This window comes from Staurois parvus, unplaced genomic scaffold (genome assembly GCF_062004578.1).
Source record: "Staurois parvus isolate SC_StPar_1 unplaced genomic scaffold, SC_StPar_1.0 ptg000783l, whole genome shotgun sequence".
Taxonomy (NCBI): domain Eukaryota; kingdom Metazoa; phylum Chordata; class Amphibia; order Anura; family Ranidae; genus Staurois; species Staurois parvus.
This window is the reverse complement of record NW_028318579.1, coordinates 581,869-653,957: the sequence shown is the minus strand read 5'-3', so window position 1 is coordinate 653,957 and position 72,089 is coordinate 581,869. Positions and strand designations below refer to the sequence as shown.

General features: G+C 42.1%; 1 protein-coding gene across 1 annotated transcript; it reads left to right on the top strand.

The window, feature by feature from the left end:
• Nucleotides 1-17,229: 17,229 nt before the first annotated feature.
• Nucleotides 17,230-61,671, top strand: AGO2 (argonaute RISC catalytic component 2). Its single transcript, XM_089654624.1, has 19 exons — nt 17,230-17,239; nt 17,365-17,545; nt 23,419-23,539; nt 26,724-26,908; nt 27,032-27,168; nt 31,682-31,816; nt 34,297-34,435; nt 35,462-35,609; nt 38,716-38,835; nt 44,273-44,395; nt 47,726-47,859; nt 48,768-48,952; nt 51,203-51,362; nt 51,500-51,590; nt 52,817-53,011; nt 53,107-53,241; nt 53,352-53,453; nt 55,837-56,036; nt 59,355-61,671. The coding sequence occupies exons 1-19, from the start codon at nt 17,230-17,232 to the stop codon at nt 59,461-59,463; spliced, it is 2,610 nt and encodes an 869-aa protein (XP_089510750.1). The 3' UTR covers nt 59,464-61,671.
• Nucleotides 61,672-72,089: the final 10,418 nt, after the last annotated feature.

The following is a 72,089-nucleotide window of genomic DNA, read 5'->3' as shown; positions in this document are numbered from 1 at the left end:
TGTGCGCGCGCGCGCGTGCGCCTGGTCATGACCATTTTTTTTTTGTTTTTTTTTGTTTTATGTTTTGTGTTTTTTTTTTTTTTTTCCCAAAGTATATACTTTTATTTTTTTCAAACTTTTTTCCCTCTTCCGTCAACATGCTTTATGCTTGTGTTAATGGCATCGGATGACATTAGTTTGAGACTGTTCTGAGTTCATTCAGAATTTATTAACCTCTTGCTGCCCGGCCAATGGCCGTTTGGCGGCCAGCAAAATCCCTCAGCGTTCCGGGTGGACGCCATATGGCGTCTCACGGGCATGCGCAGTTTGTGTGCCTGCAGAGCCGTGCAGCGGCACGATCTGTCACCGGCCATGTACCTCGGACAGATCTGAGTACTGGCCCCTTTTGCTGATACCATGTGACCTACTGTGACCAATCACAGGTCACATGACCGTTGTATACAATGGATGCCTTCATTCATGCAATCCATTGTACACTAGTGTCTAGGTGTGAATGGTCACAGCGATCGCATGCACAAGCTGGGCTAATCACAGCCCAGCTTGTGCATGTGATTTAGCCGTGGCCAAATCACAGCTAAGCACAAAAGAAAAAAACCCTGAATGAATCGATGTCATTCAGGTAAATGCTTGCTTATAGCAAAGTAATTCTTTGCTATAAGCAAATTGTGTATAAAAAAAAAAAAAAATACTGATCACTTCCCCAAAGTAGTACTATGGTAACATTGTACTACTTTGGTCATAGTGAACTATGAAAAAAAATCTTTAAAAAAAAAAGAGAATGTAATACATTTTAAAATAATAAAAAAATATATATATAATTTCTTTTATTTTTTTTTTCATACTGTCACCAGTCAATGTCCCTGATCACCGCCATGCCAGTTATATGATGGCGCTGTTGCACTGGTGATAGTATATGAAAAAATTAGAAAAATTATTTTCACTTTTTTTTTATTTTCCGAAAAATTATGACAAAAATTCAACTTTAAAAAACTCGCCATGCCTCTTATGAAGTACGTCGGACTGTCATTTGGGGGATATCTGTACTGTTCTGACATTCTTGGACCTCAAGAAATTTAGATTGGCCGTCAGTACTTTGACCAATATTCAGATATGTCCCATAGTTTGTGGACTCATTTATTAAAAAATACCAAAACTTAAAAGTGAGCAGCTACTAATAGTCTAGTTGCTCACTTTTCATTAACCACTTGCCCTTCTGAGGATTTACCCCTCTCTCTCTCCCCCCCTTCCCGAAGACCTGAAGACCATTTTTTGCATTCTGTCACTGTGTTATTTAATGGACAATTGCATGCAACACTGCAACCAAATGAAATTTGGAGGGGGGTTCCCCACAAATAGAGCTTTTTTTTCGGTGGTATTTTATCGCCTGTGCGTTTTTGTTTTTTTTTTTCCTTTTTTTTGCGCTATAAAAATGACAAATTTGCATAATTTTTTTTGACTTTTCGCTATTAAAAAAAAAAAGTCATACATTTAGGCCAAAATGTGTTGTGCTACGTCTTTGCTAAAAAAAAAAAAAAAAAAATCCCAGTACATGTAAATTATGGCATGCGCCGGTAGGGCGCTCAATCAGGTGATTAACTACATCTGATTAAGTTTACAAGTCATTTTTAGGAGGGGGGTGATCCTTTTTCCAACTTATTCTGTTTTTTGATTTTTAAATATTTTTTTTTCTGACATGTAGGAGATGCATCTTTCACTTGGATGTTCGAAGTTGTACTAAGTATATACAGCTGGATGAAAAAAGACTGTCTTCATTTCAGGCTTCAAAGCAACTAAATTTAATTACTTTAAAGGGGGGGGGGGTGATAAAAATATATTTAAATTTGTAAATTTTCTTCTCCTTTTTTCTGTTTTTCCTACTACAAAATAAAGCATCTGGCTGTGTATTTTCTAAACTAGATCTACTTATAGCTATTTATACCTGAGAAAATATAACTTTAGGCTAGGTTCATGCCTATGCTGCCTTTGAGCCGTTTCTGCATTGCGTTTTGCTTCTGTGTTTTTGATGCATTTTGTGTGTGTATGTATATATGTGTGTGTATGTATGTATGTATGTGTGTGTGTGTGTGTGTGTATATATATATATATATATATATATATATATATATATATATATATATATATATATATATATATATATATATATATATATATATATATATATATATATATATGTGTGTATATATATATTCTATTCCTGTATAATAAATACTGTGTAATGTGTGCGTGTATATATATTACAGTATATAGCGCCAAAAGGTTTGCTCAGTGCTGCACATTATAGTGGGTGACAGTACAAGAGACAGTAGAGTAACAAAACACGAGTGGTTAGAGGGCCCTGCTCTTTCGCACTTACAATCTAATAAATATACATATACATTTTTAATTTTTTTTTTTACATTTTTCTTTTTGCAAGCCATATTTAAAATTCAGAATTTCCATTGAAGTCTATAGAACCAAAAAAAGCAACTTTTTGCCTTAAAAAAAAGTCCCTGACCCTTTCCAGAAAACGCGTAAATGTGAACCTGTCCCATAGGACATCATGTTAAATGGACTGTACTGCGTTTCTACAAAAAAACGCTTTGGTGTGAACCTGGGGTTGCTGTAACCCTTGATCTTGGGTGCCTAGTCCCTCATTATTGGAACTAGTGAGGCCACCAGTACCCAACGATAGACCAATAGTGAGGTATATGAGGTAGAAGGGGTGGTTTCAAGCTCCTCAAAAACTGATAGTCATCTGCTCGTTTGATCCTTTTTATTTATTTTTGTGGCTAGTGCCATATTTTCCTTTTTTTTTTTTTTTTTTGACCAATATGACTCAGAAAAAAGATTGCCTCCATGAGAGGCTTAGCATGTACTCTTATGTTCCCTTAAAACGGGCCTGAAAACTAACTTTCATTTCTGTCATATTTGTTTTATTGACTTTAGTAGATGCTACATAAATATCTTTTTGTTTCATAAATTTATTTATTTTTTTTACACTCATGTTAATTCACTGTAATGTTGGGAGTATTTAATTTGTCTGGCGGTAGACACAGGCTGTTTGCATTTGCAAGTTTGGACTACAGCTGATGTCTAGTAGCAGGTGCAGTCTTATAGAGGTTATCTGACCCGTTCAGATCCTGCAGTGAAGATCAGAGGACTGAGTGTAGCCAAGACTCGCAGACTATTTTGTTTCCTTATCTGTCTTTGTAACAAGCTGCCTTATGAGGTGCTCAGGGGTTAAAAGCATACCTAATGCAAAAATGCATGTTTGATAGAGAAGGGAATGAGTGACATTTCTCTCAGGGTTTGGCTTTGTGTATTCATTTTTTGTTTTGGTTTTTTTTTTGGGGGGGGTTTTTGTTTGTTTTTCTTCCTTGAGGGCACTAAGGCCTCTTGCACATGGGAGTAAAAATTGCTGCATATTAACACAGGCACATTATTTTCTTTGGAACAATGCACACAGCTGCGTAATGATCGGTAATACATTGATGAATATAGAGCCGTAAAAAAACGCATATATTGCAATACTGGCAACTAGAAGAGGATGCAGAATTTTACGCATGTATATGAATGCTCCACATTTACGTGTGTTTACGCACGGTCTTGATGGAGCATTTTCCTCAGGATCTTTCAGTTAACATCCTGAGTTTACACATCCTTAAACCTGTTTTAAGAGAACAGAAAAATGAGAAATTCTCTCTAAAGTGAGAGCTTCTATTAGGCTGCATCCACATGGGCAGAAAATTGTTACAGATCTTATTATGCACTGATTTTTTTTTTTGGTCTCCAAAGTACAAAATGACATTTTTCTTTCTAGTTCCTGCATTTGCACCAGTAAACCTTTTTGTGTAAGATACCAGCATCTGCCATAAGTGAATACATTTGTCCTTGCAAATGTTTGGATTTTGTGTTACGGATCTGAATGCATTGATTGTTTATGCACCTATGTGAATGTCTCCATTGAAACCAAAGCCGATGTGTTCCGATCCGTAAATTAAAAAAAAAAAAGGTTTGTAAATGTGTTGTATTTTTTGTTATTTTTAATGGCTGTGTGCCATTTATGTACCTCCGGAAGCCTGACTGGAATACTCCCAGGATGTTGCTAGGACATTTCTTAGTGAGGCTTAGTCAATACTGCTCGCCTCCACTATCGCAGGAGCGAGATTTTCTTTGAATCAAAGCCCCTCACATGCTTTTTCCTTCCCCCTGATGAAGTAGCTTTGAGCTCCGTGTCTGAGAGCTCAGTCCTGTTATGTTGGAGGTTAGCGGTTTTGACTAGGCCTTACTTGGCTATGTCCAGGGTGTTTTCCCAGTAATGCTTCAGGAGGTGTGTAAATGCCTGCACCTATAGCAAGGGCGTTATTTAACTTTAGTCAGAGCTGCCCAGTTTATCTACAGATTTCCCTCATCTGCATAGGCAGCTTTTTGGTAAATGTGAACTGTCCCTTTTAAGCTGGCCATACAGGGCTCAAATTGTTCCCGATTGCTGATGAATCGGAATTCACACCATGGATGGCTCTGTTGGCACTTCCTGGCTGCATAAAATTCAGGTGAAAAATTGGAGCCAGGTGTTGTATGACTAGGTTACGACCACAAATTTGACTTGGGTGAACCCTTTCCAGTGACCGCTCAAAGCTTTTGGATGTTCTCCCACTTTTACCCTTTTTTATAATAGTCACATAGACCAGTGGGCTTTAAATTGCAGCCCTTTGCCTTTATCCTGCCTTTTGGGGCACTATTCTTATCACTGATACAAGGCGCTGCTGTGTCCACTGACGCCAGAAGATGGGGCGCTGCTGTGTCCACTGACGCCAGAAGATGGGGCGCTGCTGTGTCCACTGGCGCCAGAAGATGGGGCGCTGCTGTGTCCACTGGCGCCAGAAGATGGGGCGCTGCTGTGTCCACTGGCGCCAGAAGATGGGGCGCTGCTGTGTCCACTGGCGCCAGAAGATGGGGCGCTGCTGTGTCCACTGGCGCCAGAAGATGGGGCGCTGCTGTGTCCACTGGCGCCAGAAGATGGGGCGCTGCTGTGTCCACTGGCGCCAGAAGATGGGGCGCTGCTGTGTCCACTGGCGCCAGAAGATGGGGCGCTGCTGTGTCCACTGGCGCCAGAAGATGGGGCGCTGCTGTGTCCACTGGCGCCAGAAGATGGGGCGCTGCTGTGTCCACTGGCGCCAGAAGATGGGGCGCTGCTGTGTCCACTGGCGCCAGAAGATGGGGCGCTGCTGTGTCCACTGGCGCCAGAAGATGGTGGGGCACTGTTCCCCCTGATCATGGGCACTATCTAATAATCTGACTCCCACGAACAGGCAAGCTTAAGCGATTGCTTTCTCCCTCTGATACTGGGGCATTTTCTGCTCCCACTGGCATACAAGCAGCATGGCCCCACTAAAGTCTGAAGCACCGTAATCTGGCAAACTACGGATTTAAAGTAACTCTCCTTATTGGGCACATAGACCATGATCTTTATACAAAACCTTCCCCAGTAATTTATTTAACCTAGCTTTTCCGGTTTACAGCTTTCACTGCTGCTTGCTCTTGCTTTCTCAATGCTTTTCTGTCGGCTTGTTCATTGTTTCTTCCTGTCAGTATACCTGCTTGCCTGTACAACCTATAAGGGCAAGCAGATAGGAGACCTGCATGGCACCAGCAATGTGCTGATCTCTGGTGCAATGCTTTACAGGCTCCTGCAGCCCAAAATATTAAATGCATTTTTTTTACAAGCAAAAAAATTTGTATTTTTGTGCAAAAGATGAACTTATCCTTTTAGCTACTTCATAAGAAATTTATCACGAGATAAAATATTTAAAATTATTCATCCTCATTAGTGAATTGATCATTTGTGTGTCTTGAGTTATGCAGACTCTAGTGTTATTGACATGATGGGTTTATCTGCACACTTAGGGCTGCTGGTTAGGTGTGGTTTGATGGCTGTTTTTAACAGATAACTGCACAAATGCTCCTTATGCTGATAACTTGGTGCCACTAAATCTAAACTAAGATTATGTTTTCCCTTTACACATGCAAGTTTTATTTATGTATGTCAGTGGTCCTCCAGAAGAAAAGATCATTTGGTTTCCTTTTAAAGAATCATTACGGGAATCGTAACCAAATTAATCCACCACACCCATGCCATATACAGTTAGGTCCTTATATATTTGGACACAATTTTCATACTTTTGGCTCTGTATGCCATCAAAATAAATTGAAACGAGACAATCCAAATGAATGAAGTGCAGACTTTCAGCTTTAATTCAAGGGGTTGAACATAAATATCAAGTACAAATTTTAGCAATTTCAACCATTTTTATATACAGTCCCTCCATTTTTAGGGGCTCAAATGTAATTGGACAAATGAATATAATCATAAATAAAATGTTCATTTTAATATTTTGCTGAGAATCCTTTACTGGCAATGACTTCCTGAAGTCTGGAACCCATGGACATGACCAAAGACTGGGCTTCCTCCTTTCTGTTGCTTTGCCTGAAGTCTGGAACCCATGGACATAACTAAGACTGGGTTTCCTCCTTTCTGATGCTTTGCCTGAAGTCTGGAACCCATGGACATAACTAAGACTGGGTTTCCTCCTTTCTGATGCTTTGCCAGGCTCTAACTGCAGCTGTCTTCAGTTGTTCTTTGTTTGTGGGTCTTTTTTCCTTTAGTTTTGTCTTTAAGTGAAATGCATGCTGAATTGTGTTGCGATCAGGAGACTGACTTGGCCATTGCAGAATATTCCTCTTCTTTTCCTTCAATAGCTCCTGGGTTGCTTTTACAGTGTGTTTTAGATCATTGTCATTCTGTACTGTGACGCGCCGTCCAATCAACTTTTCTGCATTGGACTGACAGTATCTCTCTAAACACTGCAGAATTCATCCGGCTGCTTCTGTCACATGATCAATAAACACCAATGACCTAGAGCCACTGGAAGCCATGCATGCCCGTGCCATCACATTGCCTCCACCATGTTTTACAGATGACGTTGTGTGCTTTTGGATCATGAGCTTTTCCAAGCCTTCTCCACGCTTTTTTTTTTCTTCCCGTCATTCTGGTACAGATTCATCTTAGTTTCATCCGTCCAAAGAATGCTTTTCCAGAACTGGTCTGGCTTTTTTTTAGATGTTTTTTGGCAAAGTCTAATCTGGCTTTTCTATTCTTCAGGCATATGAATGGTTTGCACCTTGTGGTGAACCCTTTGTATTTGCCCTCCTGAATTCTCTTGATTGTAGACTGACAATGATACGCCCACCTCCTGGAGAGTGTCCTTTACTTGCCTGGATGTTGTGAATGGGTTTTTCTTTACCATAGAGAGGATCCTGCGATCATCCACCACTGTTGTCTGTCCTGGACGTCCATGTCTTTTTATGTTGCTGAGCTCACCAGTGCGTTCTTCTTTCCTCAGAATGTACCAAACTGTTGATTTGGCCGCTCCTAATGTTGCTGCGATCTCTCTGATGGATTTGTTTAATTTTTGAAGCCTTACAATGGCCTGTTTCACTTGCATGGACAGTTCCATTGAGCACATGATGTAGGTTCACCGCAATAGATTCCAAATGCCACACTTAGAATCAACTCCAGACTGTTTACCTGCTTAACTGATGAAGAAATAACGAAGGAGTAGCCCACACCTGGCCATGTAACCGCTTTTGATTCAATTTTCCAATTACATTTGGTCCCTTTTAAAAAGGAGGGATGGCTACTCTGAAGAGCTATAATTACTAAACCCTGCCTCCAATTTGGATGTACATACCCTCATATTACACCTGAGTGTGTGCACGTTCAGCCCATAACCATTTATATAACTATAGCTTGAATATGTTTTGGCAATTACCTGAAAATAACTAAAATTGTTCCTGTGTCCAAATATATATGGACCTAACTATGCATTCAACATTGCCAGATTGTTTGAACTGAATTGGAATTGATGAGCTCCAGCTGGAGGGCAAGGGCACTTCATTTATTTATTTTTTAATATTTATATATTACTTTTTTTTGTCACAGGAAATATACCAGTAATGATCTCCTGTGATAGTAATAGGCAGTGACAGGTACTTTTACCTGAGAAATGCTGTTCTTTTCCTGTTTCTCAAACAATAGAGAGGGGATGCACTGGTCCTCGATCTGCTCCATGGTCAGCTAGTGGAACAGCCAGATGCCCACTCTGATCTCTCGGTGGGACGGGAGAGCTGTGGAAAACTGGGAGTGGGGGAATGGTCGTCCCCTCCTGCCACTTGTAAAAGCAATTAATCTGGTAATTAGCCACTAGGATTGCTTTTGCAAGTAAGCTGTCTGCCAGCTGAATAAAAACAAAACAAAAATCCATACTGGGATGATGCATACAGCTGCATCCTGGTAGTAAAAGGCCAGCGATGTACTGGTATGTCGCTGGTGTGCCAGCGGTTAAAGTCCTGCTTGGTGCATGTTGGGGCCCTTTTTTATATTGATCAGCTTCTGATCAGTTTTTCTGTTTTAAAAAAAGAGCAACTGAGCAGTGGCCAAAAAGGCAAATGAAACGCAACTGACCAATGTGAAGAGTTCCAAAGGATTTAAAGGGATGCAATTTTCTTCCACTTTCATCTTCTTTTTTTTTTTTTTTTTTCTTCAGAAAAAAAGTGTGAAAGGGGAGCTTCCTGCTCGTTTCCCCAAGACTGACCATATTGAATCCTGTTCTTTCCAATTGTGCCTGTTCACACTTATACACTTAGTCACCCTACTCTCAAAAGTGCATTCAGGTGTTTGATCCCTTACACTTGAATAGGAATGCACGTAAAGACAGGACATATGTTTTTTTCACACTTATTTATTTTAGGTACTTGTATAGCGCCGTCCATTTACGCAGCGCTTTTACATACATCGTACATTCACATCAGTCCCTAACCCTCAAGGGGCGTACAATCTAAGGTCCCTAACTCGCATTCATACATACACATACTAGGGACAATTTAGACAGGAGCCAATTAACCTACCAGCATGTGTTTGGAGTGTGGGAGGAAACAGGAGTACCCAGAGGAAACCCACGCAAGCACAGGGAGAACATGCAAACTCCATGCAGGAGGTGCCATGGTCGGGAATCGAACCCATGACCCATTTACTGCAAGGCAGATGTGCTAACCACTGTGCCACACTTGAGGAATTTCTCCCTTTCCCTTGTGCCCAGCCCAGAAAATAAATGCCTGAAGTTTGATACATGTGCAAAAATGCCTGACAAAGTGTCAAAATTATTGGGAATACACTCCTCTCAGGTGTCGGTTTTTAGCTTTCAATGGACTACCACGGATCTGTGTGGAGTTCATTCTGTCTTCCTGTCAGTGTGTATCTACCTGCCCATACGCGGTATAAGCACACAGATGCACCGACAGGTCTGCAGGAGTCGTGATCTGCTGACCGAGGGTGCAATTCTTTTATAGGCACTTGGTAAAAAAAAATAATTATGCCCTCTTCCCCCCCCCCCCCCCCCCCCTTTTTCCCCTGCATAAAAGATGTGCATTTTTTTATTTATTTTATTTATTTTTTTATTTATTTTAAAAGGTCAACTTGACCTTTTAACTTATCCAGGGAATATCAGATTGGCTCTTGGGGGATTAAGAAGCAATTTTTTTCCCCTTCAGGAGCAAATTAGATCATGCTCTGCTGGGTTTTTTGCCTTCCTTTGTATCAACTGTGGGTGTAGGATTATAAATTTTTTTTTTTTTTTTTTTTTTTTTTTTTTTTTTTTTTTTTTTTTTTTTTTTTTTTAATGGTTGAATTGGATGCACTTTTTTTTTTTTTTTTTTTTCTCGTGTTTTTTTTTTTTTTTTTGTGATTTTGTTTTTTTCAGCAAGACTAACTATGTAACTTTCCCCAAAAAGGTGAATTCAAGGCTTGCTTGTAGTGATGACTTTCAGTTGCCAGTGTGCTTATATCATCTCTAACCTTTTAACTTCTTAAATAACTGGTGTCATGGCTGATCACATGTGCAGCACCAGGGGAACTGCAGAGCTAAGTGGAAGCAAAGATGGTGCCATCTTCATTTGTAAAGGATATGAGGGTTTAGTTCTTTCCTGAATCTAAGTTTCTTACTTGGGGATCTGCCGGTAACAGCACTTCTGGCTGCCATTGCTAAGCCGCTGCCTCTCAGTGAGCAGCTACATTGTCAGTCAGTCGTGCGCTTACCTCCAGTTGGCCATTGACCTTATCTGAGACCTTATCAGAAGCCCAATAGTAATCTTCATCAAGAATTGCTTTTTTGGTGGAAAATCATCTTCTGCCTGAAGCCCTTATGTGACCAGTGATTGAGCATTTAAAGTTATTGTAAAGGATTTTTTTTTTTTTTTCCTTTAAGATCTTTTATGATTTAGTTTTTTGTAAGTTTACAAAACAGAAGCCATCCAGATCCAGGGTGAAGGCATGAAGGTTGGCTATGCAGAGCCCAACAACAAAAAAATCAACATGACAATGAAACTTCATAGAATGGTACAGCCTTTAGCAAAAGTAATTAGATTCAGTATAACCACATACAGTGACGGATCATTGCAGCCAACAGTAAAGAACAAACATCTTCTAGTTGACTGCTCTGTATAATGGTTTTGCACAGAGCAGACCCTATTCCTCTGTTCTCAGCTACCCCATCTGCGCTCATTGCTATGAGGGCACTTGGGCCACACTCATGTAAGTGGACACACTCACTGTGTGTCCACTTACAAACAGCGCTGCTTGGCCCCACTCTGAGCCAACGAGGACAGAGCGCGCCACGGACATCACTGGAGCTGCATGCAGAAGGTTATTTACCCTAATGTATAGAATTCAAGGTTAAAAACCTTCTGCCTTTAGAATCTCTAAGTACTGTATTTATGATAGCTTTTCATCTTTGCTAGAGTATGAAGTGCTGGTGTAGCATGCCTGCACTGTGCTCCCCATTGACAAACACTTCCTTGGTTCGTTTATGGAAATATCTAAAGATTTGTTTCTTTGAGGATGATTGGACCATGTGTGACTGAACGACTTTGTCAGCAAGCATTTAAAAATAATCTCAATGTATATTGTGCATTGTTTAACCACCTCCCTCCCACCATATAGTAATATGACAAGCGCAAGGTGGTTCTCTTGTTCTCGGAGGACGTCATATGACGTTCTCCCATTCTCACTGCGCATGCGCGGCTCGGAGCGCACGGCGATCAGCGGTGCGCTGTGTCCCTCGGACACGGGATCACCGATCACGGAAAGAGCCAAAGATGTCGGCTCGGTCATGTGATCAGCTGTGTCCAATAACAGCTGATCACATGTAAAAAGGGAAATGCCGGTTATCGGCATTTCTCTCCTCTCAAGCTGTCACGCTGACAGAGGAGAGCCGGTAATCGGCTTTTCGCGGAGGGGACATGTAGACTGATCATCAGGGCACTGATGATCAGTGTGCCCTGATGATCAGTGAAGCCCCAGCAGTGCCACCTATCAGTGCTCATCCGTGCCTACCAGTGCACATCAATGCCACGTATCAGTGCCCATCTGAGCCGCCTGTCAGTGCCATGTATCAGTGATGCCTGTCAATGCCCATCAGTGCCACCTATCAGTGCAGCCTCATTAGCGCACATCAGTGAAGGAGAAAAATCACTTTTTTTGTTTTTTTTTTCTTCTCCCCCCTTCCCCCCCCCCCCCCCCCCTAAAATTTTCAGTGGTTTTTGGTTTAAGAAAAAATAAACCCAGAGGTGAATAAATACCACCAAAATAAAGCTTTATCTGTCACACAAAAATGATAAAAATATCATATGGGTACAGTGTTGCATGACCGCGCAATTGTCACTTAAAGTGCGACAGCGCTGAAAGCTGGAAATTGGCCTGGGCAGGAAGGGGGTATAAGTGCCCTGTAGGCTAGTGGTTAAAAAAAAAAAATACATTGAATATGAAAAAATATTTAAAAAATTCGCTGAACTGTAAGTCTGTCCACAAGTTGATCATCTTGAATAAAGAGACTAACCAGCAGGGTCCTCTTCCCCCCCCCCCCCCCCCACCCCCCATAGGCTTTTGTAAGTAGGATTACCACCTGCATGATGAAAACTTTTAATTCCTTTTTCTCTTTTCACTAGCACCCTTTTGAAGTTTAAAATCCAGAATAGTGAAAACATTGTTTTGCACATCATCAGTACATAAGCATAACAAGAAAATGCTAATGCATCATTCTACCCTTGTTCCTATGTCCTGTTTCAGCTGGTTACAGAATCCTTTGTGTTTTTTATAGGTATTGTGTAGTTTTCGCATTTGCATTGTGTATCACAATGCTCAAACACACTCATTGTGATGATGGGGGGGATGGATTGGTTTGGTAAAGAGTAGATTTGTGAGGGATTTGTTTTTTGTTTTTTCTTATTTTTTTTACACAAGTGTACTGAAGTCTTCAGAGGTGATCCTGAAAATCGAATTGCTTTTGGCTGTTAGGGCTCGTTCACACTAGGCTGTTTTGCCAACGCTTGCCAAACGCCCCTATAGCGTTTGGCAAGCGTTGGTCCGGTGTTTGCGAAGCGTTTTTAACGCTCGGCAAACGCTCCGCAAACGCCGCATGCGCGGTTTAGCGGCGGTTGCTAGGCGTTTGCCGAGTGTTAATAACGCCCCACAAACGCCTATAATGCATTTGAGTGGTGTTACCGCTCCGCAAACGCCCCGCAACCGCACCGCAAACGCCGGCCGGGCGTTTGCGGAGCGGCACCATAGACGAGAATAGGAGGCTTCAAAGCCTCCTGACTCGACCAGAGGCGTCCGTTTTGCCGCGACGCGACGCAAACGCTCCTGTTAGAACAGCACCATGTGCTGTAATGTGCAGAATTGGCAGAGGCGTTTGGGAAGCGGTAAAAACGCTTCCCAAACGCCTCTCTGCCGCCTGCACACAAGGCTAGTGTGAAAGTAGCCTTAGTCTAGTCACACAGCCAAATTATAGTATGCAGCCGACAGCACAGCTTGCATTACTTGGACTATGCTGTGGCAAAATCGACCTTTTACAAGTCATTTTCAGTTTTTCTAACTTGTTGGAAAATCTGTTTTTCGGATGTCAGATTTGGATTCTTTATAGAGAAGGAAAACTTTAAATATTGTATATTTGGTATCTGTCTTGAGGAATCATTAAAAAAACAAAACAGTGGGCTCCATTTTACAGGGGTGTAGAAATTTTTGAAAAAAAATACTTGTCCAGGGGCTAAATTGGTGCCCCAATCTACTTGTCCCTCATGAAAATCTACTTGTCCAGATAAAAAAAATTTACCAAAACCGTAATTAAATCTCAGGTGCTTTTCGGAATGTCTGAGGCTTTTAATACCAAAAGGGGCTTTATTGCAACTTACACGTTTTAATATTTTTAACATTGCGCTGTTTATCTCCTCCTTCCCTCTCTGCCTGTCTCCAGCACCACTGCCGGGGACTAGCAGAGAAGGGAGAGACTTTGCAGTGTAATGTGTACTGATTGTGTGCTTGTGAGGCTTAACCTTTATCCCTTTCGCTACCAGACTTTTTTTTGCATTTTGCGCAAGTTTAAAAAAAGCGTTTTAGGCCTGAAGATTACAAAAAAAAAAAAAACCTATATTTTCTGAAAGCAGACACCCCAAAGTCCCCTATGTGGTGATTTTTGGTGACAGGTTCTCTGAGACATCCAAGGTCTAAAAGACCCTGCATGTCTCCCTTGTGCTCCACTGAATGTAATGCAGTGCACATCACATTACATTACCTTCTTTTCTGGCATCTATGGCCGGGAATCTGTCAATGGGGTCCTGGAAGGGGAGGGGATATGTCCGCTCTACTCCCTCCCCTCTAGCCGATGTCGGTGAAGTGGTCCCGGGCCCGCAGATGGGCAAGTGGAGCCCGGGATACATCAGGGGGTGGTTCACACAAGGGGGGCGGAGGCTGGCACTGGGCTGTGTGGAAGCAATACACAGCAGCACTGCTGCTTGAGTGCTTCCACCTGACAGGTAAATTTAAAAAAAAAAAAAACTACCTGCCCAGCTCCTGGAACTACATGTCCTGGGCGTCAGGCAATATAAATTCCACATCCCTGATTTTAGCGGGGCTTCTTCAAGAATACAGAGACCTTTTTCACTATTAGGCTTCCCCTTAAAGGTGGTATGTTCTGAAGGCAACCTGAGGACAAAAGGCTAGTTAAAGTGGGTCTAAAGCCTTAAAGGAGAAAGCTCTTGTGGCTGTACTTTTCTTGTAGATAAAAGGACTGCAGTTCTACACTCCTGTAACCCATTTTCAGCTGACAGCAGGCTGAAGTCACTCAACCGGACCAGGCTAGTGGAAGAATCCCAACTTAAAAGCTGGTATCCACCCCAGAGTCTGGAGCGGCACCTGGCTCAGCCTCCAGCGAGCTTCTGCGATCCTGAGCCAGCTGCTCCCTCCGCGCTTCAGTGAGCGTTGGGATCACAAAGCAGAGAGCGATGACTGATAGTTACCGCTCTCTGCTCAGAGCGGCTGTGAGAACTTTGTGATCAGCGGTCATGGGATCACTGAGTTCTCACACTTAGAGCCAGCAGGGGACAGATGCACCATCGGACTGATTCTATATCCACCTAGGTAAGCATGACTGGGGGGGGGGAAAAAACCCTTACTACTTTTTAAAGTGTTTTTTTTTTTTTTTGTGTGTGTTGTTTACCTTTAATGCATCCTATTCTATCCAACAACGTGCATGAGAGCAGCGGCTCTTCGGCTATGTCTCCTCACTGGGCAGGTTGATGGCAGAGGCAACCATTGGCTCCCACTCCTGTCAACCAAATCCTATGGGGAGGGAGCAGTGGGAGGAGCAGAGCCCCGCAGTATGTGTCGTTAGGCACGGACAGAAGGACTCGGGAGCACACCTGCATGTGTGCCACCATAGGAAACCACTTCCTATTTTGGCAAACAGAGAACAGAAGGAGCTGAGAGTGCTGGTGGGGGTCCCCAGAAGAGGAGGATTACGCTTGCTCTGTGCAAAACCATTAGAACAGGTAAATATAACATGTCTATTTTAGAGTGCTTTTACATATACTCAATGAAGTGACTTGCCTCCTGTGATACAGAAAAACAAACCCTACATAAGTTGTACCTGTTTTTTCTTGAAGTCTTCTCTTTATCCATTCAGAGTGCTGATTTTATAGTTTGCCTGGGATTTGAGAAAAAAGGGAGCAGAGAGCTAAAATTACACACCGCAGAGGTTAGTGAGAGGAGCTCTGAGAACTGATTGGATGGAAGACACACACAGCTCACAGGAACAGAGCTGAGGCTGTCAATCTGGAGTCCCCCCTCCCACCATTTTTTTTTCTTTTGGTCTCAAGAAAACTTGTCAAAAGTGATTCATGCTGTTGGCAGAGGAATGAAGCAGCAGACAGAAATGACACTTAATTGAGCCACGTACACATTATAGAGGGATGTGCTTTGTTCATATTTCATGTCTGACGTTTACAACCACTTTAAATTAAAAAACAAAAATGGAAGCTTTAATATCACTTTAAAAGATTTACCAAGAGGTTTCCTGTTTTCTGGTCTTTTCCCATTGCTAGCTTGTATTGCGTTCTGCACTGGATGTGTGGAGGCACCCATCTTGGTAGAATAACAAGGCTTTGCCTCCTTGTGTCAGAGCAGCCCTCTTGATGACTGGTGATCCAATAATTGATGAAGTAATGATGGCACAGCAGGGAAGGTGCAGCAATTAAATTCCCTGAAGTAGCAAGATCCGTGCACTGCAGCTCCTCAAGTACAGCTTCCTCTCCAGCAAGGAGAACAGGGAGCATAACAGTGGTGACCTTTCAAAAAATTAATCAAAATCTATTGAAATGCGAAATGCTCTCAAGGTGCAAATAAATGGCTGAGGCTCAAGGCACAGAGCTACACACATTTTTGGGTTACTGACTGGGACAATTGTCAATTCTAAATGTTTCACATGAGCAAGTATTTACTTTTTTTTTTAATTTAGGTCCACTTAATAGGCTCAAACTGCCTTTCAGCCACATGCCATTCTAGAGTAAAAATCAGAATTTCTCAGGTTACCCTTATGAGGCAATAGGTGTTCTGTGACCTGGTTGAACTGTTTTGCTTTTCAAAGAACGCCTTAACCTTTGTGTGTGCTATTGAAATGACTGGTGCATACGGCCCAATAGAAGTGTGGTAAAGTTATAGAAGGATGCACAAGTTAGTGTAAGTGTTATCCTAAATATCACCAAAGCTAAAAAATATATGAAATGATATGAAACCGTGTTTTCTAGAGGTATTCTTATTCATATAAAGTGATGCAGGATGTTGCAGGACTTTGAGGTAAGGATCAGTTATGGGTCATCATGTTACTATAAAATGGATATTACTTTGTGTGACCTTGATAGAGCTGTAATCCTTTCAATCCATTGAATTTGGCATCTCTGCTTTGCATTGCATGGCTTTCTGCTACACTCAAAGAAAGGCACCACTTGAAATGAACTTATCCATGTTTGGGCCTGTGGAAATGAGTGTCGAGTATGTGAACAGAAACCATTGGGGCAAGGTTTCCTCTAATGAACTTTGGGTATCAGCATCTATACAGACCCGTATCTTTAGGCCAGTGGTCTCCAAACTGCAGCCCAAGGGCCGGACGTGTTCCTTTTCTTGCCTTTATCTGGCCCTGGGGGCGCCATTCCACCAACTGACGCCACCGATGGGCCGCCTTGCCACCCTTCTGACGCCACCGATGGGCCGCCTTGCCACCCTTCTGACGCCACCGATGGGCCGCCTTGCCACCCTTCTGACGCCACCGATGGGCCGCCTTGCCACCCTTCTGACGCCACCGATGGGCCGCCTTGCCACCCTTCTGACGCCACCGATGGGCCGCCTTGCCACCCTTCTGACGCCACCGATGGGCCGCCTTGCCACCCTTCTGACGCCACCGATGGGCCGCCTTGCCACCCTTCTGACGCCACCGATGGGCCGCCTTGCCACCCTTCTGACGCCACCGATGGGCCGCCTTGCCACCCTTCTGACGCCACCGATGGGCCGCCTTGCCACCCTTCTGACGCCACCGATGGGCCGCCTTGCCACCCTTCTGACGCCACCGATGGGCCGCCTTGCCACCCTTCTGACGCCACCGATGGGCCGCCTTGCCACCCTTCTGACGCCACCGATGGGCCGCCTTGCCACCCTTCTGACGCCACCGATGGGCCGCCTTGCCACCCTTCTGACGCCACCGATGTCCTCCATTTAAAATCAAGGAAGAGGCACTGATGCCAGATCATTTTCTACTCCCACCGGCCACAGTCTGGCCCTCCTAAAGCATGAAAGACCGTAAACTGGCCCTTTGCTGAGAAAGTTTGGAGACCCCTGTTTTACACTATTAACATTTGAGTAAGATGCTTCTGTAATATCCTATGTTAAAAATCCACAAAGTAATAGCTTGTTTTTATTTGCAGTGGTTGCACCGCCGCCCCTGCCGGCGTTTACTTTCAAGCCTCCATCGAGACCTGATTTTGGCACCTCAGGGAGGACCATCAAGCTGCAAGCAAACTTCTTTGAGATGGACATTCCCAAAATAGAGATTTATCATTATGAAATCGATATCAAGCCAGAAAAATGTCCCAGGAGGGTGAACAGGTAAGACTTATTATTGATCTGCTATACATCCTGAATGACAGAAGCACACAGGATTCCAATTTCCTTATAACTACTGTGACTTGGGAATTTAATTGCTCAGTTTGAGTTACCTGATTTGATTTTGTCTTTATTCATAGCTAGACAAGTACTTTTAAATAGTTTGTGGATCTGTGATTGACCTGTTTTTACTACTTTTTACCTGTCTTAGCAAGAAATTATTTACAAGCCATTTGTCTTTGTGAGGAAGCTTTGATGGAAGCACCTATCCCATGAAATAGGCTCACCTTCACTGTATACAACTGTTTACCTGCAATACAGCTGATATATGGCACAGATCGAGAAATGGCTGCTTCCATCACACCCTAATCCAGCATGTGTTATTTTTTTCCTTCAGTATTTTTCACTTTTTTGTGCTGTAGGGCAGCATTTCCTCCTTTCTCAGCTAGCTGAGAATGGCATTGTGCTTGATCCACGTGTGTGCATATGTGCCGAACGGCTTCAGCACCCAGCAGAGGCCTTAGGCAGATCTGTATGTGTGCGAAGACTGCACAATTAGGCGTTCTAGGACCTCGGTTTGCTCTCTGAATGCGCTGATGTGCTTCAGGGCTCTGCCAGGTCTTGAACCATCAAAGATGAGATGGCAGCAGTGAAGGGGACTTGGTTCCTAATTAACAAACTGGTGTGGCCAGCTTGAGTACACAAACTTTAACTTGTTCCCACCCGGCCAATGGCAGGTTGAGGGTCGGGCAGGCCTTCCGTCCCTCCAGGTGGATGTCATATGACGACATCCCGGTCACTTCGCTTGTGAGTGTCCCCTGTGGGCACGCAGTGCTAATATCAGTGGTGAGCTGTCTCTCTCGGACACAGTGCATCACTGATCGGGGTTAAGAGTCAATGACCTTGGCTCTTTATCATGTGATCAGCAGTGTCCAATCACAGCTGACCACATGTAAACAAATTCCGGTTATCGGCATTTCCTTTCCTCAGCGCTGTCACAGCATGAGGAAAGGAAAGCCCATGACTGGGTTTCCTTTGACAGGGGACATGCACACTGATCAGGACCCTGGTTATCCATGCCAGTCCATGTCCATCAGTGCAGCATATCAGTACTGCCTCATCAGTGTCCATTAATGCAGCCTCATCAGCGCACATCAGTGAAGAAGAAAATTTACTTATTTTCACACTTTTTTAAAAAACATTTTTGCTAAACTAAAGACCGAAAAATTTTGGAAAAAAAGTGGTTAAATACCGCCAAAAGAAAGCTTGCTCTATCTGTCTCAAAAAAGATACATTTTCAATTGGGTACAGTGTTGCATGACTGCGCAATTGTCATTCAAAGTGTGACGGTGTTCAAAGCTGAAAATTTGGCCTGGGCAGGAAGGCGGTGAAATTCCCTGGTATTTCTGTGGTTAAATAAATGAGCTGCACATATCGGCAAATATATTTTAAATGCAAGCACAATCAATCAATGGTAGTAGCTTAGACATTCACTTCTAGCCAAATAATGAGATCACAGATCTCTCACTCTCTGCAATGTATGAACATTTGTTTTAAATCCTCTTATTGCATGCAGATAGAAACAAGTTTCTTCCAGTGACTGACATGCAGCCGTATGTGTCATCTGACATTTTTACTGATATCTGATCAACTCTGATTAAAATTTAACAGGTGTTTCACTGCCTCTTGGAAGCAATAATGAATACTTTCATCACTGACCTGAAACTTTTCTTGCTATGGCTAGAGGGCTTCACAAGAGGCTGTGTCACTTAACTGATTCCTCTCTTCAGTCTGTGTGAAGAGCCATCGCATCATCATATACAACACGGGGACTTTAAAGCAGTATTAAATCCACAATCAAACATTTTTATTGTATTGCGGCTTACCGATTCTTAGATGTGATCGCTGCATTAGTTTTCCTTCTTAGGCTTTCTTCTATTTTCATCTGGTGATCCAGCCAGTAAGTCTGTTGCTTTTCAACAGAAGCTCTCCTGCAAGTGCATGTATGAGACAAACCATTTACCACTTACAGGGGTGCTTACAATTATCAGTTCTTATTTATGTAAAACCTTTATCCCAACAGAAAAAAAAACCTGTCTAAGGGCTCGTTCACACTTGGCTGTTTTACCAACGCTTGCCAAACGCCCCTATAGCGTTTGGCAAGCGATGGTCCGGCGTTTGTGGAGCGTTTTTTAACGCTTGGCAAGCGCCACATGCGCGGTTTAGCGGCGGTTGCTAGGTGTTTGCCGAGCGTTAATAACGCCCCACAAATGCCTATAATGCAGTTTGAGTGGTGTTACTGCTCCGCAAATGCCCCGCAACCGCGTCGCAAATGCCGGCCGGGCGTTTGCGGAGCGGCACCATAGACGAGAATAGGAGGCTTCAACGCCTCCTGACTCGACCAGAGGCGTCCGTTTTGCCGCAACGCAAACGCTCCCGTTAGAACAGCACCATGTGCTGTAATGTGCAGAATTGGCAGAGGCGTCTGGGAAGCGGGAAAAACGCTTCCCAAACGCCTCTCTGCTGCCTGAACACAATGCTAGTGTGAACGTAGCCTAACTGCTTAAATGTGAGCTGGAGTTTTATTTATTTATTTCAGGTACTTATATAGCGCCGTCAATTTATGCAGCGCTCTACATATATATTGTACATTCTCTTCCTCCTTAATATAGAAAAAAGTTTTAACATTTTTTATTTGAGCAGAAAAACATGCGAATCGTGCGTTACCATTCATTGCTATGGAATTAAAAATGTGCAAATCTGCCTGATTTGAGTGACAAAAAAAGCTCGAACTTGTTTTGAGCTTCAGGTGACTAGGAGTGGAGATGTGAACCATCTTCATTGAGAATAACTTTTTTTTTTCTTAAGTGTTTTTTGGAGCTTCAAGCTACAAATTGCTCGGATGTGAATGGGGCCTTCATCTTTACCTGTGCCCCAGACTATGGACATTCAAACATTTCAATATTCCTAAAGGATAAGTTCACCTTTTAACAAACAATAAATGCACATTTTTTTTTTCTGCAGGTACAAAAATGTGCATTTTATTTTTTTGAGCCTCTAAAGCATTGCACCAAAAGTCAGCAGGGCTCCTGCAGACCTGTCAGTGTCCCTGTAAATCCCGTACGGGCAGGCAGATACTGACAGGAAGATTTTGAACTATCGTGCTCCATAGCGCTGTGGTAGTTCATTGAGACCTACAAGCCGGCAATGAGAATGAATGAAGCTAGCTGGGAAGGCGGAGCTCTGCAAGGCTGTGTGTGTGTGTGTGTGTGTGTGTGTGTGTGTGTGTGTGTGTGTGTGGGTTTTTTTTTTTTTTTAAATTGTGACCGCTTGCGAGGGGTAAATGAAATCCCGCTAGCTGTCACAATGTCGAGTGGGGCCAGTCTGTAACATGTTACTCCCTGAATATGAGTGTAACATATTACTAAAGGTCAAGTTATCCTTTTTAAGCAAGAAAAAGCTTCAACACAAAGTGGGTTTTGCAGGCGTATTCAGGCTTGAGTGTTTGTTTTAGCCAATTGAAAACCAGTCACTAATAGGACTTTAAAGTGGCTGTAAACTCACATTATTAAAGAAAAAATAAAAATGAGAATTTTACTTTTTTGTCTTTCTTTTGTGTTCTCAAATGCAAGCATGTTTTTGCTGTTCTCAGGGTGCCTTTATTTGTTCTCCATGCCTTCCTTGTGTATACAAGCATAGCTACCCTCTCCTTGCATCTTCCAAAATGGAGTACAAATCTACATGCAGATGCAATGTAGTTTAACATTTAGAGTGGTTGTTAAAACCTTTTTTTAAATGCTTTCTCTGCATTAAGGTAAAAAAAACCTGTTTTGGCTTCCCCCCTAATTACTTAGCTGAGCCCGTTCTCAATTCAGCGCTGTGCCTGAGAGCAGTAATTTGCTGTCTCAACTCATCTCATTGGACATGGAGGTAGCAGCGGGATGCTTTGGCTCCTGTTGCTGTCAATCATATCCAGTGAGGAGTGTGTGGTGTCAAGCCACACTGTGTCCATATACACACAATCCACCTTTTGTATTGAGCCCGCAAGCATGTGTACCACTGTAGGAGGCAGCTTCTTATGGTGGCACATGGAGAAGAGGAGCAGCAGAGAGTGCTGGCAGGGGACTTGAGATTCGCTGCTCTGTGCAAAACCATTGCACAGAGCAGGTAAGTATAACATTTGTTATTTAGAAACAAAATTGATCACTTTAAACAGTTACATTGAGGTGCCTGGGCCATCCAAGCAGGTGAACCTGAACAACTTTAAAAAGTGAAACTACACTATATTGCCAAACATATTGGGCCCGCCCTCCAATTCATTCAATTCAGCTATTCCAATCCCCTCCATGGCCACAGGTGTATACAATCAAGCCCGTAGGAATGCAGACTGCTTCTACAAATAATTGTGAAAGAATGGGTCGCTCTCGGGAGCTCAGTGACTCCAAGCGTGGTCCCGTGATAGGTTGTCACCTGTGCAATAAGTCCATCCGTGACATTTCCTGGCTACTAAATATTCCACGCTCAACTGTTAGTGGGATTATAACAAAGTGGAAGCAGCTGGGAACAACAGCCACTCAGCCACCAAGTGGTAGGCCACGTCACATGACAGAGCGGGGTCAGCGCATGCTGAAGCGCACAGTGCGCAGAAGTCACCAACTGTCTGCAGAGTCAATAGCTAAAGACCTCCAAACTTGGTGTGGCCTTCAGATGAGCCCAACAAGAGTGCGTAGAGAGCTTCATGGAATGGGTTTCCATGGTCGAGCAGCTGCATCCAAGCCTTCCATCACCAAGTGCAATGCAAAGCTTCGGTTGCCGTGGTGAAAGCACACCGCCACTGGACTCTAGAGCAGAGGAGTCGTGTTCTCTGGAGTGACCAATCACACTTCTCTGTCTGGCAATCCGATGGACGTGTCTGGGTTTGGCGGTTGCCAGGAGAACGGTACTTGCCTGACTGCATTGTTTAAAGTTTGGTGGAGGGGAGATTATGGTGTGGGGTTGTTTTTCAGAGGTTGGGTTTGGCCCCCTAGTTCCAGTGAAGGGAACTCTTAAGGCGTCAGCATACCAAGACATTTTGGACAATTTCATGCTCCCAACTTTGTGGGAAGAGTTTGGGGATGGCCCCTTCCTGTTCCAACATGACTGCACACCAGTGCACAAAGCAAGGTCCATAAAGACATGGAGGAGCCAGTTTGGGGTGGAGGAACTTCACTGACCTGCACAGAGTCCTGACCTCATCCCCATAGAACACCTTTGGGATGAATTGGAGCGTAGACTGTGAGCCAGGCCTCCTCCCCCGACATCAGTGCCTGACCTGACAAATGTGCTTCTGGAAGAACGGTCCAACCTTCCCATAGACACCCTCCTAAACCTTGTGGACGGCCTTCCTAGAAGAGTTGAAGCTGTTATAGCTGCAAAGGGCGGGGCCAACTCAATATTGAACCCTACGGACTAAGACTGGGGGGCCATTAAAGTTCATGTGCGTGTAAAGGCCGGCCGACCAATACTTTTTGCAATATAGTGTATATCCATTCTAGCAAACATTTTAAACTTTACATTTGAATAAACGGTGGTAAAAAAAATAACATCTTTGCTGAGATTATTTTTTTAAAAAGCCCAGATATTGAGCCACATGACTTCTGCTAAAGGGGGTAGAGCACTAATCCTACCCGTTACAAAGATCACATGTCCAGATGCCTAGGATTTGGATCTTGTAACCAACCCTGTAGGGAACACAGCTTTCTCCCTTTGATCATACCCTACTGAGTTAAATGAGATTAATATTGCATGTTGCATAGTAAAATGTAGGCATGGGTCCGCTTTGCATTCTTTCTGCCATGTAAAAACTGACCCTAATGTCAGTTTGTTTTTCTTTGTAGGGAAATAGTTGAACATATGGTCCTGCATTTCAAGGCTCAGATCTTTGGAGATCGTAAACCAGTATTCGATGGCAGGAAGAACCTGTACACTGCAATGCCTCTTCCAATCGCCAGAGACAAAGTAAGCGCCTAAACCTTGAAGTAGTTGTGTTCGCTAAAAATAGGTTTGTCTGCCTTTGCTGTGGTTGTAATACATGGCACACCCAGTCTGCAGATTGCTTTGTCTTTCTATTCAGGGTGACTTCTCTATACATTTAAAAAGCGTTTATTGCATTACCTTTTTTTTACTGTAAGAAAAAAAATGTATAAAATAGAAATGTAAAAAATATAAAATGGTAAAAAGTTATAACTTAATTATGGACTAGTTTTGCGCTAGTGCTGTTGCCCCTACTGCATGCATTATCCATTGGTTTATGCAGCTTAAATTGCAGGTAGTCTGTTATTCCATTAAGATGCAGTGGTCCTACGGACACAGATGCTGGGCCTAATTTGACTGGCGGGCAGGCAGCCCTGGGGCCTCATACCTGTCAAATTGGGAGCTGCTACTGTGTGTACAGCTGTACAGAGCAGGGGTCTCCAAACTTTACTGGCCTTTAGGAGGGCCGAACTGTGGCCAGTCGGAGTAGAAAATGCCTCGGTGTCAGTGGGATTAAATAATGCTTCATTGGTTTTAGTGGGAGAAGTAGTGCTTCATTGTTTGTATGAGTGGGAGGAATAATGCCCCATCCATGGTGTCCGTAAAAGAAATGAGGCCCCCTCATTGGTGTCGGAGGGAAAGCGTTTCAAGGGCTGGATAAAGGCAAGCAAAGTGCAGCATCTTGCCTCGGGGGCCACAGTTTGTAGAGTAACATAGACTGTGTGCGCACAGCTCCAGATGGCTGCAGCAGCATAAATAACAGCCTGTTCACAATTTTTGGGACATAGCACCTTATGAATGAGCACCAAGACTCATTCACACACAGAGCATATTTCTAACGACCACCAATGATTGTTTTTGAACAACTTGGAAGTGCCATTCCTTTAAACTTTTAACATAGAGCTCTTGTTTCCTAAAGTGACAATTTAGCTTTCTACACCACGTTCAACCCAACTGTGGTAAAGTGGAGTTTAGGGACAGCAGGACATACAGCATAATTTTGACTTGCTGTCTCAGCTTCCATTGGTTGCTGTAGTGGAGGAGAACAGTGGTACTGATGTAGAAGTACTCATAAAAACAAGGGCCCATTATAGTACACAACAAAGGCCTCCAAGTAAGCAGGTTACCTAAAATGACTGTAGTGGTGGGGATAGTACAAAGCAAAATTTTAATTGGTTAACTTTTTTAAATGTGTACTTTTTTTTTTTTTTTATTTATTTATTTATTTATTTATTAAATTACATGATTTTCCATGACCTCACCTTCACTGAATCAACAATAGTTGACCAGTGATTTTTACTTATAACTGCAAACAAATCGTCAAGACGTACAATCAAAAAATGTCCGGACGCCTAAATGATTCTGTGCAGGGAATGATTCCGAAGTAAACCACCACATGAAAATTGCAAATGGTACATAATGGATCCGTGTGTTGAAAATATACCATTATACATTAGGGAAATCGGTTATGGCCACACTAATTTTTTTATATAGATTTCTTATATCATTTGTTTTTGTTTTTATATGTAAAAATCACTGGTCAACTATTTTTCATTCAGTACAGGTCATGGGGAAAAACAACTTTGTACTTCTTTTTTTTCTTCATATGATCTATTTAAAATTTAGTAGGGGGTTCAGTGAGCGCTAACTAATACAGCAGCTGATACACTAAAAAGGAAAACCATAAAACCTTAAAACTGACAACATAACATAGTGCAGCGCTAAAAAATATGACTGCACCAGTGTTTGTAAGGTGGTGCAAAGTTCCTTAGATCTTATCAAATAGTATAGGCCACATGCGATGTGTATGACCTTCCCAACAAAGATGAAGTAATGGCGTATACCCCACATGCCTTCACTTCACCATATAAATGCACAATAAAAAGATAGTCCAATGAAAGTTTGGTGGTCAAAAAGCCACAGATGGGTTGAGAAAGGTTTGATAAGATCCCTGTGACAAATATAGTCTGGGGTTATGCAGAAAAATGAGTAAATTGCGCACTCACCGGAAGCACAATTTAATTGCGCATTTGTGTCTCATACACCAAAGATCACTCCAGCTGTGGATGGAAAGAAGCTCGGAACGGGTGACTCCGTGATGGGGGGTGCCGCATCTGGGGGTCCCTTATAGTAGACCTGGCTCCAAACAGGATCAGCTGAATGTTACTCTGGGCCCTGGGATAGTCACCTTGTGGTCCTGAGGAATTAAGTGCTCGATGTAGAGCAGAAAGGAATACCCATAGTGTAGTATTTAGGTCAAATATTAAATGAGTTTATTGAAGATTAGAACAGAAAACACTTAACATGAGTATCGTGGTAAAATCAATCCTTGTGCACAAAGGATGTAATGAAATACACACTGACCAGCTGGTATAGGTGAGTGGCTGCCGGACCTCCTTGATCCGGCGGCTTGACGTCATGGCTAGCAGGGACTCCTCCTTATTTAAAATTTAGCTTTGTCTGATCAGTAGCCACTACAGTCTATTTGGATGACCTGCTTTTGGTCCCTTTTACTTGGAGGCCTTTGTTGTGTAGTATATATTGGTTTTAGGTTCACTGACTATTATGATATAGTGGCAGAGTGGAAATAAGCCTGGTAAAAATTGGCTGTTTTATAATCTCTTTATATAAGGGCCCATAATAGGTTGTTGTGTGTAGTTTAACTGTGTTTGTGCTTATGTGTCCGAATGAATGAATGATGAAATCCCCATATAATGGGGTCTGTGAGAATTTGGACAAAGACCACTAAGGCTCATCTCATGCAAAATTCTAAGTGACATCAGCGGCCATAAGCGACATCAGCGATTCTTCACATGTTTATAAGGGATTACAACACAGTCAGAAATGTAAGGAACAGTTTATAATTTGTAGACAGATATAGAGTGAATACCAGGGGTGCTCAGAGATTTTTCTCTAATCCTTGTGTCAAACTGGCGGCCCTCCAGCTGTTGCGAAACTACAAGTCCCATCATGCCTCTGCCTTTGAGAGTCATGCTTGTAACTGTCAATCTTGCAATGCCTCATGGGATCTGTAGTTTGTCAACAGCTGGAGGGCTGCCAGTTTGACACCCGTGCTCTAAGCAGTTAATAAACTGTTTCACTGATGAAGAAAATGAGAAGCGCTTTGCTTTCCCCACCATCATCGTGTTTTTGTTCTTACACATTACAGCAGGTGGAATTGGAAGTCACGCTGCCCGGGGAAGGCAAGGATCGCATCTTCAAAGTTGCCATTAAGTGGATGGCTTGCGTCAGCTTGCAGGCTCTACATGATGCATTATCTGGACGGCTTCCTAGCGTCCCTTTTGAGACTATACAGGCATTGGATGTTGTAATGAGACATTTGCCCTCTATGAGGTATGGAAGATTTCAACTTGTGTTCTAAGTCTTGTAAAACTAGCTGACAACCATGACTTGTAATGAATAATTCTTGCAATTACAAGTTTGTATATCAAATAATTCAATCTCTTTTATTTCTAGGTATACTCCTGTAGGTCGATCTTTTTTTACTGCATCCGAAGGATGTGCTAATCCTCTTGGTGGAGGTAGAGAAGTTTGGTTTGGCTTCCACCAATCTGTCAGACCTTCACTCTGGAAAATGATGCTCAACATAGATGGTAAGCACCGAGTCAAATGTATGGGCTGTCTTTGCTGACTCAAAGATTCAAGTTTAAGGGGAACTAAGACCGTATCTGAGCACCACAAACAGAAAATGCTTCTGTTTTTATTTCCTTTTTAATATTCAAAGCAAACTCACTCATCCATCCATGTCTCCATGCTTTATTTTGTTGAGAAATCACTGTGAAAAACACCCCCTAGTATTTCTAGTTGTGGGCTGTCTTGAGTAAGGGCAGATGATTCATGTAGCATTTACTTCCTGGAATCCATTTGCCCTCCGTGCAGGCATGCCAGGCAGGAGGGTGTGCTAAGCTGAGAAACGGCTCCTCCAAATAAAAGGGAAAAAGATGGTCATGAAGACTTCTGAGATGTATGACATAATTTCTCTGGCCTAGGCCTGGAAACCATCTGAAGAAATGTGGGGGAGAAAAAAAAAGTTTTATTAAGTAAAAAAATACCGTTCTGCCTATTTACTAATACAACAAAAGGATTGAAAATAGTTAATATCAAGATTTTAGTTCTGTTTTTAAATTGGTCCGTGTGGAAGCTGTGCTCAAAAGTAAAGGGCAAATGACTAGTCGCCATTGCTGCCTCTAGGCTCCCTGCAGCTGATCCTTTTTTTCTTTACTGACTTAACCACTTGCCCTCCTGAGGATTTACCTCCCTTCCTGACAAGTCCATTTTTGTTTGCTTTATGGCGTTGCGTTACTTTAACTGACAATTGCGCGGTCATGCAACGCTGCACCCAAATGATATTTACATCCGCCCCCCCCCCCACAAATTGAGCTTTCTTTCGGTGGCATTTGATCGCCTGTGCGTGGTGTTTTTTTTTGTTATTTTTTCACTATAAAGAAAAAGACGACAATTTTGAGGGAAAAAGAAAACCTATTTTTGACATTAAACATCTCCAGTAAAATCCAATTTCGTCCTAAATTTAGGCCAGAACGTATTCTGTCTGCTAAAAAAAAAAAAAAATCCCAGTACATGTAAATTAATTGGTTTACGTGAAAGTTATAGCGTATACAAATGGTGTGTGTATATATACTGGGATTTTTATTTTTACTAGTAATGGTGGCGATTAGCGACTTATAGCGGGACTGCAGCAGGCATTCTGACACTTGGGGTGGGAGGGAACTGACTAACTGCTACTGACATCCCCAGTAACACCAATCCAGTGATCAGTGCTAAAAAAAAACTGACTGGCACACTGTACTAATGGCACTGGGCAGGAAGGGATTAACATGAGTGGCAAGCAGAAGGTTAACACTGTGCTGGGTGTTTCACTATGAGGTCGTGTGTTTGTGCTCCACTGTAAGCACACTGCTTTGTATGGCTGCAAAGCAGTGTGCACGAGCCGACAGGGAGAACTGTTTTGTTTACAAACCATTCTCCTCCCCGTTGGAGATCCTTCGCAGTCACCGGGCGTCGACGAGTAATCCCCAGCCGGACCTGGTTGACAGTCGCGGCCGCAAATGGCGCACGCCCCCCCACCCGGAAATGCAAAATCACGTGTGTATATATACATGATTGTGCGCCGCCCTGTAGTGGTATTGCTGCTATAGGGTGGTTGGGAAGTGGTAAACATGCCCTTGTTCTGCACAGTCTGTATAGGGGGGGGTAATCATGGTAGGGAAGCAAGGCTTGGCTTCCTAATGCCACAGCTTGTCCACTGCACCCCCTCTTCCCCATGTTGATTAGTCATCTAATACCTGGTGTAGAAATCCAGATCCATGTAATAGACGAAGCAGGGAGATTATTGCTCTGCAAGTCCTTAGGCACAGCTTCCTCTCTGGTAAGAACATAGAGAGGAATGGTAGTGACCTCACTAAATCTCGTAGCACTAGTAGTCACACGCAACAGTGCCTGCGATGAATGTACAGCATGAGGGCTCAAGGCACTGGAGTTTACAGCTACTTTTCTGGAGACATTCAAAACCAAATGTAAATTTTTCAGGGTACTGCTTGGGCACAAACCAGCTCCCAATGTGTAAGCATTTTTATCTCCGGTACATGCTATACAAATACCATGGCTTTTGTCCTATATAGGCACTAAGCTATGCTCCCGCACTTTACCAGACAGGCAAATCTCTTTAGCCTAGTGATTCTCACACATTTTACTGTTGAGTGTAAGCTGTGGGAACTTTATCTGTTTATGGTAACCCTCTACTCACCTTACCAAAGTTTTGGTAACTGACGAAAGCCTTTGTTGTTCATCTAGGATGCCCTGCACAAGTGCAAGCTAAACAAACCGTTTCAGCTTCAGTCACAATTTTAAAAAAATCAAAGCCAGTCTCTAGCCAATTTTTGTTTTATTAGGTAGATACAGTTCTCTCATTGTGTTCCTCCAAGTGGACACATACAGCAATAGGAAACATCTTGAGGGTCTAAGCCTTTCCCACTTTGCTGCTCTGTTTATTTCTTTTTGGTGAAATTTTCCCTCACTTTCTGATGAAGGGAAGGTGAGTTGGTGCTTCTGGGGAGGGTGCATTTAACCAAATCTATTGCTTTGCCCTGTTTGAATGACAGGTAATTAAGCAACCCTGTGCTTTATTAGTTACCTTAGATCAATTAATTTCTTACCTGGAAGAGAAGTTTTTAAGGGTCTGTATGCAGCCATAGATACTAGTTTGGCATGGCTGGTTTATATACTTGCTGCACAAGGTGCTTTCTAAGCGTGCAATGTTTGGCTCATACTGTATATTTATCTTGGCTACCATTGAAAGTCTACAGGCATTCTAGTATAACAGTACTGATGCACCATATAAAAAATCAAATTGTACTCTGTAGTTTGTAAATTAAACACTGCAAAATCATACAGAGCATGCAACAGCCTAGTACAGTCCAATTTCTTTAATTTGTTACATGCAAAAGTACAGAGAGAGGAATTTATTAAGATCAGAGCAGCCAGAATGTGGTGCAGCTGTGCATGACAAATCAGTCAGCGTCTAGCTTTTATTTTCAAAGTTTAATTGTTTGCCCGCCACCCTATAGTAGAACTACTGCTACAGGGCTGTGCAAAATCGTGTGCATATGTATGTGATTTGCATTTCTGGGTAGAGGGCGCGCGCTCGCCGCCCTACCCGTGCCACCATTGGTGCCTACGGATGTCAATCACTGGGTCCCAGCTGGAGATTCCCTGCCTGCACCCGACGCCGTGTAGAACGGACAGGGGAGAGACCTGTGTGTAAACACAGGTCTCTGTCCTGCCAGCAAGGACATGCTGCTGTGTATTTCTCTGCACAGCAGAAAAATACACAGCAGCATGTTTCCATAGCAAAACACACAGCACATGATGTAAAACACAGCACACAGTTAGCCCTTTGATCGCCCCAGATGTTAACCCCTTCCTGCCCAGGGTCAATACACAGATCACTGTACTAGTGTCATTGGGATGTCAGTGGCAGTTAGGTCCTATCCAATGTCAGAATGCCCGTGTGTATATATACTGCCATTTTGAGGACACTATTAACTTTCACGTAAGCCAATTAATTGACATGTATTGGGATTTCTTTTTAAGCAAAGCCATTTAGCAGAATACATTTTGACGAAATTTGATTTTTTTTTAATGGATGTTTTATAGCAAAAAGTAAAAAAAAAAAAATAAAAAAAAGCTCTATCTATATATACCTATAAATCTATATATCTTTTATTTATTCTAAATTGTCGGGGGTTTTTTTTTTTTCTCTCTGTGTATATAGTGCTAAAAATATACACCGCACAGGTGATCAAATACCACCGAAAGAAAGCTCTATTGGGGGGGAAAAAAGGACATAAATTTCACTTTGCACAGCGTTGCATGACCGCTCAATGGATAATGGAGTTTGCTTTGAATATTAAAAAGGAATTAGTGTTTTTGGCTTTCGATGCTCTGATACAGGGTAGTTCTGTTTTTTAAAGAATATGTAAACCCTCATCTTGTAAAACAACCCATTCAGTTTAAAATAGAAATGAAAGGCAAAACATTTTAAATACTACCTTTTTTTTTTTTTTTTTTTTTTTTTTTCTCCTTACTATAAGTAGTTACATTCCCTCTGTTATCAGCTGCATAATGAGCTCAGGGAGGAGAGACAGCAGCACACTGATCTTTCCCAGTGAATGGCTATGCAGAGGCAGCATGTCAGCGCAAGCCTGATCATTGGATTAGCTCCCAGCACAACTAGAGAACTGACCACGCTCTGCTCTTCTGCCTAGTGTGGTCAGTTTTTAATAGGAAAACAGAAGGATTGGCAGGAACGCCAGGGATTTCACGCAAAGGAAACAATACAAAGAGAACAGGAACTTTTTCATAAAAGTACATGGCACATATCGGGAATATAAAATGTTGCGTTTACATATTCTTTAGGCTTTGCTTAGAGAAGGGAATAGTTAAATCTTGGTGAGGTAGGTGTGTGTGTTTGTGTTTTTTTGTGTTAGACAGCAAGAAGTGGGGAAATCACTCCAAACTAAGGAGGGGATACATCAGTGGAAACCTATAGCTTAATTGTTTTTTTTTTGTTTGTTTTTTTGTTTGCAGTATCTGCTACAGCATTTTATAAAGCACAACCGGTCATAGAGTTCATGTGTGAAGTTCTGGATTTTAAAAGCATAGAAGAGCAACAAAAACCTCTTACAGATTCCCAAAGGGTTAAGTTTACCAAAGAAATAAAAGGTAAGTATCTTGGTCTTGCATAATTCTGTTCAGCTAGCTGCCAAATTTAAAGCCTTGGTTAAGGTCCCAGTGGATCAGGTTTGTGTGTGCTAATGGTGGAAGACTGCCTGCCCCCTTCACACTTAAACCATTCATCGGTTCCCTGCAAAGAGAACTTTAGACTGGAGTTCGAGATACTAATTTCAAAGAGGACTTAAACCTTGATTTCTGAAATGGAATACTGGATAGGTAATCTGCCAGATTCCTAAGTAAACTGGGTAACCGTGATCAATGTATATACAGTTTTTATTGCCTTGATGGTGTAAAAGAAACAATAAGGTCTCTTTCACACAGGCCGCTTGTAAATGCATGTTTTTTGTTTTGAAATTCCTACACTCCTTGCACAGAGATCACTTGTATTTGTACATTGCGTTTATCCGATTATGTGCGTTTACATGCGGCTGCGTTTTTGCTGCGGTAGTAAATTTGTTTGCATTTTCTCATGCAACTGCTTATTTTTTTCTTTGTACTGCAATTAAATGTGTTTAAGTCCAGTTAGGTGCGGTACATCACTCCTGGACACTGTGAACTTTTTTTCCTTAACACATAAAACCGTATGTTATGAAAAGTTGCTAAACGCAGTGCGTTTATGGAGCCATAGGGATGCATTGTCTTCATTTAACTGCATTAAATAAGTTCTTCTACACGCAGCTAATAAGCGTGAGTCAGAGGCCTAAAAAGTTGTGACTGAATTTCTTAATGTATTTGTCCTGTTTTAATACCTGATTGAGCCTAAAATGGGACCTTAAAGGGTAACGCTACTTTCATGAGAAAAACAATAGTAAATATTTCATACACTATTCCTACACAAGCAATGCTGTAATTTAAAGTTATTAAAAATGTACCTTTCCTTTTAATTCTGCAGCTACTGTTCTTTTCTGCAACATGCAGTATGATTACTTTGAGATGGTTCTGTACACAGTTGGTGTACAGAACTTCCCCAGAAATGTCATTTCCTGCTTGTGTGATTGGCTCACTGATTTCTCAGGTCTGTAGTAAGATGCAAGTAAAATTTTAGACTTCCTTTTGCAGGTAATGATTTAGTGTGCACCCCTCGTGTCTAATTGTAGATTCCATAGTTAATACCCAGGAAGTGAATGATGCAAAAAAATTTCAGATTTTGTTTGCAAAGGCATATCTGCTTTTTAGACCATATATCGTGTTGCATCCATTTTTAGGGAGTAATCTGAAGCATGATCAAATACAGCACCTCTAACACCAAACACATCCTTTTTAATGCACAGTGCGACAATCAACGTTTTTTGTTTTTTAAAGAAGAAAAATAGGGTTTTCTTCCATTCAAAAAATACCAAATGTTAACGGATGCAGACATTAATAAATGTAAACAAATCCATTTACATCCGTTAGTCCATGTAAATGTCCGATTTTCATCACAGATGAAAAATGGACCCACGGAACACCCGTGTGAAAGGACCCTTAGGGGTTTATTTACTAAAGCTGGAGAGTGCAAAATCAGACTCACTTCTGCATAGAAACCAATCAGCTTCCAGGTTTCATTGCCAAAGCTTCATTGAACAAGCTGAGGTTAGAAGCTGATTGGTTTCTATGCAGAAGGGAGTCTGATTTTGGACTCTCCAGCTTTAGTAAATAAACCCCTTACTGTCTGAATTTTAGCCAGACACTTCTAAAACACTCCTATACCCTTGCAAAACTCTCAAATAAAACACCTGAAAATCTATCTGTTCAGATGTGAATGCAGTTTTAGGGCCCTTTCACATGGGCGTTCCATATGTCCTTTTTTAATCTGTCCGTTTATGGATGAAATACAGACACCCGTATATTTCTATGGATTAGTGGGTGTAAACAGCACATCCGTTTACGATCTTTTTTTTTTTTTTTTTTTTTTTTTTTAATAGAAGAAAACCCTATTTTGCTTCAAACAAAATGTAAACAGACATACGATCTGGTTTTGCATCTGTTTTTTGCATTGGTAAAGGATGTAAGAAACTGATATAAAATCTGACGGGAAATTGATCTGTTTGTCTTTTTCTTTTTTTTTTTTTTTCTTTTTTTTTCTTTCTAAAAATGTAAGGGTCCTTTTCACACGGGCGTTCCGTTTTTTATTTTCATCAGTTCAGTCATGTTTTTTCAAAAAGAAAAAATGAATCCGTTTACGACAGTTTCTCATCCATTTTTACATTAGTTTTTTTTACATCTTTACCAATGCAAAAACAGACCATATGTCTGCTTTACATCCGTGGGTTTTTTTTTTTGGGGGGGGGGTTTCTTCCGTTCAATAAAAGGATGTTAACTGATGTAAACATCCATTTACATCATCTAGTCCATAGTAGTACATTAGTGTCTGTTTTTCATCCGTAAACGGACATACGAAACGTCTGTGTGAAAGGACCCTTATAGCTATGTCGAATTACAAAGTGATCCCGTGACAACAGAATCACTCGATTTAAAACGTGGTCTAGTGTGTGTGAGCTCCAGATCTCAGTATGAACTATTCTACTTTGGTTTTCCAGGCTTAAAAGTAGAAATTACACACTGCGGGCAAATGAAGAGAAAATACAGAGTGTGCAATGTAACAAGGCGACCAGCAAGTCATCAAACGTAAGTGTGTTTATTCTGTCGGATTAAGGTCACCTTGACATTTTCTCATACCTGCTGTTTGTTCAGAATTGATGTCAATTGAAAATGAACGTATTTGTATTTCAATTATTGTGCATACCTTTTTCCAATTGTACTTTCAATCTGTTTGGTTATTGAAACAAATAGATGCAAATGCAGGCATTTAAATAAACCGCTAGTGTTTCATCTATTAAATCTGACCCAGTTTCCAAAGCTGAGCTATGTATAGTTGTTCTCATGGCTGCTAACTTGTATGTAAAGAGGTTTTCCTAGACCCACTTTTTTCTTTCCCCTCATTCCCATCTCCCTTTCTTTTTCTGTTGTCTTCCCACTCTGTGTTCCTCTTTTACAACTTCTCCTTCCCTGCTTCCTGTTCCCTCCTGACTCTTTATCCCCACTGCATTCTTCCTCCTCCTCCCCATGTTGTATCCCTTCAGCAACCTTTATTCTCCAGAGGCGACAGAAACCCTGTGTGGGCCTCCAGCTTTTATTTCATGCATTTTAAAATCCGTTTTATTGCCTGAAAATCTTTACCTGTTTGCATATGGTTTCTATGCATTTTGTGTGCACAACACTGTATTTCACTTGTAAACCCCCTACAAAACAGAAACCGTAATAAAAATTATTGGAAGCGAAAAATTTTCTCAGTTACTAATATCTTAAAACGGAACTATATTTGCCTTGGATGTAGTGATGTGGCATCCCGGAGCTCCCTGACATCTTTGGGCAGGAGGCTTCCAGGTCTCTGTCGCCAGCTGCATTCATTGGCTGGGCTGGTATGACGGCACTCCCACATGTGCACGGGAGCGCAGTCAAATTCAGCATTGCGCCTATGCAGCATACTATGCAAGACGGACAGGCATATAAGGTAACTTTAATGCAGAAGAGACCATCGTGTGCCTTCATTAAAATTCCTGGCTGTTCTTCATTTTTTTTTTTTTTTTTTTTGCTAAAGTTCCTTTTTTAAGTTTATTTAGCGGTATCTTATGTGTTTTATTCTTCCTATAGATTCCCTCTCCAGCAAGAGAGTGGGCAGACGGTGGAATGCACCGTTGCACAGTACTTCAAGGATAGACACAAACTAGTACTTCGCTACCCTCATCTTCCATGTTTACAGGTCGGGCAGGAGCAGAAACACACATACCTCCCTCTTGAGGTAAGCTTCTCATAGTTCATGTCTGTCTTTTGTTTGTACAGATTTAAAGTCCTGCAACAGGTAAACACCATTTGAATCGAAAGATATTATTGTCAATGAGGTTGCCATGGTAAATGAGAAACTATGGGTGCCTTGGCTTAGATACTCCTTGACTTAGTCCATTAGAGTTGGTACAAATGTGGTTGAAGTGGTGCCCTCCTGTGGGTTTTAATTTTGCCAATGTCATAGTTCACATCGGTGCAGTTCCAGTGCGTTCCGGTTGCCTAAAAAATGTAGAACTTGCTGCATTTTTTTTTTTTCTGCACAGAAATGTACTGGAACACGCATGTGCCCATTTAAATTGAAGAAAGAGAGGGGGGGAATGAACTAGAACGTGTCAAAAATGTGCATCCGGAACACATGTAGACTGCTTTTCTGTGTGTGTGTGTGTGTGTGTGTGTGTGTGTGTGTGTGTGTGTGTAGGTTACTTTTGTGTTGGTGTTTACTTTGTAGTCTTCCTCAGGGGGACTATGGGAACCTAATAGGGGTATAGGTCTGGAACCCTGAATAATTTAATATACATTAAAATCAAATTCACTGCATTGCAGAACCTTGTTAGTTGTGGTAATACACCTTGCATGTGTCGCCGTACACGAAGGCAACACACATGCGTCGCAAGGCATAATCGTATTCTGCATTGCGTTACAAACTCACCTGATTTTTCTGATGTTTTGGGGCGTTGCAGCTCACTGATTTTGATATGTTACCTTACCACAACATGCATTAATGCCCTGCAAGAATGTAAATGGGCCCTAATGCAGATTAATATCTTCTGTAGCTGTTCCTTAATGCTTCCATTGTATGAAAACCGCAAAATTCTTACTAGCTAGCTTTAGTATTTGGAATTCACGGTTTATATAAATGAAAATTTAAACAGCTTTTGTAAATTTGGAAAAGTAAACCCAAGCAATTGGCGACTTTAGAAGTCATATTGGTACTTAAACGTTTCATGCGAGAATTATGAAAGTCAGGATTTTTTTTCCTGTAGTGGTTTTATTTCTCTTTGGGCACAAAAAGAAACAATTTGACTTATTTTTTTTCTTAACTTTTTATTGCCCAAGGAGTTTTTCACACCCGGGTGTACTCCATGCTTTTTGAGGTTTCACCTGAAGAAACCATTTAGTTGGTGTATTTTCCATTATCCTTTTAGGCCTCTCGTTAAGGCTCTGCACATGAGCCCTGCAAAATATAAAGACAATGACTATTAGGCCCCATTCACATTGTATGTCTTTACCGTTGCTTCTAGGGGCTTCTAGTGGTTTTTGGGTTTTTTTGGAGTTTTTTTCTTTTTAAACACCCCTGCATGTTAGCCTATGTGTCCGATCACCTGTAAGTGTTTTAGAGGAGTTTAGAGGCAGGGATGTTTAGATGTAGAAAAAAGCCCACATTTCAGTGGTCAGGACAAATTATTATCCTGACCAATTAAATTAATGCCCAAACACTTGATGTACCTGAACACGTTACACGTGTTTACAAGCGTCTAGTGTTTAAGCAAAAATACTGCCAGAAGCAAAGGTGTCTATGGGAGCTAGCAAAGCGGCCAGTGTGCATGAGGCCGTACCCACATAATGGAACTTTATCTGCAGAGTTTTTCTAAAAAAAAAAAAAAACCCCAAAAAACCTGCAAATTACATTCTAATAGCATAAGCAAATATATATATATATATATATATATATATATATATATATATATATATATATATATATATTTACAATCTAAGGTCCCTAACTCACATTCCTATACGAAGGCCAATTTAGGCAGAAGCCAAATAACCTACTAGAATGTCTTTGGAGTGTGGGAGGGGACCGTAGGAAACCCACGCAGGCACAGGGAGAAGATGCAAACTCCAGGCAGGTGGTTCTGTGGTTGGGTTTCGAACCGATGACCCTAGTGCAGCAAGGCAACAGTGCTGCCTGACTTTTAGCCACTGACCAAATTTAACCAGTGATTCATGATGTCTAATGTGGACAGATTAATTGTGATTTCAAGCCAAGATAAAAATCAATACTAGGAAAGTTTAATTAGTGTGTTTGTTTATTTAGGCATTGATACCTTTCCCCTCCCCCCAAGGTTCTCCTATAGAAGTATTGGCAAGATATGCCTAAGTTGCTCAGCCTTTCTGGACTTCTGTCAGGCACCTTGGTTTTGAGCACTTTTTCTTGCACTTACAATGGCTGACCAGTGGAAGGCAGGCTATGGGATGACTCCCTAGTGTCCACCTTAATTGGTGGTATGCAACTGTAAAATCGGAATCCATGCATATACAAGAAAACAGATTTTTAAATAGCTGTCCACTTTAGTGGCCACTATGCATGAAAGGATAAATAGAGAGTGGTGGTCATAATGATTTCCTCGGTAAGGAGACATATTTAGCTATTCATTGTGTGTGTGTGCCGGGGGGGGGGGGGGGGCAAATGATCCTAAAAAGGATAACACCTGGCCTTTGTAGTTGTGTTTTTAAATAGGGCAGAAAACTATAGCAGGTATTGATTAACCAAATAACCATATTTCTTAAAGTGGATCTATACTCTCCTCCAGCGATGTGTCCCGCTGCTCGCCACCGGGTCGGTAACACCTTTGGACTACTGGCTTCTGTCATTGGCTGGGCGGGAATGTTGTCACGCTCACGCATGCGTGGGAGTTGTCAGGTTTGGCATTGACTAATTTGTACAGTGGACTGCGCATATGTGGCTCCCTGTACAGTGGCAGGCAGGTAAGTAACTTTAATGCAGAATAGGCAAAGCATGTCTTCTGCTTTAAAATTACTGCCTGTTCACAATTTTTTTTTTAGGTTCCACTTTAATGCATTTGAAATATTGAACGTGGCCTTTTGCTGGCAACTTATCTGTTTATCTATTCTTTGGAAAAATGTTTTTCATTCTTCCAGAATGTCACGCTATGCTTCCTAATGTAATCATACTTAATCCATTACTCTCCCAGAATGTAAACCTTACTATAGAAACCTATACATTATACAATATAACCCCTCCCCAAATCTGTTTAAAATGTTGTGACTTTACAAAGAATATTATTTTTATGCAGTATTTTTCCTCGTCCTCTCATTAGGTTTGCAATATAGTGGCAGGACAAAGGTGCATAAAGAAACTGACAGACAATCAAACCTCCACTATGATTCGAGCAACTGCGCGCTCCGCTCCAGACCGCCAGGAGGAAATCAGTAAATTGGTAAGAGGTTTATAATCTCTCTGCTAGAGCTACTTTCTCTCTTGAGGGTGTAACCATAGGCACGTAAACTTGGTGTAAATCTCAGGGGAAGATGCATGCATGCTTTAGTTACTGAACATAACTGTACTGATTACTTAGGAAATAGAAATCACACCTCATTACATAAGCTTATGGTAAAATGGCCTGTCTTCTATATTTGCCAATCAGCATTTTTTTTATTTTTTTATTTTTTTTTTTTTTAGCCCAAACCGGTTGTGTAGGCCGATGCTGCCTTTTTTTTTTTTTTTGGTTGCCGCCTAGAACTATAACCCTAAGTGATAGCTGGCAATATAACTGCTCAAGTCAAACTGTATCTTTAGTTTGTCAACATTTTCTTGAATGTTGGCACACAAAATTTTAGCCTGCAATGTAACTGAGCATTAATGCGTTCTACTTAGCTAGACCTGTGGCCTTGCATTAAAAAAAAAATGTAAAGCAACACTTCGTTATAAGTATTATTTATTATTATACAGTATTTATAAAGCGCCAATAGTTCGCTCAGCGCTGTACATTACAAAGAGGGACAGAACATGTGACAGAACAATACCAATACAATGCAAAACATGAGGGGATTGAGGGCCCTGCTCTTTGGAGCTTACAATCTAGGAGGGAGGGGATGGTGGCACAGGAGGAGATAGCTGTGGGGGATGGAGTGGTAGGAAGAGTGGAGGAGGTCGGCAGGTTAGCAGGGGGTGGGGTAGGCTTCCCTGAAGAGATGGGTTTTCAGGGTGCGCCTAAAGGAGAGGAGAGTAGGTGATAATCTGATGGGTTGGGACAGGGAGTTCCAGAGGATGGGTGACACTCTGGAGAAGTCCTGGAGGCGGGCATGGGAGGAGGAGACCAGGGAACTAGAGAGAAGGAGGTCTTGTGAGGAGCGGAGTGTGCGTGTTGGGCGGTACTTGGATATTAGGTCAGTGATGTAGTTCGGGGCAGTATGGTGGACAGCTTTGTACATCAGTGTTAGGATTTTGAATTTGATCCGTTGTGCAATCGGAAGCCAGTGGAGGGATTGGCAGAGGGGGGTGGCGGAGATGGAGCGGTTGGAAAGGTGAATGAGTCTGGCAGCCGTATGCAGGATCGACTGAAGCGGGGATAGCCAGCGGTACATCTGCAGTTGGCTTTATAACCTTCCAAAGTTCCACAAATACCTTTTTTAGATGCTGCCAGTGAAGTCCACCTAACGCGGATTTCTGTGATGATGTGGCAACAAGGCTCCTGAATTCAGAGCATAGTTACCACTCTCCTGCTTGCACTACGGTGGGTTGTAAAACTTTTACAGGAGGCATTGTCACTTCTGAATCTCAATCCTTGTCAAGCAGCACCTGGCCACATATAGTCCTATCCACTGCTTTCATGGACTGGTAGAACTACCCTTAGGCTGCATTCACACTTTGAGCGTTTTTTGGAGCTTTGAGCTAGAAAACACCCATCTATTCTCTATGGTGTCTGTGCACAATCACGTGTGAACAGGCACCATAGAGAACAATTGAGTTAAGTTTGAGCTTTTTAGGAGCTTCAAGCTACAAAACTCTTTAAGTGTGAAATGCAGTCTTATTGCTGAAACACTCCCACAGTGAGCTGCAGCAACTGGGAAGGTGGGAGCTGGGAAAAAGAGAGGATTTTTCTCAGTCAGGGAGGGTAAAGAAAGATTGGTACTTGTTTAGACTGTAGAACAGGGGGTGCTCAAGCTGTGGCCCTCGGCCTCAAACCAGGAGAGTGAATTTCTGTTATCCTGCAAGTTTGGTATGCTTTCTGAAAATGCACCTAAATTCCTGAATGCGGGAGTTATGGTGCACCTTCAGAAAGTGCACCACGCCCGCAAGATATAAAACACAGCTAACCCACAAAGCCGCAGGTGCACCCGCAGTTTGGGTAAACCACAAGGCATCAGTGTGAAAGCAGCCTTATTAGGAGGCTTAGGACAGTAAGGGCTTTTTTTACATTTGTTTAGGGGGTGGTAAAACACCATAGTTGGGATTTTATACCATGACCATTGGTGTAGTATTAGGGGTTGCAGTGGTGACCCCACCCCATGCTCCAGGGGACCCGTGTGGCCTCCCTGTCGCATTCCATTTTACACTTGGACAGGAGGGGTGGCAGCATACACAGGTACTGATCCTCTCCATTTTCCTCCTGCAACCACTGAAAACTTCTCTTGCTCCCATCTGCATTCAGCCGCTGAAGGAGGAAAATGTTGCTATTCAAAAAAAAAAAAAAAAAAAGTCAAAATTCTGTACCATTTAATGTTATTGTGGCCTGCTACCGGTTACCAAATCACTTGTGTCCCTCACTCTTTAGAGCCTTTAGATCTTTAGAAACGGAAAAAAGAATGATTAGTTTAGTTTTAAAGTTTGTATATTTATGTGCCTTTGAATAAAATCATTAAAATATCCAATATTTACAGGATCTATTCATGGCCCTCCATTTTCAGAGGGTGCTGAGCTTTGAAATGACCAACCTAACACACTGCTCGCTTGCTTTTTAGTAGCCCTTTGTAAATGACCAAGATGTTTCCTCTTGGGGCATATTCCCCTTCTCTGAATCCTCCATGTTTTTAGCACAAGCCTGTAAGAGGCTTCAGACTGCTGATTCCTGTTTTATGGCAATCCTTTTCCATGCAAATAATAAATGTGTAAAAAAAAATAAAGTTGGAATTGGTTACAATTAGATCCAGTGGTTCGATGGGGGCCTTTTTCAGTGTATGCATTGCAATAAGGAATTGCATATTAAATACCCACAACCAATTGGATTTTGCACTGTACTAGTTGTACCCATCCCCTGTGTGATACAGCTCTGTCACACGTTGCTATGTAGGCAGGGAACAAGCATTTATGTTCTCCCCAGGTTGATTTTTTTTTTTTTTTTCTTCAGTAGTTTATCAGATTAGCAGGCCGGCTTTGTGCAGCACCACAGGATGCCTGTTAGGCATTTTCACAATTACAGGTTTTTACTACTAATTGTCATTGAACCTCTGTGTGAGAGGGGCACGCAGAATGAAGTCGTGGTAATCACCACCTTAGCTTTACTATTTATATTTCCAAGTAAATCTCTTGCAGCTCCCTACACTTTTTCTGTGGGCTACATGGTGGTGAAGTGTTCACGGCTGTGTTCTTACAGTACCGGGCTTTGTTTCCCACAAAGAACTTTCAGCAAGTACTTTCTCTTTGCGATGTTTTTGTTTTTTTTCCCTCGGGTGTTCTGATTCTACTGTAGGCTAAATATAGTGGATTAACTTTCTTTAATACAAACTGTCAGAATATATGTCTTAGATTGTAAGCTCCCAGGATCAGGCCCTCCTAACCCTCTTGTATTGAACTGTATTGTTGCTGTATTGTCTCCCTTTATATTGTAAAGCGCTGAGCAAACTGTTGGCGCGATATAAATCCTGTTTAATAATGTGTCTGCATGGCTGCAGTAGACATAGCATATCAAGTTATTTAGGGAAGGGGACTGATGTTTACAACCTATATGTTGTGTACAGGACTGCTTAATTAATTCTATTACTTAACTGCGTACAGTAGTTTTAGGATAATTTTGTTATGCAGCAAGTGGTAGTTTGTTGGGCTTTGTGCTTGTAATGGGAGGCCAATGTTAGGCTGGTGGCCTAAGGGCTCGTTCACGCTTGACTGTTTTTCCAACTCTTGCCCAACACCCCTATAGCGTTTGACAAGCGTTTGTCCGGCATTTGCGGAGCGGTTTTTAACGCTCCACATGCGCTGTTTAGCGGCGTTTGCCAAGCGTTAAAAACGCCCCACAAATGCCTATAATGAAGTTTAAATGGTGTTAACGCTCCGCAAACGCCCCGCAACCACGTCGCATTAACATTTGTGGTGATCAAAGGGTTAAGTGTTTTGAGTGGGTTTTTTTTTTTACGATGTTTGCTGTGTTGTGATTTACTTGGAAGACATGCAGCTTGCAGAGAGATACAAAGCAGAATGTCCGTGCAGACAGGATAGATATCTGTGATGTTTACACACAGATCTCTCCCTTCTCAGCCCTGCTGATGATCAGAGTCCCAGCCGGGACCACGGTGATTGACATATGCAGCAGCCAACAGCGGTCCGGGTAGAGCGGCGCATGTGCCCCCTACCTGGAAATGCAAAATCACGTGTGTGTATATATACAGTGAAGGAAATAAGTATTTGATCTCCTGATTTTGATTTTGGCAATCAGAGGTCAGATGTTTCCTGTAGTTGGCCGCCAGGTTTGCACACATTTCAGGAGGGATTTTGGACCACTTCTCTTGGCAGATCCTCTCCAAGTCATCAAGGTTTGGTGGCTGACATTTGGCAACTCTAACTTTCCCTCCACAGATTTTCAATCAGATTAAGGTCTGGAGACTGGCTAGGCCACTCCAGGACCTTAATGTGCTTCTACTTGAGCCACTCCTTTGTTGCCTTGGCCGTGTGTTTTGGATCATTGTTGTGCTGGAACACCCTCCTGAGATGTGTGCAATCCTGGTGGCCATCTACAGGAAACGTCTGACCTCTGTGATTGCAAACAAGGGATTTGCCACCAAATACTAAGTCCTGTTTTGTGAAGGGGATCAAATACTTATTTCCCTCCTGAACATGCAAATCAGTCATCATTTGCTAGACTTGCATTTCTTTTGAATTTTTTGTTGCTATTCTGTCTGTGTTATAATACACCTACCATTCGATTTTCAGACTGATCCTTTCTTTGTGAGTGAGCAAACCTGCAAAATCAGCAGGGGAGCAAATACTTATTTCCTTCACTGTACGTGATTTTGCGCAGCAGTGTTTCCCTGTAGCAGTATATCTGTTATGGGGCTGCTCAAAATGTAACCTGCAAGGGGCCCAGAGGTTTTTTTTTTTTTTTAAAGATTTTATTATTTCTTTAACTCAAATTATCCCTTGTATGGGAAGAGAGATATTGTTTTGTTTATTTCATGAAGTGTGGTACCTATGCTGTGAATCTACACTTGGACTTTGAAATAAAATCACTAGCCCAACACTGGCCTTCTAAATCTTAAAAATCCACTGTACGTTTTTTCCAAAAACATGTAACTGACCCAATTATTGATTGTTATGACTCATGGTACTGTCAGTTCATTATCCTTTTCTCATCCACTCCTATTTGTTTTTCTAACGTATACATTGGGTGACATGTACTTTTGTGCAACTGTAAACAGTGTCAAAGAGGTGCTTGCTTGTTTCCATAAAGATGCGTCCAAAGATGCCTTAAAACTTTATCATGCTTGCCTGAAATCTACAATTTTTTATTATTTTTTTAAATCTTGGAGCTTTCCCTCTTCCCCTGACACCCCCCCCCCCCCCCTTTTTTTTTTTTTTTTTCTTTTTTTTCTTTTTTTCCTTTTTTTTTTTTGTTTCTTTTGTTTTCTCTCTGTGATGTTTAAATTTTTTTGTCATTTTTACAGATGCGCAGTGCAAGTTTTAATACCGATCCATTTGTACGGGAGTTCGGTATTATGGTGAAAGATGACATGACGGATGTAACCGGAAGAGTCCTTCAACCTCCTTCAATCCTATACGGAGGCAGGGTATGGGAAGAGCCAAATGCTCCCTTGGTAGACATCTCAATGGTTCTTGATCTTTATTCTGTGCTGTGCGCTGCTTGTCATGGCATTGCTTTGCTTCATATAGTGACTTAATATGCTTGTGCTGATCTGTTGCTGAGTGTCTGCTTGATAGATAGATATTTTATTTTTTTTTTTTTTTGTGGATCATCACTTTAAACTGTGGCGACACTTAGTTTTTAATTGCAAAAATGTTAAAATGATCAGAAGAAAATCTGTAGTTCATGCTATTGCATGAGACTGATGGTTGAGTAGTCATATTAATAGCCCAATGCTTATTTTGGCAAAATAAGGGGGAACAAAAACAGTTTAGCTCTGCAATACATGCACTTTTTTTGTTCTAGCTTTTGAAAAATTTTACCATCTGATGACCCCGGGTCTTTTCTGCACTGAAATCACAAGCAGTGTCAGCCCTGTCCATTTAATCTTTACTGGACTACAAAATATCATACATATATGGTAACATGCAGTTGGGATGGTCTGCATTTAGGTGAACCTGTCAATTTGCCTTGTAGAGACAAAGCACTTGCTTAGTGGGGAACATGATCCAGAAATGCACTATTTTGGAAGGTCAGCTGTATGAGTCTGTCTTCCTGTGTACTAGGCCTTATAAAATTTATACCAACAGAATTCCATCACTGGAGATTTAAGTTTCTCAATCACACTGATGTAAAACACACCCGTAACCACAGTTTAAAGTGTGTTGTGTTTGAACTGATAACTGCTTAGTTAAGTTGTTTAGACCAGGCATGTCAGTCTGATGGGAAAAGTGAGCCTAATCAAGAGGACTAAATCTTTTGGGGGGGGGTTGCATTCCTCCTACGGAGAGTCACACCCATTTCATTAAAAAATAAAAAACTTTAAAATGTAAGCTCGTACACATGGCAGGCAGCAAGATCCTACATAAAATCTTCATACGTTGTACGCATGTTATGTTTGTGCTTACATGAACACACGTACAGCGTGAATGAGGATGCAGTGGGCATCTTGGATGCTAGGATGGAGATAGTGCCTAACATCCTTTTGGTATTCCACACCATTAGTGTGCATTTACAGTAAACACTGTTTGCAGGAAACAGTAAAAGTGTTGACATGCATGCAAAAAAAGGTCTATATGAAAAACTGTAAACCTATATAATTTTTTTTTTTTCTTAATCGCCCTTCCCTCCTGGAAGATCCCCCTTCCTGACCATGCCATCTTTTTGTGATATGGGGCTACGTTACTTTAACAATTGCGCAGTCATGCAACGCTGTACATAGATGAAATTTATGTCCTTTTTTCCCTACAAATAGACATTTTTGTGGTATTTGATCACCTCTGCAGTTTTTACTTTGTGCAGTATATAAAAAAAAAACACTGACAATCTTGGAAAAAAACACAATTTTTTTCTATAAAACCTATCCAATAAAAATAATTAAATATAAATTTAGGCCAAAATGTATTCTGATGCATATTTTTGGTTAAAAAAAATCCTAATAAGTGTATATTGATTAGTTTGAGCAAAAGTTATAGCATCTACAAACTATGGGACATATACTGGAATTTTTATTTTATGCTAGCAATCGCGGCAATCAGCGACTTATAGCGGCACTGCGATATTGTGGCGGACATTTTTAAACTGACATTTTATGTGAACCAGTGACACTAATACAGTAATCCGTACTAAAAACATGCACTGACGTTGTAGTGACACTGGTTAGGAAGGGGTTAACATCTACAGCAATCAAAGGGTTAAATGCGTGCCCTAGCTATGTGTTTGGTGTACACTAGGTGGTGGTTGTACTAGGATAAGTGAAGGATCCTGTTCCCAGCTTTGCAGGGACACACGATCCTTCACCTTCCCCATCTGTCAGAACAGAGCTCTGCCTTGTTTACATAGGCAAAGCTCTATTATTTCTCCTGCTTGACGATCGTCGGGTGCCGGCGTAAATCTGTTCACCGGCACTCGCAGATTGGCTTCTGCTGTGAGTGTTCACAGCAGAAGCAAGTCACTGGTGGTGCACACGCACGTCCCCTGTGGCGATAGTGCAAAATCATGTATAAATATACAAGATTTTGCTCAGTACTGCCTGTAGCAATGAAACTGCTATAGGGCAGTCTTCAAATGGTTAAATATGCTATAGAGCCCATGAACCGCTCTAAAATCTAACGTATAGCTGCGTTCAGATTAGTTACATATGTGAATGCAGTCTATTTTGCAGCCATATTCATGAGCTTTTATTGTAAAAATTACAACTTACAACATTTTATCCAAGAAAAAGGGGTTCCGTAAAGCATTTTCATGAAAGTATTTAGCTGCAGAATCAAGTAAGGAAGTGAAACTTATCAGCTGCATCATAGCTGGAAGCACATTAGGATTGTTTTATTTATATATATATATATATATATATATATATATATATATATATATATATATATATATATATATATATATATATATATATATATAATTTTATTTTTTTTTTACTGGCTGCGTGGGGCCAGAAAAAAAGAAACCAGCTTGCCATGTCTGATATAGACCTTTTTAATTTCAGGCAAGAGCTTCATACAGTTACTGCCAATGGGAATTGTTTAACTTGTCCTTCCCAGACTGATTCCTACATGGGAGTGTCTGGTTCATTATAACCACCTGGTGCACTTTCAGTGTTATGACGGACTGCATTGTCTGTTCCTCTTTAGTATTTGACCATTAAGTATCTTCCTGAACGCAGACCATCTGTGCAAAAGTCCCAGGTTGCATGTAAACAAGGGGATTTGTAAAATGCCCCAATTATGATGTTAAATGAGTCTGGATAGTATTAGGGCCAATTTCGCACTGCTGTGCAGCAGTTTAGCCACAGCACAGGTGTATCAGAGAATTTTTATTTTTGTGGTTAACCCACGGGATTCCCATAGAATTTGTTAGTTTGCGCATTTTCTGATGCAGCAAAGATGCAGCATGCTTGGTGCGCTTTCATAAAATGCACCAAAAATGCACAATCTAAGAGTCAATGGGAAACAGCGGATAAACCGCATGAAAACCGCTGATACACCTTTGCTGTGGCCAAAACACAGCAGTGTAAAACCATCCTAAAAACACATCTAATGTTCCAATTGATTTACTCTATTTTGGTGGTCGTTGACAACTCTAAGGTTGGGGGAAGACATTTTGAAGAAGTTTTTATCTATTTGTATAGTTTATGCGCTGGATTTGTAGTGCTGTGGCTGTGAAACAAGGTTGGGAATGGGAGCTTGGTTGTGCTTGGTGGTTATTCTCTTCGAAGCAAATCAGGATTTTCTGTTTTCTTTTTCAGAATAAGGCCATTGCCACCCCTGTCCAAGGTGTTTGGGATATGAGGAACAAACAGTTCCACACTGGCATTGAAATTAAAGTGTGGGCGATAGCTTGCTTTGCTCCTCAGCGACAATGTACAGAACTTCACCTCAAGTAAGTCTTTGTTCTCCTCCTGTATGCCTTATGGTTGTCAAAGCCAAAAACCGGTCTTTAGTCCACACCAACACTGGCTTGTTTTTAAATAACCTTCCCAAAGTTTCCAGGATGGTCATTTGATACAGTAGGGTCCTCTACCTTCTCACCTCTTCTCTGGTTTTGTGCGGTCCTCACTGATGCAGAGGTGAATGCTGAAATTACTGAATGGAAGGTCTTTTGGTAACCCCCGTCAAGATGGGGCCATGATGCCCTGTACTCACAGTATGTACTCGGTTATCCAGGTTTAGTGACACTGGGTGTAATTCAACTCAGGAGACTGGGGAACATCTTGTAGCAAAGAGGAGGTACTCCAGGGGACAGTTCCCCATTTGAAGGGGAGTATTGCAGACTGAGGTGCTTATTTAATTATTTGTAATTTATATATTAAAACTGCCTGGGGTTTATTTTAACGAGTAAAAATTTAACCTCAATTTAGGATAAATTCAATAGTCAAAACAGTTTACAATACAGAGAAATTTTTAAAGCCTGAACCCGGTTCACATATGTGCGGGCTGCGTTTTGCACGGCCACGAGAGCTCATTCATTTGAATGGACTCCCGTGACATGTAGGGAAGAAGTCCCTGCACTTGTTTGGAAAGCGCAGCCCGCATGGGAACCTCAGTTCCCAGTACGGTTGTGTTTTCCAGTTAGGGCGGCGTGCCGTTAGAACTAAGGCACGGGCCCGCATTCCTCTGTGGGGGGTGGTGCAGCTGCACGGACTTTTGTGCGGATCTGCAGCAGCATCACCTGCACAGATGTGAACATAGGGTGACTTTCCAGTTAATCTTCTGGTAATTTTGTTGCTTGGTGTACTGGTTTTTCCTTTTTGCATACCACTTTTCATAAAACATTTTCTATTTCTTTAGAACGTTCACTGAACAGTTGCGTAAGATCTCCCGTGATGCGGGAATGCCCATTCAGGGGCAGCCATGTTTTTGCAAATACGCCCAAGGGGCAGATAGCGTGGAGCCCATGTTCAGGCATCTGAAGAACACCTATACTGGCTTACAGCTGATTGTTGTAATTCTCCCTGGGAAGACCCCTGTATATGGTAAGTCCATGCTTGCCTCATCCACTTTTGTCTTGGCCTGCCTCTGACATGGCATAGGAAATCCCAAGCAAAGTCTGTATGCAAAACTTGCATTTCCTAGTTAAAGGTTCAGTTTACCCAAAGTGATATTTAATTGGTGCAGATCACCGGGCCACGTCGCACATTTGAATTCATATTCTACCGTGATTTGTCTGTCATTCTGGTTTGTGTCTACTCTGGAGATTTTGCAAAACTATATAATGAATAGCTGTTGGTTATAAATCATGAAAGTACAAAAAACTGACACCACCTTTTTTGGTTCATCTCTCTCCAATTTCAACCCACATCTTGGTAACCCTTAGAGTTTAACAGCAACATAATAGAATACTAAAAAGAGGGAATTCAGTTGTGGATGCACATTGCTTGTACACCAGCCTCTTCCCTACCGTGCTATAGCCAAAAGACGGCTACAGTGCGGTTATCTAGTTCTGGGATGGCGTCTATGGACGTCATTCCAGAACACGTCCTCTACGCACACCCAGCGGTGCGCTGCCAGTGATCAATGTGTCCTACGGACGCAGCTGATCACGTGATATGGTAAACGGCCAATCACAGCGACCTTTTACCACGTGATCAGCTGTGTCCAATGACACAGCAGATCACTGAGTAAATACAGCTGCCGGTTATCGGCTGCACTTTCATCACGCTGTCACAGCGTGAGGAAAGTAATGCTAATAACGATCAGTGCAGATAACTTCTGACAATTGCCAATCAGGGCACTTATTAGTACCCTGATGATCAGTGCACACCTGTGCCCTGCAGTGCTAACCATCAGTGCCGCCTCAACGCACATCAGCGAAGGAGAAAAATTACCTGTTTGCAAAATTTTATAATAGAAACAAAGAAATACTTTTCTTTTTTCTTTCAAATGTTTTTTTCTTGTTTTGTTTATAGCACAAAAAATAAAACCCCCAGTGGTGCTTAAATACCACCAGCTCTATTTTGTGTGGGGAAAAAATTATAAATTCATATAGGTACAGTGTTGCATGACTGCACAATTGTCATTCAAAGTGCGGCAGCGCTGAAAGTTGAAAATTGGCCTGGGCAGGAAGGGGGGTAGAAGTGCCCGGTAGGCAAGTGGTTAAGCAGGCGTGCTGGCATACATCTTTTTGCTTGCCGACTAAAACACATTGCATTTACTATCCATACATACAGTGTTTTATTTGGTCAGGAGTGCCATCACAACTGGTCTTTGAATACAGGGTGAAGAGTTAGAAGGCAAAGTAGAGAGCTGGTCATGCAGTATAGGTAGGAAACTTGCTTTTCCAGCACATCTCACAGATGCTGTATTGGATTGATATCTGGAGAACTTGGAGGCCAAGCCAACACCTTAGACACTTTCTTCCATGGTCCAGTTCTGATGCTCATGTGTCATTTGTAGACACATTTGCCTGTGGACATAAGTCAGAATAGACACCCTGACTGGTCTGTGGCTACGCAGCCCCATACACAACAAACTGGAATGCTCTGGGTTCCGACACCTTTCTATCGGAACCAGCATTAACTCTTTCAGCAGTTTTAGCTACAGTAGCTTTTCTATTGGACTACATGGGCCAGCCTTCATTACTCACGTGCATCAAAGAGCATTGGCCACTCATGACCCTGTCACCAGTTCCCTGATTTTTCTTTCCTTGGACCACTTTTGATCGGTCCGGACCACAGACCGGTAACATCCCACAAAAGCTGCAGCTTTGGTGTTGCATTGACACAGTCATCTATTTGGCCCTGGTCAGAGTCCCTCAAATCTTTACGCTTGCCCATTTTTTTTTTTTTCCCACTTTTAAAACATCAACTTTGGGGACAATATGTTCACTTGCTGCCTAAAATTTCTCACCCACTTTCAGGTAGAATGAGATAATCCATGTTCAGTTCACCTGTCAGTGGTCATTCTGTCTGTCTGTCTCTTACCCAGACTCTTAAGATAATGTTTCATCTGCACTCAGATCACATTTTTTAAATGGGTTTCCAGCCTCTTAGATTTGCGTTGTGACGCAGAGCATTAAAGCACAACCATTGTGTAGCACTGCAGGAAGTAGAACACAATATTTTCTTTTTTCCTGGCTGTTCTATATCTGACCAGAGGATATAAATAGATTAATATAAATTACCAACAGCTATAACAGTGATATCCTTCAGTGACTAGTTGACTGTTCAGTGAGAATCGATATCTTCACACAGTTTTTAAAAATGTTTTGTTTATTTTTTGTTTAGCGGAGGTAAAACGTGTGGGAGACACTGTGCTGGGCATGGCGACGCAGTGTGTGCAGATGAAAAATGTACAGAGGACTACTCCGCAGACACTGTCAAACCTCTGCCTGAAGATCAATGTCAAGTTAGGAGGCGTTAATAACATACTGTTACCCCAGGGCAGGTAAGATACTGCCAAAGAAAACAGTCGTTATATGTCCAACGTCCTTATGATTTGTAGTTGATACTTTATATGCAGGATTTTGAGTATCTAAGTTATGATGAATACATAAAAAACATCGCCATTTTTTTTCCTCTCAGGCCTCCAGTCTTTCAGCAGCCGGTTATATTCCTTGGAGCAGATGTTACTCATCCTCCTGCAGGGGATGGAAAAAAGCCATCGATTGCAGCAGTAAGTTACTGGACTTTTTACACATTTTATAGTAAACAGTTTTTGTATTTGTGTTGTTGGTCACAGACACAAACCACTCCATGTACATGTAGATTTATCTCATTGTCCAGTTATCCCATAAAAACCAAGCAAAAGCATCCATAGCTAGAGAGATTCGGTGTGCATTCTTCCACTGCGTGTAGAGCAGAGGCAGCTATTTTGTTTAGCTTTTTTCTTGTCTCTTGAATGTAGGTGTTGAGGACATCAGACAGCCCCCAACCTCCTAGAAAGTATAGGTGCATTGTGTTGCGCAGATTGAAGATCTTTAGGTACAATAGCAGTTGGAAGTTTTTGTTTTTTCCTTCCACCCTTATGAAAGTTGCGTGTGGCGCTCTAGTCGTTTTTGTAGAAATTAAGTCAGCAGCGACAAAAACTTTAGCTGTTGACTTTTAATAAACACACTTACCTGTCCCCGGATCCAGCAGTGTGCTCACCCGAGGGGGCATCGTGTTTTGTCTTTGGTCCCCGATGCTGGCATCTTGGCTGTGGACACACGGCTGTGACAGCTTGCTGCTTCGCAGCCAGGTGCCTAGTTGCATGCATGCGCTGCGCTGCTCACTTTGATTGGTCCTTTTAGGTGGAGTTCCGTTTTATGTTTTGCTGAGGTCAATTCCCAGGAAGCTCCAGAGTACAAAAGTCAACAGTCCACAATTGACATGTATTTGACCAACCCCCATCAGTTTTTAGTACTTGTAGGCTGTAGTCTACTGTAAAGGCATTTATTTCAAGAATTTGGATTGTCTGTGGGAAATTATGCCCAATCCTTCCAAAACTGTATTTGTGAGGTCAGATAATGTTGTTGGAGGAGCAGGCCTTCCTCATAATCTGCATTTCAATTCACCGCAAAGATTGTCAGGCCTTAACGCAGGCGGTTTGTTTTCCTCCACACCAAATTTGTCAAAAGCTGGATGTGTTCCCAGGGGCGTAGTTATGATGGAACAATAAAGGGATGTCCCCAAACTGCTGCTGCAAGGTTAGAAGTTAGCAAGTCTCTAAAATGTTTTTGTATGCTATGACATCAACAGTACCTTTTACTGGAAGCACTTGAACTCAGTCATTCGAAGGGTGCCTATATACATTCAGCCATATAGCAGGTGTGATGTTCGGGTATTCACATTATTATATAATGCAAGTGATCAGAGATCTGAGTTACAAGCGTGCATTTTTTTTTTTTCATCCTTGCTCAGGTTGTAGGTAGCATGGATGCACACCCAAACCGCTATTGTGCCACCGTAAGAGTACAACAACACCGTCAGGAGATCATCCAAGACTTGGCTGCCATGGTCCGAGAACTGCTTATCCAATTCTACAAGTCAACGCGTTTCAAGCCCACAAGGATCATTTTCTACAGGGATGGGGTTTCTGAAGGACAGTTCCAGCAGGTAGGATGTATCTTCTGGATAGAAAAGAGCAGAGGAAGATGGTCAAAACAAAGTCACTGTTATCTGATTTCTTTTACCTTGTGTATATAAAACAGGTATTACATCATGAGCTTCTGGCAATTAGGGAGGCCTGTATCAAGTTGGAAAAGGATTACCAGCCTGGCATTACTTTCATTGTCGTACAGAAAAGACATCACACACGACTTTTTTGCACGGACAGGAATGAGCGGGTAAGAACAACTTGAATGTTTACTTTCCCTGGCTGTGCCTGTAATAGGGAGGTGGTTGGAAGGTGAACCTTAATATCTCTTGTCACTTATCCTGCATTTTCCCTTTTCAGGTTGGGAAGAGTGGAAATATTCCAGCTGGTACAACAGTGGACACAAAAATCACCCACCCATCAGAGTTTGATTTTTACCTGTGCAGCCATGCTGGTATTCAGGTATGGTTTACATATTGCTGTATGGTGGTATAAAGTTTTACATTTTCATTATGTGCTGTATTGGCAATCATGTAGGGACATACACTATTTTGGCAAAAGTACTGGGCACCCCTCCAAATCCATTGGATTCAGGTGTTCCAATCACCTCAGTGGCCACAGGTTTAGAAAAATCAAGCCCCTAGGCATGCAGACTGCTTCTACTAACATTTGTGAAAGAATTGGTCACTCTCAGGAGCTCAGTGACTCAAAGCGTGGTCCTGTGATAGGTTGTCACCTGTGCAATAAGTCCATCCGTGACATTTCCTGGCTACTAAATATTCCACGCTCTGGGATTATAACAAAGTGGAAGCAACTGGGAACAACAGCAACTCAGCCACCAAGTGGTAGGCCACGTCACATGACAGAGTGGGGTCAGCGCATGCTGAAGCGCACAGTGCGCAGAACAGCAGCAACTTAACCACAATAAATCATAGAGCGGTGTCAACGCATGCTGATATGCACAGAAGTCGCCAACTGTCTAAAGACCTCCAAACTTCATGTGGCCTTCAGATTAGCACAACAGTGCGTAGAGAGCTTCCTGAAATGGGTTTCCATGGCCAAGCAGCTGTATCCAAGCCTTCCATCACCAAGTGCAATGCAAAGCATCGGATGCTGTGGCGTAAAGCACGGCACCACTGGACTCTAGAGCAGAGTAGATGTGTTCTCTGGAGTGACCAATCACACTTCTGTCTGGCAATCCAGTAGACGTGTCTGGCGGTTGCCAGGAGAACGGTACTTGCCTGACTGCATTGGGCCAAGTGTAAAGTTTGGTGGAGGAGGGGGGGGGGAGGAATTATGTTGTGGGGTGGTTTTTCAGGGGTTGGGCTTGGCCCCCTAGTTCCAGTGAAGGGAACTCTTAGGGTGTCAGCATACCAAGATGTTTTGTACTATTTCATGCTCCCAACTTTGTGGGAAGAGTTTAGGGATGTCCCTTTCCTTTTCCAACATGACTGCACACCAGTGCACAAAGCAAGGTCCATACAGACATGGAGGAGCCAGTTTGGGGTGGAGGAACTTGACTGGCCTGCACAGAGTCCTGACCTCAACCCCATAGAACACCTTTGGGATGAATTAGAGCGGAGACTGTGAGCCAGGCCTCCTCCCCCGACATCAGTGCCTGACCTGACAAATGTGCTTCTGGAAGAATGGTCCAACCTTCCCATAGACACCCTCCTAAACCTTGTGGACGGCCTTCCCAGAAGAGTTGAAGCTGTTATAGCTGCAAAGGGCGGGGCCAACTCAATATTGAACCCTACGGACTAAGACTGGGAGGCCATTAAAGTTCATGTGCGTGTAAAGGCAGGCGGCCAAAACTTTAGGCAATTAAGTGTGCGTGAACCATTGACCTTTATAAGATGTTTCCTTTACATGGTAAGTAGAATGCGCTCAGTGACTGACAACTGGACAGTATTATGGGATGCATTTTTTGCACATGTTGGTCTGTCAGTTTCCTGGTTTTTGTTTTTTGTTTTTTTTAACCAACCCCAGATTACTTCTATCATTTTACTCCTTCTGACACTACCCTTGTGCTCGTTATGCAGTCTTGTTAAATAAAAAATAAATTAAAAAAAAAAGTGGTTTTCACATTTCTCCTCCTTGGCCTCTAAGCTTTCTGATGGAGACCAAGGAGTTGGGGAGGTGCTTGAATATAGACTTTAGTGTGACAATTTTTTGTGTCACTCAGAAGTGTCTCTGCCCACCAGTCTCTTCTTTTCTCTTGGCAACACATGAATGAGACGGCCCACCCACCTCTCCAAAAAACAAAAGATCCCAGCTTTGCCAATTCCTGCTTTAAGAAATGAGGAAGGACAGAACTGCATGAATGTGTTGTTGATATAATCAGAATCTAGTCTATTACATCAGGCTGAAAGGAGTAAAATGGAAGTCTCGCACACACCCACACACAGTGCCAATTGCCATCTACAGATGGTGCCGTAAATTTGGTCTGATCAGATCACTTTACCACTGACACATGGGAAGACATTTATGACAAGAGACCACTAGGGTCTCTTCTGGTGTAAAAACTCTGCCCGTCAGTGGTTTTTAAGCATTTTGAGTTCTTTACCACTTCAACTGTTTGTTTTTGCTCCCCATTCTAACCAGAGAGAAAACGAAGACCTTTTTTGTTGCTTTTATAGTGGCTAATCCATTGGTGGATAATAGGCAAGACACTTGTATTTTTGTCTTTTTTTTTTTTTTTTTTTTTTTTTTTTTTATTTCTTCGTCCCTGTATATCTAAATGTATGGTATGCTTGAAGTACAGAATGGATCAATAGTTTGTTTTTTTTTTAAATATACGCTATGCTTTTACAATAGTTGTTTCACATTCCTGTTACTTTTTCAGGGAACAAGCAGGCCCTCCCATTACCATGTCCTTTGGGATGACAACAGGTTTTCTTCCGATGAGCTGCAAATCCTCACTTACCAGCTCTGTCACACTTATGTCCGATGCACTCGATCTGTGTCTATCCCCGCCCCTGCCTACTACGCACACTTAGTCGCATTTAGAGCCCGGTATCACCTTGTGGATAAAGAGCATGACAGGTATGTTTTATATGGAATGCTGTTGTTAATTGCTGGATTGTCCTCCACCCTGTTGGTCACAATATATTGTGGGAAGTCTGCCTTGTTACAGCACTCTCAGCCGCTGCTATACAGGGTCCCCATCTACTGACTTTCTGGAGCGGTGGTAGTCGGCTTGGTAAATATGAGAGGCCTCGAGTGGGTGTAGGACACAAGCTTTTATCCAAAAGTAGTAATGGTACAATACATCCTAAAACATCCAAGAAATATACTTGCGTAAAGCATTAGCTTGTTAAAAGGAGATATAGTCGGTTCTGTCATGATGGTGATCTTTTCACAGGTTCAATTGTTAATTTAATGACCCAAGTGTTTGAAGCTCACACAGTAAAACCAAATGTCATCCAGAACATCCAAAGTATTTATTGGCAACTGGAGATTATTGAAGAGATTTCGGGGTAAACACAGCGCAGACTATGGCCAAATGTTGGGCACCAGGGTCCTAGAGGGATCTACTAGCAAACCTGGAAGCCTGGCCAGTACATTTTATGGCACCTCTAATAGTGATTTGACTTTATGTAGTGTGCACGATCTGTTTCAATGCGTTTTTAAAGAAGGTAATTGGGTAACATGACAAATCATTTATTTTCCCTGGTATGTCCAGGCTCCTTAGATGTAAAGAATATGGGTTGTTATAGGGATGTTTATAGACTTGTTTGACATAGAACATGCCATCTGCACTAAAAATAATGTGCTGGCTCCTACAAAAATGTCCGTTTTCCAATGGCTGGATCTAAATTTAGTTGCAGAATATTTTAAGATGCAATAACTTATTTTAGATTATGATTTTGGTACAGTTCATTCATCTCTGCCCAGTTTAAAGTTCACTTAAAGTGGTTGTAAACACAAAAACAAAAAGTATATTGCAGCATACCTGTTCTTAGATGTGGTAGCTGCATTGGCTTCCTTTTTTTTTTCACCTGGTCATTCTGCCAGTAAGGCAGGCTATAGATTATACCATTTTCTTAACTTCCAGCATGGGTGGAAGGAAGGAAAATTTCTTAATTGTCCTGTGAACACTTTTGATGGTGGAATCCCTCCTGCAGCACTTTTGTGTTCTGTTGGTGTGGAGACTTCCCTGCCAACAGAATACAATTCGTGTTGCAGGCAGCACTAATCGTTTTGTAAAAACCCAACAAGTTGATGGATCGACTTGTGTACAACCAGGGTTGCCCATACATGGATCAAAATTCAGAATTTGGGACCAAATGAATTTTGATTCATGTATGAGGCTTAAGTCTATATTTCAGCTTCTTTTAACAAACCAAGCTCTCCTGCAAAAGTGTCAGTGTTCAGACAAACCATTTAACACTGACAGGCAAACTTACAATAGTCAGCTCTAATTTATCTGTTTAAGGCCTCGTTCACACTGTGCATAAAAACAGATCGGAATCCTACGCAGACTTCACTTGCAGAGACGCGAGTTTACATCAGTTTTCATGCACGGTTCAGTGAGTTTTATACATATTGCAGATTCCTTCACAGAAAAAAATCTGCATGTGACATTAGTGTTGTGGTGTGAACAGGGCACATAGAGAACTATTTTGTTGCTTTTTTGTTTTTTTTGTGTGTGCGCATTTGCTGAACATGTGCAGATTAGCTAACATCTCTGCATCATGGTGTGAGCAAGGCTTGTTGCTGTTACATTGAATCTGTTAGCCAAGTCCTCCTATATCTGCTAGTGCTACCCTCTCCCTATCTTCAGTATTCTTCTGTCCAAAGGTGTCTCCGATGCTACTCTATCCAGAGTGCAGACACCCTAAAACAAGTGTGCTACTAGTAGAATCACCAGGTGAAAATAATAGAAAAGACCAAAAAGAAAACTGTCACCATTATTACGGATTAGTAAGCTGCAATGTATTACATTTTTGTTTTTTGGGTTTAAAGTGTTACTAAACCCACAACAGTGAAATCAGTCTGTATATGCAGTAAAGCATGCTTGTTACACTCACTGTGGAGTCTAAGGGGTTAATCTTCTGCATTGTGTAAAAAGGCTGTTTGATCCTGTCTTCTCTGCCCCTCCTCTTGTTCAAATGTCCATGTCTTATCTCCTGATAAGACAGACTGAACCTGTAGCCACATGCTCAGTTTGGTGTGTATTGCTAGAGAGGGTTTTTTTTTTTCTTGGGAGGGTGCATGTTATCAGCACAGGGCCAATCGGTACTGCCCAAACAGAGGTCAGGGGTTTTGCGTCCTAGAGAAGAAAGAAAACACCTGCTTCAAGCTTTAACCAGTGCTGTCATGAAGTTAAGACTGCTCTAACTGCTGATGAAAAAAGGTATTTTAGCAGTTTATTCATTAAAATATTAGCATGTCTATGTTATGTGTACTTTGGGGGACCAGATATAGTGAATGCAGGGTCCGGGGAGACCGGATATAGTGAATGCAGGGTCCGGGGAGACCGGATATAGTGAATGCAGGGTCCGGGGAGACCGGATATAGTGAATGCAGGGTCCGGGGAGACCGGTTATAGTGAATGCAGGGTCCGGGGAGACCGGTTATAGTGAATGCAGGGTCCGGGGAGACCGGATATAGTGAATGCAGGGTCCGGGGAGACCGGATATAGTGAATGCAGGGTCCGGGGAGACCGGATATAGTGAATGCAGGGTCCGGGGAGACCGGATATAGTGAATGCAGGGTCCGGGGAGACCGGATATAGTGAATGCAGGGTCCGGGGAGACAGGACATAGTGGATGCAGGGTCCGGGGAGACCCGACATAGTGGATGCAGGGTCCGGGGAGACCCGACATAGTGGATGCAGGGTCCGGGGAGACCCGACATAGTGGATGCAGGGTCCGGGGAGACCCGACATAGTGGATGCAGGGTCCGGGGAGACCCGACATAGTGGATGCAGGGTCCTGGGTTTAGTAACACTTTAATATTACTTTGAGGTAAAAATAAAAGTAATACAAAAAAGAAATTGATGTTGTAGGATGCAAATATTTGTCTGCATTTGAAATCCAAGTTTCTGTGTAAAAGCCCCCTTTTTTAAGGATTGAATCTCCTGTGTAAATATTGCTGCAATGTGCTGGATTTAGCTCTAGTGCTTTCCACCCTAATCAAATCACTCTGGGCCTTTCCGAGCCCTGCAGGAAAGGGAATTCTGTTACCACTTCCCCCTTAAAGATAAATAAAATAACATAATAAAAGTTCAGTTTTCCTCTTCAGAGGTTCGATTCCTTGCTGCTTCCGTCTACTCCCATCAGCCTATCGTTAATGCAGCGTTGTGCAGTCGTCTTTTTATAGTTGAGCTAATACTAAAGTATGTATTTTGTCTTGCAGCGCTGAAGGCAGCCACACTTCCGGTCAGAGCAACGGGAGAGACCACCAAGCACTTGCTAAGGCAATTCAGGTTCACCAGGACACACTGCGTACAATGTACTTTGCTTAACTGGTGCTGGTTCCCAGATCTTAGAGGCACTAACCAAGGAGGATTCACGCCAGACCAGCTGCACTTATTTGTATTGTAGTCTGCACTACAGTGACATCCAAGTGCAATCTACCACCCACAACCCCATCGTTATTCTCCCTCGATCACTTACCAGCCTTCCGTCCAGACCCGCCCCCCCCCCCCCCCTTTTTTCTTTTTTTTTATTTTTCTCTCGATCTGCAAACCTGCAATATTTTTGGAATGAGATTTGTAAAAATACATATGCGTTTACAGAATAACCCTCTTCAAATACAATCTGAACAAACGTTCACTCAGGGCTTTTAAGAAACGCTATGAAACTCTTCATTTTTTTCGGTCGGAAGTTCCATTTTGAATGGTTTGACGAAACGTCATGGCCTGAAATCTGAAGAAAAAGGCATTTTCTCCAAATTGTAAAGCCTTAAATATTTTAAGTGATTTTGAGATGTTTTATTATACAACAAAAACTTATTTTCCTCTTAAAATTGTGTCAAATATTCTAGTGCATAAAATATGTATGTAACTAATCTGAGAGAGCTGTGGAGGTCAAAGGTGAATAAGTTTTTTTGAATATCATAGTATTCATTTTTAATAAGTTAGGATTTTTTTTTCTTTTTTTCAGTGTGCCATTCAGAAACCTCTGTGAAAGCAATTTTTTTTTTTTTTTAATTTTAATGCTGGCTGGGCTCAAAACTTGTCCAAAGTTGCATACCAATACGGGTCTGTGGCAATGAAAAACAGTACAATCAGGTTAAGCTAATGTACAGAAGAATTCTATTTTAGCAGTATTAATGTGAGTTAACAATGCTATTTATTTTATTTACACAGAGCATCATATTTCTATCGACATATCTCTATGTACTTAGGCAAAATTTTGTTTTTTGTTTTTCTTTTGTTTGTTTTTTTTATGGACCAGTAAACCTACAATACAAGTTGGCTCATGTAAAATTTTGTGTACAAATTTAGGGAAATGATCAGACCAGATAAACCTGCTATGAGACGTGAATTCTATTTTGATGTGCAAACTTTCTGTTAAGTAATGGAGCAAAGTAAGACCCTCTAGAATATAATTGCAGAGCATGCTAATGCATCATGAAACCAGAACTCCAGCCTCGCCTTTTCCTGTCCCTTCTGCCTGTGTGTTGCGCTTTTAATTTTCTCCATCTCTAAATTTTTTTTGGAGGGCATCCCATCAGGCACATTTCCAGTCTGTGTGATGCCCAGTTTCCTACAAGACCTGTTAACCATCATAGGCCTACCCACTGGGCTTCAGGGGGTGTCAAACAGTGGTGCTGTGTTCTTTGTGGTGCACACAACTTTCATAGAGTCAGTGTCATCTGGATGAGAAGGTTGTGGAGCAGTGTGCTTTCACTTTTTGGGTGAAATATTTAACCATGTACTGCAGTGATCGCTGGCTGGCTCCACCTGACTCCTCCCAAGGCCAATGAAAAAAAAAGCATTGATTCTTATGGCACCACCCCCCCCCCCCTTTTTTTTTTTCTTCAGATAAATATATCAGATCTTCAGATAAATTTTCGATTAGGGGCAGAAAGCTGCACGGGAAGGATGGAGGTGGGAATATAAAAACATTACTTCAAACTGGAGTTCTATGTTTAATGAGAAGATACATTTTTAACTAAAAATATTTTAAATAAAAACTTCTATTTTTTTATAACCTTCTTCATAAGGTACCTTGTGTTTTAGATTTACTGGGCCAACTACCCTTGCACTGTCAATGCGACCTGTAGGAATCTGCATTAGTAACTTCCTACAGGACCACCGGCAATGAATGGATGCAAACTTTCCTGAATTACTTTGCCCATGGATGGCTTGTATAACACTGCAAAGCAGGGCTCTCTAGTTGGACATTTTAGGTAGTCGTGAGGACCATGTCTTCATTTTTTTTGTTTCTTGAGGGGATTTTTAATTTTGAACCTAATAACTTTTGTGCTAGTGGGGGTTGTTGGCATTTGGTGGGCACATACCAAAATCACAAATAAAATTTGTGATAAATATGTACAAACAATAAAAAAAACACTTTCCACCAATTCTAATATCCCAAATATTTTAAAGTGTATGTAAACCCTTACAATGAACTTCTATTTGCTTCTTTGGGCTGTTAAATATATTATTGAAAGTGTTTTGTTATACCTGTTTGAAAAAACAAAAAAAAAGTCAGTCCTGCCAGAATCATGGTGCCCTCTGCATTGTTGTTTCAAACAGTCTTCTCTTCCTGCCCAGGATACCTTTGTGGAATATAGAACTAGAAAAGAAATGGTGGGGTTTTTTTAGTCTCAATGCACTTTGTGTCCTGGTTTTTGAAAGCATTGCACTTTCATAGAGGCATTGGTGAGTGATCCAGCGCTGGCATTCAGGACACAAAGTGTTTTACTGGAAGGATCACCGAGTGAAAAAAGCCTGGATAAACGTATTCAGCCACCACGTTTTTGATTTTTTTTTGGGGGGGGTTTAAATACTTTAATCATGTTTCCATAGTGGCACTTTTATAGCAACAAATTGGTGCTCACAGCAAGGGCAAATAAATTAGAGGAATTTTAAAAGGATGCTGTCATCCTGCCAGAAAAATGTGTAATAGTGAGTTCCTGAAGAAAAGAGGTATCATATCATACTTGATTCCCAGTGTTTCCTGTCTTTAACTGTTGAAATGCTGCAGTCTCTGTCAGGTTTTTAGCATTGCGCAGTTTCAGTGGTGTTGTATGCCTGTGTCCCCTGTTGCGTGCTGTGGTTTCACCCTCCAGCCCCTTTATTACTGCAGGTCACAGCTGTGATGGTAGGGGTCAATGGAAAGAACCACAGCATACAGCAGGGGAAACACATCTGACACTCCTGAGTGACTAAGGCAGGCCATAGACTGGTCGTTTATCGGCCGAATTTTCAGCCGATAAACGAAAAATCGGTAGTTGCTGGCAGTAATTTTCCAACATGACCGATAAAAATAAATGAGAAGATCCGCGAAAAACGGCCGACGGACTGGCCCCACTAACATCGTGATTATCGGCCGATTTTTCGTGCGGACAGAAATTCGGCCGATAAACGACCCGTCTTTGGCATGCATAATGGTGGCTGCTGTGTTTTAATGGATGAAGGTAGGACACGGAGTATGATGCAATTTTTTAAGGGACTTGCTAAAAAAAAATTTGGAGGGGGGGAGGGGTAGCGGCATCTCCTTAGAGGGTCATCCTGTTCTATGCACCATGTTTTTTTTTCCAATGCTTCATAATTGAGCCTATTAATCGGTGAAGATTGTCCACTGTGTTTTGCAGTCTTTTGTGATGTCTTGAGTGGGGTTGGGGCTTTCTTATCCCTTTTTCATACTGCAATGATATTTATATGCAACTTTTCCTTTTGTGCTTTATTGAATATGCAATTGTGCAAAAAAAAAGAGTGACCTGTGATTAATTTTAAGCAATATCCTTTAAAAACTTATCAAAATGCTGTTACAAGGGTCTGTTTTACTATATTTTTTAACTGCTACCTGTTGTGTTAATTGTCCAGCTGTTTGAGCCTTAACTCCCTATATTTTTGTAATTGTGAAATGATTGGTTTGATAATGACAACATAACAGCAGGCTCCCTAGAGCGATCGTTGGCAATTGCAGTGCTTTAGCTGCTAAAGAACTAGCGGTACCTGGAATGTGAGGCTTTCTTGTGATCCTAGTTCTTTGGCGGGTACGGGGTTGCTGTGTGCTCATGCTGTGCCTAGAAAGTACTGTTGTATCCGTAAACATGCCTCAGATGATTTCTTTGATTGACGATGCCTGTGGATTCTTTGTTTCATAGTCGGGCCTATTTAATATGGTTAAAAAAAACTGCCAATGGCAGTAACCCTTAGCAACAAACCAGCCTTCAATTTCTGTTGAAACTACTCTTGAAACCTGTTTTTGTGTAGGTTACTGCACTGTACACATCATTGCTCGCTGTATTGCCTTACTAAGTAAATCCATGGTAGCCGTTTTTGTACATATTGCTGATTTGACAAGCAGTTTCCACTGAGAGGAATTGGTTTCTATTAGGCCTTGTTCACGTGGACATACTACAGCATAGGGCCGTGCAAGGCCTGTGTTTACCTGTGCACATGTTCTGTCCATCTTCGTGCAGACAGTTCCATTCATGAAAGTTGGGATGCAACAGCTGCCCAGGCATAGTTGCTGCTCCCATTTGACACCTGTGTGGGTGCACGGCACTGAACGCAGTCAGTGTGCATTTAGGGCTGTGTACCCGCACGGATGTCAGATTGGGTGCAGCAGCTGTGTTCGTGCAGCTGTGTGAAAGTGGAAAACCCAAATACTCCTACGCTTAGGGATGGACCCTGTCATAGGGATCACACAAGTGTCTTGGAATAAGCACGCCTTGCTGCCCTCAAAGAACCGGGGAGTCCAAAAGTACTAAATGGAGAAAAACAAAACTGGGATCACCGTCCTTGTGCATTACCTTTTTTAATAGTATGTGTATTAAATTTAAAAGCTGGTATTCTACTCACAAAAGTACATGAATATAAGCACATCATATGAGACCGCTCTGTCCAATTCGCACTGCGTTTCTGAATGGTGGACATCAAAAATGGCTGACGCGTTTCTAGTAGGCTCTGAGGAAGGGGCTAGTCCTCGAAACGCGTCAGCCATTATGGATGTCTATCATTCTGTCCAATTCGCACTGCGTTTCTGAAAGGTGATGAGATCGGTCTCATATGATGTGCTTATATTCATGTACTTTTGTGATTAGAATACCTTCTTTTAAATGTAATAAACATACTTTTAAAGGTAATGCACAAGACCGGTGCGTCCTCTGTTTTATTTTGCTCTATTTAGTGTTCGTGTAGCCGCTGCATCCCATTTGACATGAATAGGACCGCCTGCCACGGGATGTATAGAATACCGGTGCACCCTCATGCAGCAAACACAACCATCTTACGGGTGTACACTGCATGACGCTCATGCTAACAAGGCTTTAAGATTCCTGTGCCACATCACTTATTAGTCTTCGATAACCAAGTTTGCATTTTTCGTCAATACAGGTTGGCTTTTGGTAACTTTTTCTTTGTTGAATCTATTGGGTTTTTGAAAGAACAAGATTGCATAGGAATGTTATTTTTGTTGTCTTCGCTTTGAACAGTATGGTGTTGGTGCGTTTTTGTGTTTTGCTGCTAGCCTACATTTGCAAAGCATGTTTGTTGGGTCTAAAACTTTTTTTTGTTTTCGCTATAGCTGTAAGCCATTTATGTATCTCCAGAAGCCTGACTGAAAAACTCCCTGGGATGGCATAATCCCACCCTGCTTTGTTCCTAAGACCCTCGTAGCTGTTACTGCTCACCCCCATCATCACAGGAGTGAGCTCTCAAACCCCCCCACACCAGCATGGTCTGCCATCTCCTCTATCACAGCATTGCTGAGCTCAGAGCTACTGCAACAGGGGAGAGAGAGCATGCAAGGGGGTTTGGGTCGGCTGGGTGTCTAACGTTCTGGCAGCATAGCAGGATAGGTTGCCACTTCTGGTAGTTTATTGATGAGGTTTGCCAATGGCCTACACTTATTACAAGGGCCCTTTTCAACTTTGGTCAAAGCTTTAGTTTTTTGGGGTTTTTTTTCTTTCTTTTCCCTACAGATGCCCCTTACCTGTATAGGCAGGGTTTTTTGGAGTTTTTTTTTTTTTTTTTTGTATAAAGGTGAACTAACTCTTAAGTAGAGCTTTGGACTTAATTGATTAGGTTCGCTTTCCTGCGGTATGAGTACTGACAGAGATTGGTGTTGGGGAGGCTGTTCTTTGGAATTAGATAGAATCTGTTGCCTACAAAACATGCCTTTTTTCTAGTCAATATCTGCATGTGAACATTTTTGCCAAGCTCTTCGGCTTAATTGGTGTAAGCACCACTGATAAAATGCACTTGGCTAAAATGTCAGATAAAATTTGGGGATCAAAGCTTTGTTGTCATTGACCTTTAAAAAAAAAAAAAAAAAAAAAAAAAATGTTCCAGCCCAATATATAATGCTGTGATTTTGCTCTAAATATGTCGAATTAGCTTTAAACTTGTATCTTCAGCTTAAACCTGTGCAAGGATTTAACACTATACTGTCTAATTTAAGCAAAACTTTTACTTATTTTTATTTAAAAAGTTTCCTTTCCTTTAACCTACAAGGAGCATTGCAACCTATTAACTCTCCATGTTATCGATTTACAGGAGTTATACGCCTTTACTGTAGGTGGGTGTACAGAAGAGGATAGCATACAAGTCATTGAGAAGGGTGTTCCAAACTGGGGACAACACATGTTAATAAAGTTACCCATGTAAATAACATTTTATAGAAACCTCCTATTGGCTTGTAGAATGTGTCTGAAGCAGTAGGTGTTTTGACAGCATCTACCAAGCATTGGGTTCACATCACTGGTTGGGGACAGTTTATTAGGAATGTTTAGGTGTATACTTCACAATGGGTACAGTGCCCAAGCAGGTTTAATTCCCCAAAAGTCCAGTTCATTTGACTAGTACAGGGGTCTCCAGACTTTCGAAACAGCTGGCCAGCTTACAGTCCTTTTGACTTTAGTGGGGCAAGACTGTGGTTAGCAGTAGATAATGCCTCAACATCAGTGGGAGTAAATAATACCTCAGGGTTGGTGGTCATTGGGCCTAAAAAAAGAATTACAGAACACCTGTGGTTAGTAGGATGAGGAATAGTTGTCCCATCATTAGCATTAGTGGGAGATATAGTTGCCCCATCATTGGCATTAGTGGGAGATATAGTTGCCCCATCATTGGCGTTGGTGGGAGGTATAGTTGCCCCATCATTGGCGTTGGTGGGAGGTATAGTTGCCCCATCATTGGCGTTGGTGGGAGGTATAGTTGCCCCATCATTGGCGTTGGTGGGAGGTATAGTTGCCCCATCATTGGCGTTGGTGGGAGGTATAGTTGCCCCATCATTGGCGTTGGTGGGAGGTATAGTTGCCCCATCATTGGCGTTGGTGGAAGGCATAGTTGCCCCATCATTGGCGTTGGTGGAAGGTATAGTTGCCCCATCATTGGCGTTGGTGGAAGGTATAGTTGCCCCATCATTGGCGGAAGGTATAGTTGCCCCATCATTGGCGCAAGGTATAGTTGCCCCATCATTGGCGCAAGGTATAGTTGCCCCATCATTGGCGCAAGGTATAGTTGCCCCATCTTTGGCGTTGGTGGGAGGAAGAGTTGCCCCATCTTTGGCGTTGGTGGGAGGTATAGTGCCTAATTGTGAGGGTCAGGGAGAGGATTGGTGTCAGTAGGAGGAATAGTTCCTTGCATCAGAGGAAGGAATAGTGCCCCAAGGACCAGATAACGACAAAGGGGTGCACCTGGTCCATGAGCCACAGTTTGGGACCACTAGTATAATTGCTCCTTACCATGCTCGTGCACAGGTTGCAGTACTGTGCCCTGGACCACTTGAAGAGGTGGGCTTGGTCATAGGATCACTTTGGTCTTTGGCAGATGTGATGGCATAAGTATGCTTGAGACGGGCACAGTGTAAGTGCAGGCGAGCCACCCGGGGGGTTGAGGTCTTGGAACAGCTGCCGATGTACCAGTTGTCTGTCACCGCTCGAACCTAAAGCTTACATAATAGCCCATACCCTTTGATTGAAATGCAGCTAACAAGTTTGGTGCTTTTTATTTTCAAGTTCTATAAGGAATCTATGCATTTTAATTCTTTGAAGGGATTATGGGGAAACTTTTGATAAGAAAAATCAGTAGGCAGATTTGCTTCTGTTGAAAAGTTTGCACACAAAATCATAAAGAACGTATTTATATACTTAATGTTGCACTAACGCACACAACAAAACAGTCATGAGTTTTTTTTTTTTGTTTTTTTTTTCTTGTCCTGATGCAGTTTTTACAATTAAGGGAACCACAGACTATTTTTAAAAATGTATTCAGATATTGTGGATAGTTTTCTGTTCATTTCACTCTCACTCTAAAGCTCGTGATTGTAATCTTTTTAGGTCAGGTGTGTCTTGCGTCGCATGATTCGCTTTTCTGTTTCTGCACTCTCCTTGTGTGTGAACCTACAATTTTTCCCTAAACTGTTCTGACAGAATGGTCAGCAACTTGAAGATTTTCCTTTTTTTATTTAGTTTATTACCTAGAGAATTAACACCAGCAATTTCATATTTAAGAATTTCAGTGCCCATTGATTTGACCTGATGTACGTTTTGACCACCCTTTGTGAACCCTTTTTTTAAAGCCCGGTAATAGTTTCTACAAAAAATTTTAAATAAATCGGGATAAACAAATTGCGTACTTGGCCCCAAAGTTTCACTGAGCAAATTTGCAGAACAAGTATATTGGCCATAGGTAATTTTCCAAGGTTACTAACGAACCGATGCCCAGTACATTGTTTAGCCTTTAAAAGCTATGTTCATCTTTAGAAACATGGTAAACACATATTTAGGGTGTAGCATGTTCCTGAGCACCCCCAGAACCAACTGAAGCGTGCATTTGGTTGTGTCCCCTGCAGCCACTCTCACTTTTAACCTCTTCTGGCCGGTGCCTCCCGGCCCTTTAAGAGTTTAGGAAGGCGGGACGAGGTTTAGGGATCATGTGACTATGTGTCACAGTGGTCACATGATCGGGAAAGGTCCCGATCGAAAGAGCAGACCGGGACCTTACCGTTAGTACCGGACATGTATGCTGGGAGCACGCAGGGCGTACGCTCAGCACATATGTTTTTTCTTACCTGAATGCAAATGTGCGGCTGCTCGGCGTCTAGGCCCAGACACCGGGAGGCCGCACATTTGTGTGCGGCCGGGGTGAAGGGGTTAAAATTTGCAAAGAAAGATGTGAATGTGCAGTCCTCGTCTGCCACTGCCACAGATGGCTTGTAGATCTCAATGGACTAGGAATACAGTAACTGGAAGCCTGTACATGGGTATTGGCAGAAAGCTGGAAGAAGAGTCTGCAGAAGCCTGACATTGAATCCTCAATTCACTGATTGCAGGCACCTGTGGGGAAAAAATAATAAATGCACCTTCCTTTTTTTTTTTTTTTTCCCCCATGTTTTATTGTTTTTCTTAAAGCGGTAGTAAACGCAAAAAAAAAATTGGACCAGTGCAGGTAATGTCATAATGTGCTAGTATGCTCCACTTAGGCTGGCCATAGACGGGTCGTTTGTCGGCTGATAAACTAAAAATCGGTCATTGCTGCCACCAATGCTTACGAAAAACTGCCATTTTTTGTGGATTTTCCAGCATGACCGATAAAAAGAAACCAGAAGATCTGCAAAAAATGGCCGACAGCATTGCCCCACTAACGGTGTGAATATAGGCCGATTTTTCATTTGGAGGAAATTTCGGCCAATAGATGACCCGTCTATGGCCTGCATTCAGACATTATGACACTTGGCTGCTGAAAACAAAGCCCTCCAGCGGCTCGCTGCCATGGCACCCGACTCTTCCAGCTTCTTTGCAGGCTTGTGAGCTTCGACTGTTTCAATGGCCAAGCTGTGATGTCATGGCACAGCTCTCTGAATGGGACGGCACATGCACTGGTGACATCAATGGCTGCTAGTAAAGTAAATATTTCCTGAACTGTGCATATTTAGGATATATTTACTGTAACTACAGGTAAGCCTCATTATAGGCTTTGTATGGGGGCCAGGCCAGCAGGGGGGCCCAGGCAGCTGGGTTAATCGAATGTGGGCAGGGAAGGTGATCAGCACAGTGTGAGGAACAATTACTGGAACCGATCCCCTGTATGGCTCTCTCTAGCAATTGAAAGCTGGCTTTCAGCTGCTGCCATACAGGCAATAAGTTCCAGTAATTACCCCACTGGTGCCACCCATCACCCCCCCTGTGCACCATACATTTCCAGCTGTTCCCAGGCCCCCGAGTGTCATCCCCCCACCTCCCGCAGTCCTGTTAGCTTCCCTCCTCTCCCTCCCAACAGCAGCTGAAAGCACACAATAGGATCCTTCAGAATAGAGAATGGGGGAAGGGTCCTGGTAACACGTCACATTTACCAGCCTCCTCCTTTTCTGAATGAACACAGTGAATGATTGGTACTGATCACTCACTGTGTTAATAACTGAAGCATAGTAAACTGGGGTTTTTTTTGGGGGGGGGGGGTGCCCTGTCAGGTTGGCTGTATGGGGCCCCGTGGTTTCTAAGAGCAGCACTGCCTGTAGGTATAAATAAGCATGATAAACTTTACTACCACTTTAAAAGTGAACTTCGGTTTTAAATCCAGTAAACACACATAAACCACACGTGTTCAACTCCCTCATTACTTTAAATTGTAATATTTTTAAATCACGGAATCAAAGGCATCTCTGCAAAGGAAAAGGTTAATTACTCACCCTTCCCGCCAATATCTGCTGTGTAAATCAGCATCCAACACACCTTACGCAAATGTCTGATCCTTATCTCAGCACTGTTTCTCCCTCCCGACACCAACATCATGATAAAACATATTACAGTAAAGTGGGGGGCACCAGGCATCCAACACACCCAGAAATGTGCTGAATGCTATGGATGTTTCAGCCAGTGTAGATTGGGAGAATGAGAGATGGGCAGTGTGGGAGGCGTACGTATTAAACCATTGCTCTTTGAAGGCATGCCTATTAATCATGTGATTTAAGAAACTTAGCCACTTTAAGGTTGTGTAGCAACTTGTTTTTCTGTAGTTGCTGATTTTATGTTCATATTTTAAATCTTTTTTCGCTTTGCACATGTCACACTGATAAACCATAAGGTGGGAATACACGACTAGAAAATTGACCGATCGATCATCCGACGACCAATGGGCGTTCGTTCGTTGGTAGAAATCGTGGCCCACATTAACCAGTCTAAAAAAAAAAATTGTTCGTTCGGGCAATACGTAGTGTTGACGTCTTCCGTACAAGTGGAAGTGATGCAGTGTTCGTGTGACCTTGTAGCCACGCCCTTCCTTCCAGATCGTGCGATATACACAACAATTAACAGCAATGAGTAGAATTACATTAACTATTTACATAAATAGTGATACATAAAATACAATATGCAGAATTCTGGTTTCATTATCTCAGCCCAATCTACGTTTTAACATTTTGGATTTTTCATTCGTGTTTACGAAGATTCCTTGGACATAAACATCAGTCATCTTCTGTCTCCGCTTAGGCGTGATAGCGCTTGATAGATTTTTTTTTTTCGTATGCTCCTCATACCACCGCATAGAAAATCGGTCGTTCGTAATTTTTCACTGTTCAACCGGATTTTTTTGTTCACAATATCGTTATTAGTTAAAACATCCTGCTCATCAACGAAGAGAAAATTGTTCGATCGGTGGTTCTGTGAAATTTTTCATACGATTTTCTTATTGTGTGTATGGGGCAGTAAGGTCCAAGGTGGGAAGATTATTTGGTTGTTTGGTTGCCAGTGAGCAGCTCAAGGCTATGAATAGAAATGAGGTTGGGTTTCAGGCCTTCTGGTAATGGTGGTTCCTGTAACTGGTTGTATATCTATAGTAATGGTTCCACCTATGTAGACATCCCCTAGATCAGGGGTGGGCAACTGTGGCCCTCCAGCTGTTGGTGAACTACAAGTCCCATCATGCCTCTGCCTTTTGGAGTTATTCTTGTAACTGTCAGTTTTGCAGTGCCTCATGGGACTTGTAGTTCTACAACAGCTGGAGGGCCACAGTTGCCCACCCCTGCCCTAGATGATTGTAATGTGGGGAAAAATAGACCCTTCAACATATGTTCCTGGATGATTGCTATCAGTTTCATAAGGTAGGACCAGAGCCATGGGTGTTTACTCGGCTGTGTTCCATAGCATATTGTTTAATTACATTGGATATATATTTCATTGGACGTATACTTTGGATCTTCTAACAGCCAACTATTGTCTGGAAAGCCTACAGCTGAACTCTAGGCTGGAACAAACAATTACCCTTGCAGTGGAGCCCCCCCACAATACAAGGGATAAATGCTCATTATGCGTAGGGGTCAGGAGAGATGGTTGCTTTATTCTTCACTACAGCAAACTCCCTCCTATCTATGTGACTAGTTCAGCATTGCCTCCCAGGAATCGGGAATAGGTTAAGTAATAAAACCTATTCTCTATCCCATAGAATGACCATCTAACCCTTGAAGGCAGGAGAGCTCCACTGTATGGTTGTTTTTATGTTCCAGCCTGGAATTCCGCTTCAAAGCTGTGATAAAGTAGGACTAGAAGTAATTGTTTTACAAACACGTTTAGATGAATGCTGATGGAGCTTACAGTTTAAAAATTGCAGGGAGACCATTTTAGTTGGCTTTTTTAACATAGCGATCTTTCCTTTAGCAAGTTTGTCTGGTTTTTTTGTTTAATAATTTCTTACTAGTCTTTCCAGTGTCCAGCTGTTTGGATGGGATGGAATTTGAAGAGCTCTAATAGCTTTAGTTTGCTTGGTCTTGGCCTAAACGTTCTCTTCTGATGATTCGATGTGTAAAAAATTTCACAATTACATAAAAGCTAAAATACTGAGACGTTGACTGGCCTACCTATCTTGGGTAATCCAGCGAGGAGTAGTCTGTACCTTGGTTCCCTTCTCCACCAACCTGGTGCTTGTCATTACAGTTGGGTTCTTGCTCATGGAGAGGGTCAGAGGGAAAGAAA

What these genes read in the sequence shown, in the direction of transcription:
- AGO2 (XM_089654624.1), top strand. An exon ending in TGTCCCAGGAGGGTGAACAG is followed by an intron (nt 17,546 to 23,418) that starts GTAAGACTTATT and finishes TTTTCTTTGTAG; the next exon opens with GGAAATAGTTGAACATATGG. An exon ending in ACACATACCTCCCTCTTGAG is followed by an intron (nt 35,610 to 38,715) that starts GTAAGCTTCTCA and finishes TCCTCTCATTAG; the next exon opens with GTTTGCAATATAGTGGCAGG.